Consider the following 65094-nt stretch of genomic DNA (forward strand, 5'->3'; position numbering starts at 1 on the left):
ATACCACTTCACAATTAAATACTCCTCATATCATCAGAGAATTAGAGTATCTTCTCCTTCTCTTGCATAGTCATATAGCATTGTTATATCCAAATATTATAACTATTTTAATAGAATGGAATAACATTGACTCAATCAATGTTCTAAAATTGCCTCAAAATATCCTAGTGGTTTGTGTTGACAGGATTCAATTAACAATTATGGCTTTCATTTTGTTGTCTTTTTAAGTCTTTTTTAATCTAGGTTCTGAAAGACTACTTCTGGTTTTTCCCCCTTTTATTAATACTAATATTTTTGGAGAATGCAGAAAAAGTGTCTCATAAACATCTGAATTTTTCTGTTGTTTTCCTCAATCACATTCAGATTAAATATTTGGGGCAAATATCCCACAGAATTAATATTATTTGATATCCTACTTCTGCTGGCTAGTTTTATGTTGACTTGACACAGGCTAGAGTCATCTAAAAGGAGGGAAGGTCAACTGAGTAAATGCCTCCATAAGATTGACTGTAAGTCATTTTTCTTAATTGATGATTGGTGGGGGAGGGCCTAGCCAGTTGTGGGTGGTACCATCCCTGGGCTGGTGGTCCTGGGGTCTATAATAAAGCAGACTGAGCAAGCCAGGGGAGGCGAGCCAGTAAACAGCACCCCTCTCTCCATGGCCTCTGCATCAGCTCCTGCCGCCAGGTTACTGTCCTGTTTGAGTTCCTGTCCTGACTTCCTTTGATGATGAACAGTGATGTGGAAGTGTAAGCCAAATCAACCCTCTCCTCTCCAACTTGCTTTTGGTCATGGTGTTTCATCACAGCAATAGTTACCCTGACTAGGACACAGCTACATCAGTTAGAGGTTCATTGTCATTAACAACGACCATGTAGCTAGTTGTAGTAAATTTGATGACTTGGCTGAGATGTATGTTTTCTGAAATTCGTCATTGTAGTGGTGCATTTTCTTTGAAAATAATAAGTAGTCTTGGTTGTAATGCTTAGAGACTGAAATGACTACCAGGTTTTCCCTGAAAAAACTTCACCAATAGTTTTCGAACCTGTAGATTCAATTGCTGTATTGATAAAAATAGAAAAGATCCCTAAGAAGCCACATGTTCTTTGAGGAACTTACCAACAGCAGCCACATAAGGTGTGGCATTATGGCATCCACTGAAAGTTCCAGCACTTAAAAGGCAGAGGCAGGCAGATCTCTATGAATTTGCAGGCCAGCCTGGTGTATGAAGAGAGTTCCAGGTCAGCCAGAGCTACATAATAAGACCTGTCTCAAATAAAAGATAGAACGTGCAGCAAGCCAGGCACTTCATTTAAGTGAAATCATTTAGCCTTATGGCAATCTAATGCTTGCACACCTAGGAAAACTGAGGGTCAGGGAGGTGAAGTTCACAGGGTTGTTATGAGAAGAACTGAGGCTGGGGTGGCACAGTGACTAAGAGTGTTTGCCTTGCAAGCATGAGAACCTAAGTTCAAATCCCCAGCACCCACTTGAAAATCTGGGCATGGCCATATGTGCCTGTAACTCCAGCATTGAGGAGTAAAGACAGGTGGATCCTATGAGCTCACTGGCCAGACAGCTTAGCCAAAATGGCAAACCTCCAACTCAGTGAGAAGTCCTGCCTCAAGGCAAATAGGTGGACAGCAATAGAGGAGACTTCTACGTCTTTGTGCACCCGCATGCACACTCACATTCTTGGTTGAATACAACACCGTCTCTCTCTCTCTCTCTCTCTCTCTCTCTCTCTCTCTCTCTCTCTCTCTCTCTCTCTCTGTCTGTCTGTCTGTCTCTCTCTCTGTCTCTCTCCCTCTCTCTCTCTGTCACACACACACTCATTTATACACACACACACACACACACACACACACACACACACACACCACAGCGGGAGGGAGAGAGAGGGGGGAATGAAGTAGGAGGGAAATGGAAGAAACTGTTGAAGCATATTGGCACTTGTCAAAATAATCTTAGCACTCAAGAGACAGAGGCAGGGAGATCATGCAGGGTAGCCTCAGCTACCTAGTAAGCCAGCCCCTCTCCAACAGGACTGAAAATGTAGTCTAGAGGTAGAGCACTTCATAGCACACATAATGCCCTGGATTTGACACCCAGCACTGCAATAATAAAAGTGGCTATTAGATTGAAACCCAGTTTTAATTCTAGAATCTATGTTTATATTGTACAGTATACTCATTAATAATTAATTTCACCTCACTTGAGAAAACTCTTCGCAGTCTCTTTTAGAGTTCCAGATTTACAGCATTCCTGAGAGTGAAGGAGCAGGGCCACTGAACTTTCAAGGGGGGCTTGGCAAATGAGGCCGTTGAGACATCAATTGGCATTCCTGTGGTCTTACAGCAAATGAATAACAACACCGATGCTGATGCAGAGACCTTTAGATCTTGCTTGTGTGTTTGACTTTGATTTAAGAGGCAGCTGAGAGCCCCTGTGATTTCTGACTACGGCTTGCTGAATCTAGAGTGAGTTCATATTGGATGAATGTCACTGCCCTCGGTGTGATGAGATGCAGCTGCTTGATCATAAACAGGTTTGTAGGATTTCATGGGAAAGCCCAGAGTTCTCTAACCTCTCCTTGTATGTTTGGCATGTTAGATTGGCTCTCCTTAGGCTCACAATTCTCTCTCTCCTGCCTGTTGCAGGGAAATTTTTCCTCTTAAGATACAGCCACTTCAAGGAGATCTCTCACACTCACCCCACACTCTCCATCCGCCGCAGATAGGAAAGAAGCCTTGTGTGCCAAAGGAATGCAAAGAGAAAATGCCACAGTGAAACACACACAGCACATATACATACATTCACACAAAGATACTAACATACATATATACCCACACCCATAAACACAAATATATACCAACTCACACACAAACACACATATGCATACAAATATGTACCAACACATGCACATAAACTCACAAATGCACACAAACACACATATACACCAACACATGCACATATACACACAAATGTATACAAACACAAAAGCACACACAAATATACAGCAACACAGATACATACAGAAGCACACACAGAAACGCACACAAACACATACATCTTCACCAACACACAGACATACACCATCCATCCAAAGACTCTTTTCTGCCAAAATGGCCATTTGTAATGTGGGGCTTCACCGAACATTTAATCTGAGGCCACCCATTTCTTAGTGATAGAGGTGCCAGGTCAGCATGTCTGCACCTGTTGCAAAGTCTCCCTTACTGCTGGGTACAGACACAGACACACACATACAGAATATCTTCCCAATTTTAGCATATGTACTAGTGAATAAAGTGTGTGTGCATATTAAGTATCACCCAAATTTAGCATACGTCCAAATCAAAGTCTCACTTACTGCTGGACACAGACACAGACACACACATATAGAATATCATCCCAATTTTAGCATATGTACTCGTGAATAAAGTGTGTGTGCATATTAAGTATCATCCAAGTTTAGCATACGTCCTAATCAAAGCAGCCAGCATCAGACATAGACACAGCACATTTCAAGCTTAGGCAAGTACTAAGAGGTCATGCAGCAAAGCTCTGCTTCCATCTCCTCAGCCACGGCAGTGGGTGCTTAGGACACCTCTGCCCTATGACACCAACGTTTGAGCAGCTCCAGTGACAAGTTGTTTGCTAACCTGCAGAGGGAACCAATCTGACTATATTTGTTTAACGAAAGTCTTCCAAAAATAAAATCCATTACCCCTGCCGCCTTTTTTGCCTTTAGAGGCTACTGCCTTCCTTTGGAGTGGCTCAGAACAAGGGATGTGCTTTCCCACATAGAAACTTAAACTTCTGGTATTGGTTCTCAGCAGGGCCTCAGAAATGATTTCTTCCCTGTGTGTTCCTGAGGTTCATTTTCACAGTCAGTGCTGCCCTACCTATATTGCACCACTCCACCTTGCTCATCAGGCAAGTCAAAGTTGCTGGGAGGGGTCACTCTGGGTCCACTGCAGTGCCATCATTCTGCTTGCCAAAGGCCATTTGAGGCAGCAGGTAAGTAAGCAGTTACAGAGGCACATTGGGTTTCTGAGAGGCACCAGCCTGGCAAAGGCAGAAATAGGCTCTAACTTAATAACCTGCTCATCACACACAGTAAGAGACACCCTGACTTATTCAAAGACACCGTGGGTGGTGCAGAGGATGAATAAGCATGATTCACTGCCACTCTGGCACCCGGGGCACGAAGAATAATAAAACCCAAAGAATTGTAGCCGCCTGAGTAGTAAATTAAGAGATCCAGGGCTCAGCTAGACTCTAGACATCAATGTTACCATGGCAATAAAGGGCCCCAGCGTTCAGCAGCTATTACAGAGCAGGCATCTAATAGGCTAGTCTATGTCACAGCCAAAGCCCAAGGGGCTAGCAAAGAAGACCAATTAGCATATTCATTCATTATGGACCTCTGCACACTTCTTCTCTTAATTCCAATTAGTTGTTTGTTTGAACCAACATCTCTTGTCTGTATTATACTCATTAGTGCCTTTTAGCCAGTAGAAATAGGATTGAATTTCCACAAGGACTTCACAATTTCCCAAGCCTTCATTTTTTCCCCCTGGGGGTCTAGTCTTATGCAGTCACAAACCCATGACCTTTAGTCCCTCGAAATGAAGGCATCTCTTACTTTACAACTGTACTCGACAGATGGAAACTGCTTTGGAATGTGATGTGCTAAGGGATTTTCCTGGAACCCAGTGAAATAGGGATCTGGGGCCGTAATCTGGACCATTTAGGTCAAGGAAACCTTCTGATCTTAGCCAGTGAACCTGCTGGCTTTGCCTACTGGCCATTACTCAGAGGCTAGCTGTTCAGGAGGGGGAACATTGGACACCAGGAACCAGGTTGACACCATCAAACTCAGGCTGCAACTATTCCAGTCTGAAGTACTGCCCTTCAAGGTCTGGCCTGAGGCCTGCTTATTCTGGAAACCCTCCCTTGATTATCATAGCCCCAAGTGAATTCTCCCTCTTCCATTCACTTGAAGAAGGACACCCTTTATTAGGAAGTATTTATGGGCAGCCTCAGACCCCAATTTGGCTGATCACTTCCTTGCTCAAGTGATTTGTCCAATGAGTCCAGAGGTGACTAATGCTGAAGGACACAGATTCTCCACAGTGCCTGGGTGACTCCAATACAAGCAACTCTTAAGTTCCACCATCCTACCCTCACCCTACTCCTCACCCCTGGTGTGGGAATCTAGCTACTCCCTGCATAGGGATGGTTCATAGTTGACCTATGATGACTGACACACAATGCCCACTCACATACAAACAAACACCTAGATGGAAATGGTCCACGAGAACAGATGTGAGGAATTAGCCTATGCCACATGGTAATGTCAAAAATTCTCTAAACTGCTCTATTAGGGACAGAAAAACAGAACAGCCCAGAAGACTATATCTGTTCCCAATTGTCACTTGTCAATGACGATAGAATTTTACCAGAGCAGATAACCAGCAAATCTTATGGGGACAAAACGCAGCTGTTAATACTTTGTCCAAGGAAAGGTGTGCATTAGCATGCCTAGCTAAATACTTTGTCCAAGGAAGGGGCATGAGGTTTTAAAGACTTGGATAATTTGTCTTTGATTGTATAGTCATATTCAGGGCCTCTCTTATATATATGTATATATGTATATATATATAGTTATTATTTTTAAATTTAAATTAGAAACAAGGTTGCTTCACATGTCAATTCCAGGTCCCTCTCCATTTCCCTCCCCTCCTCCCGCGCCCTCCCACCAGCCCCCCCAATATCCCCTCATTTCCCCAGGGAGGGTGAGGCCCTCCATGGGGGTGTCCATAGTCTGTCATTTCATCCAGGGCAGGGCCTAGACCCTCCCCCAAGAGTTCAGGGTGAGAGAGCATCTCTCATTGTTGGATGGGAGTCCGAAGTCCATTTGTATACTCAGGGCCTCTCTTTATTCCTCCTCCTATGCCTTTGCAGCCACTGTTCTACTGAGTAGCACTGGCTCCTTTCTGCTGCATTGCTAAGTATGCTGTCTTTTTTTCATTGACAGAAATGCTTTCTTACTTATCTCTTTGTATGGATGTTTTTCCTGCATGTATATCTGTACACCACATGCATACAATGCTTGTGGAGGCCAGAGAGGGTGTTTGATCCCCTGTGACTAGAGTTACACTGCTTTTGAGTTACTACTTGGGTTCTGGGAATTGAACCTGGGGCCTCTGGAAGAGCAACCAGTGCTCTTAACTGTTGAGTCATCTCTCCAACTATGACAACTTCTCTTTTAACTAGAATTCAGTTTTTTTTCCGTTTTGGCATCCTACAGGATCTGGCTTCCCCATCCACCAACCCAGCAGTTGGCACTGTAGTCTGGACTGCAGTGGAACTACATTGCAAATAGACTAAGAATGTATTAAACTAATTGGGATAAAAGATTCTGGAGAATGAAATATTTCGTTGCTTGAAGTCTTGTCACTGCAAATCTTCTTTAGTCTCGCTACTCTTGATTTTTGAAATGTAATTAAAATGATCATATTTTCTTTTGTTAACATTTATTTATTGTGTTGTGTTGGTGCACAAGTCCATGGAGGTCAGAAGAGGGCATCACTTTATCTAGAACTGGAGTGACAGGCAGTTGGGAGCCACCTGCCATGAATTGTAGGACTTGAACTCAGGTCCTCTGCAAGAGCAGAAAGTGCTCTTACAACTGAGCCATCCCTCCATCCTGTAGGAAGATAGGACCACTTAATGGATCCTTTATTTGGTTTTGGGTCTTCCATAGGCCTCAAATTTATCACATTCAACACCAGGAATAACTCAAAGTACTGGAGTGGAGAAAGTATAAGAAATAGAGCTAGACATGTGTCCAGTGCAGATTATTCCCTGAAATATATCTTAACTTCTTGAAATTCAAAGTGAGGAATGGGTTTCTCTTTTTTGTAAGTGGCTTCTCTTTAAACACGTGGGGGCAAGGATGTCTTGGAAGAGTCCTGATGTGTGACATTAAAATAAATGAAGTAGCCGGATGGAGGTGGCGCACGCCTTTAATCCCAGCACTCGGGAGGCAGAGGCAGGCGGATCTCTGTGAGTTCGAGGCCAGGCTGGACCGACAGCCTCCAAAACAATACAGAGAAACCCTGTCTCGTAAAACCAAAAAATAAAAAATAAATGAAGTGCGTAAAATTAACCAAAACTAAAGCTATTGTCATCAGAATATCATTGACTTAGGATCATGATTAAATCTACCTAAGTGATTGTGCTCTTTGCCTTGGTTATGCCCAGAACCTTAGTGTCTGCAATATTCTCAGCCACCTGGGTGAAATGGAGGGAGGGAGTGGTTTTGAAAGGAAGGACCATGAACTCCACCCAGACCCCAGAGTGGTGGACCAAACAGACCCAAAGTGCTGTACCGTGTTCTTAGCAGTCTCTGCTCGTTTTCTTTTGCTGGATCCCATTTTGTCTTCAGGAGTTATATATGTCTGGGAAACTGATACTGCAAAGTTCTGCCTTGTTCCCTGCCCTGATGCTAAGGGATAAATATAGATCTCAACCACTACAGAAATTTGGCCAGGATTCCAAGGGTGTGTGCATGAGGGGCAGTGCCTGATGGGGCCACTGTGACATGTGGACTAGAAAAATGCTTCTTTATATCCAGGACCCTCTTTGGGATAGGGGGGTTAAAGCAGGGGCGTCACATCTAAAATTAAAAGGCACGGTACACATTTTCAGGGGTTCATGAACTGATCCAGTAAAGAATATTTTATAGGTGGCTTGGGGAGTGTGGGGAGAAGAGGGTAGGGAGAGCAAAGGGAATCTTCCCTGACACCCTAGATCCTTTTGCATGAGATCAGCCTTACGAAAAAAGCAAGTTATTCTTGGACATCTCCCCTCACCCTAACTCCCATCCATGCCCCACCCCTTGCACACATACTGATATCCAACTCTCAATTGAGAAGAATATGACTTAAGATTTCCATTGAGCCCATCATATTTCGGGTGCTGCAGAAGGGCAAGGGGTGGAAAGGGGGCGGTGAGTTGCTCATCCTCGTGACCCAGAATATCTCCCCCTCCCTGTAATGATGAGCTTGCTTTTCCAAAAGGGCTTTCCTTTGATTCCAGGAAGCGGCCAACCAATGAGAGAGGAGCATGTTAGATTATTTTGGGGAAGGGCTCGTGCCAGCAAGGTTCACTTTTAGTAGGCGCCAAGTGTCCCCAGCAACCAGTGTCTCCTGTACCAGCAGAAGCTCCAGAACTCTGCCCTACTCGCCTGCCTCTGCGGCATCCTGGCCCACTGAACAGCCATGAGAAGGCAACTCCGCTCCAGAAGGGCTCCGGCCTTTCCCTACGGTTATCGCTACAGACTTGTGAGTCTCGGGGAGCCGAATATTTTGCTGCCCCTTTTTAAATTGGTTGGGTTGGGTGCTGTGTAGAGTTTGGATTAAGGCTGCCTTGCCTTGGAATAAAGTGGAATAAACAACGTTTAGGAAATCCCAGACTTGGGAGGAAAGTGACTCCCTGCATCCCAGGGCACCCTAAGTTGCTCGGTGGAAGGAGGGCTGCTCTCTTTGTGGGGGAACAGAGATAAAGGAATGGGAAGATACCTGGGAATAAGCTTTATCTTAGGAGTCTAGAATATGAACAGACCTTTGGCAGATGGGAGTAGAGAAAGAGCAAGAAATTTTGCCAGGAGAAAAGGGAAAGAGAAGAGGCGCTGCCTGGCCAGCTGTTTCAGTCCCTTTGGGTGGTGGCTTTTAGGAACCAGCTGCTCTTTTTCTAAGGTCAAAATTCAAACTATAGCTAAAAATCACAGGATCCTTGACAGGAACTATAAGGAAGCCTAGACATAATCTCCCCAGAATCCCTCCCTATGTTGAAGGAAGGCTGCTGATGGTAGCCTCCTTCTGAAGTTAATAGGGGGCCAGACTGACTTGCAAGTTAGTGGGGACCCCAACATGAGAATGTGCATCTTGTCTGTGATTTGTGCTCTTTCCACTGTGTTTACGGTATACAACCTCTTGAAGCTCCGATCCACTATCACCCATTTCATTACCTTGTCTGCCACCCTACTTTATCAAACACATATATCCACGCTCATGCACACACACTCACACGTAACTTCTGTACCACTGTGTACTTACAGGTTCCTTTACAAATGCATTTGGTCCAAATGTGTCTTTGCATTTACTTTGCTCTAAACCATAAATGCATGTCTGTATCTATTCAGGTGGGGTACTCTGAAACCCAAGAAGACTAGTAGATGCGCCCCAAGAAAGCAAGGCATAAACCTTTTTTCTTCGCATATGACCACTTATATGCCTAAGGAATTCAGGGAAAATTGTCAAGATTGAGCAGAAAACAAAATGAACAACAACACAATTCTTCTAACCTCATATCAACCACTAAGGGAATTTCTTAACACTGTGATGTCGAATCTTTATTTTAATACCTGCAGTTTCTTCCCTCTTAAGATCCATCACGGTCTATGGAGTATATAGCTGTACATTACTGGGTTTCTTTTCTATGTTGAATTGGTAAAATTGTTGTGTTTAATTCCAACTATTCATCTAGAAGTTTCGATTTTAAGTGCCACAGGAGATCTTGCTCTTTATAATAGCTGATCAAGTTAAAATAAATCATTTGATGCAATTGTATGTGTAATTTTTTTCCTTTTAAATTATCCAGCCATTTAGATGTTTGTATGATGTTACTCGATGCAAGATCCAAATTTATCCTTTGGGTCATACTGCTTGTTTGTATATTTGTTTATATATTTAGATTGCTCAAAATGGAGCTACCTTCTGTCCTTCAGGCTTCCCTTTTAGGGAAACATGAGGGCCCCAGCACACACCCACTACCATATCTGAGCATGCTCACACTCCCTATCACATGAGGGTGATGCCACTTTAGGAAACTGACAGAAACAGAACCTTGGATGAACGTCCTCATCGCCAAAGCATTTCCTACTGGACTGCATTAAATAATTACATGGAAGTGCATTTTTTCACAGGATTTTGTTGACAAGGAGTCTTCGGAAAAAGTCTGTCTTGCACATGCGACACTTCCCTAACCCTGGAAGCAGGGAAGAGGAAAAGGATATTTTGGGTTCCTGAAATAAAGTTCTCCAAGAAGATTAATTCTTCCTGGAAGGATAAGACTTTAATGACAGCCATTTAAATAAGATTATTGGGAGAGCGTATATCTACAAATAAAATAAAGTCTTGGCCATGACCAGATGCTTCCTCTGGAGAGCAGAGGTGGTAGGTAGGCACAGGCAACAAAAGGAAGTCGTTCCAGAAATATAAAGGGATTTGAAGTCCTTCCTGATGAAACGTCACATTTTAAATTCAGTGAGAATTTGGTGCATGGGTTTCCTAGGGACCATGATGACTAGGCAATCTAGTACGTATGACTTCTGAGGTTAAGGGTGACAAACTTTGTGAGAATATCCCTCCGGAGTCCAGGCAGTAGCGCTGAGAGTATGCACTGAGTGCTTTGCTGTGGGCTTCACACTGTGAATAGACCATAATATGTTAGGAAATATGGGCCTGCCTTCCACCTGTACGCTCAAAGCCTGATTTGGGAGATAAACGTGAACATACGTTCACACACAAGAGAGCCATTTAAGATTGTGCATCGATTCATTTAGCACTGAATGGTAGGCAAGGTTGATTTTCCTAAGCCTTATACTGTGAGTCCAAGTCAAAGTCAGAAATCCTTGATTATAAGCACCTACATTTCGGGAACCCAGACTCTAAGACATTATCATGTTCATAAATCTGCTAAGCCACTTCTAGCCACTTGTGTTCAATGTGATGGAGGAGAAACTGTGCAGAGTATCAAGAGACACAAGTTCCGAGACTGTCAACTCTGTCATGGATTTGCTGTGTGGCTTTGGCCAGATCCTCTCCCCTCTCTGGAGCTCATTTGGACAATCATAATTTGGAAGCCCCCGTAAGTTCTGATATGGTATGTGATGCGGAGCTGTACGCTTGAACAAATTACAGAGCAATTTAAGGGTGCTGGTTATCAAGAGCTAGAGAGCTCTGGGCAGACTAAGTGCAGAGGGCAGACATTTGTCATTCTGTAACACTTTCACTGACCTGAACAATCCAGTTTGCTCAACTCTCTGCTAAAGGCAGCATGGGTAGCTGAGTGCCCTCTAAGTGGCCTTTGAGGAATCGGGCAGGAAGGGGGCAGCACAGAGTCCATGGCCTCTAGCATTTGACACATCCAACCCGACAGGTGCACCAGCCCTGACACTCTTCAGACTTGGACAACATAGAGAAGGGAGGGTGGCCTGATTTTCTGCTCTTGCAGTAAGCCTTGGCAAACTCCCAAAGAGCAAGGGTACAAGCCTCCAGCCTTTACGTCAGAGGCATATGAAATACCACTGGCGATGTCTGGGTTTTTCTTTTCCTTTCTTTCTTTCCTCCTCTCTTTCTGGTTTGTTTAACTTTCTTAAAACTATTCAAAGATTACTGCTTCAAATTTCAAGTACTGGCTGTAATCAATTGACAAATATATGCTGAGTACTTACTTGTTGCCCAACTTTTGATTTTATATTTTTATTTAATTTTAAAATTAAAATATAACTACATCCTTTCCTCCATTCCCTTTCCTTCCTCTAACCGCTTCTATTTGTCGCCCCTACCTTTACTCCCTTTCAAATTCATGGCCTCTGTCTTGAAATATATATAATATATATTTTATATTTATTATATATTATATATATCCTGCTCAGTGTTATTTCCATGTGTATGGTGCACCCAACTTTTTCTCAGAGTTTTTATTTAATTTAAATAACATTTTTCAATTATTTTACATATCTACCACAATTTCCCCTCCCTCCTTTCCTCCTCCCCTGCCCCCACCCCTCCCCCTCCCCTACTTCCCATCTACCCACCTCCTCATCCACTCCTCCATCTCCATTCAGAAAAGGGTAGGCCTCCCATGTGTCCATGTGGGCCCGACTTTTTAACTAAGCTACAGGGGGAAATAAAGGAAGTATCTTTTGGGATCTCATCTCTCAGGGGTTCTGTCCATCTAGCTTAAAACAGGAAGCAGGAAATGAGTCCTTGTTTGTGTTGGGAAGGCAGTGGAAGTCTTGAGGAGGGGTACAGCAGTTGGCTTCTCCTCTTGGTATCTGCCTAAGCCTATTTTTAGATGCAACTAAGGGTGGTGAGGTCAAGCAGCTGAAAGTGCACAGAGCATTAGGACAAAGCTGGCTTGAGCTGGGAAGTTGCCATCACAGGCATAAATGTCCAAGACTACTCCGTCCTTCAGTGTGAGCTCAGGTCAGTCCTGATAGGGCAAAGTTAAGTGGGAGGCCAAGCACCGGGACAGAGCAGTGGCATGAGATGTCATAGAGGATGAACCTAAAAACCTGATGTTGAAAGGAAAATGTAGCTGTGGGAATAATTCACTATGAGCTGTAGAAAGGATGCTTCCTCCAAAAGAATGGAGAAAGAAAGTTCACGTCTTGCAACAATGGGTGTTTTTCTGGGGAATGTGGAAATTTGAAACACCTCCAAATCCTGAGTTGTTTCCATTTAGTTTTGGCTGGTGGGATATGCCATTGGAATTTGTTTTTCACGGAGAGGTTTTTGTTTTGTCACTGCTCCAGGATGATCAGGATGAAGTGAATCAGAACTACTTAGCAGATGAGGAGGAGGAAGCAGAAGAAGAGGCTCAGGTGATGACGGTGCCTGGTCTGGAGGAAGAGGAAGAAGAGGAGGAAGGAAAAGAGGAGGAGGAAGAAAGGGAGGAAGAAGGTCAGGGTCAGCCCACAGGCAATGCCTGGAGGCGGAAATTACAGATCGTGACTGAATACCTGTGGGACCCGGAGAAAAGGATGTCTCTGGCCCGAACAGGTCAGAGTCGGAGTAAGTCCCATTCATCCCAATGCCCCAGTCTGCTGTCCTTGGCTTTTGATGTGTATCCAGAGCTCCTTGGCTGTACACTGGATGGGTTTGTTACATATTTCTCTTAACATTTCACAGAAAGACACCAATCGCTGGTGACATCCTTGGACTGACGACTGATCAGATCCATCAGAAAAGCCACTAAATTGATGAATAAGACTGAATGTGTGACTGAAATCTACTAGTCTCAATGTGCAGTATAAAATAACATTGAGAATGAGTTGAACGAGCACAGGACTTTTTTTTCACGCCCCAGTCCTGTCACTTTCTATGCATGTGACTATAGGCTCATCATTTATTCCCTCATAGCTTCAGTTTCCCCACATGCCAAATAGGAAAGTGGGGGATTCTGCTTTCCCTCTCTGACAGCATAATATAGGGCAAAAAGCATAAGGTTGAAAGGAATATGTAGAAGGCTATTTCTAGGTTACAAGACCAAGGCCCTGCTACCCTGACTACAGCTTTGTAAAGCCTTATCAGTTCACTTACCAGTGTCCAAGAAGGAGAGTGTCCAGAAGCCTATCCAGACCCCAGCTTGTGAGTGCTTTATACCTTCATGGTAGACGGAAAATTTGCTTTTAAAGAGATCATTGCTAGGGACTAAGGTTGAGTTTCCTTGTTGATCTATCATTGATAGAATTTCATATCTTAGCTCTTTCTCTTTATATCACATGCTGCCACCATTTTTTACTTCACAAATTGCCCAGAACTCCCATCCCAGGGTGCTACTCACTTCTTAAACTATAACTGTGGCACCTTCTCCTCAGGAGGTTTTGTGGGTAGTAAAATTCATCCTTGCCACATTCTGTACAGCCCAGAAAAAAGAAAGCAGCTGCTGATTCCTATCCTAACTCATTAAATCTTAAAAGGAAATTTAAAAAAAAAACAGTGGAAGCCATGGATGAAGGTAATCCTCTGCTGCCAAGGGTCTGGGTTGTTGAAGTCCGTGACTATTCCTTCCAAAGGCCCTTTTGGCTAAGAATCGTCTGTTTTGTAGTCAGTGCTGTTAATTCAGCCAGTAGCCAGCTCTATTTCCTGGAATTAGGAAGAGCAGGTGTGAGTCTCTAAACCACGCCCCATCTATCTCCCTGTCACTCCCTCTTCCTCAGTTCCCAGCCCCATCCCTGCCCATCGCTGGAACTGTAACTAATGTACCATTTAAGGAACATTCCAATGTTCTGGAAGCTGCAGACAAATGCTGGCCACTCATTGGCACTCCAGAAGGGGCACAGCTGTTTCGTCCTTGCCTAAAGAGGACTGGAAAAACAGGCCTTGGGAAATGCAAGAACAATTCTGGGAGGAGGACCCATACTTTAACCCTTAAACAACCATTGGAACTTCCCCAGATATCGTCCATCTAAATTGCTCTGGTGGATGACAAGCTGTAAGACAACAAAGAGAGAGGAGATAGACCATAGGGGTGCTTCTGCAGCCAGACCCATGGTTCATAGGTCTTAGGCTAGCCCAGTAATTAGACACCTGTCAGATTGTTCCATGGCAAAGGGCAAATGTTCATATGATACATACATCATGAGGTGCATGCATTACTGACAGCTAAGTAACCAAAATACTGACAAGAATCATATGAGGTAATAATATTATTATCCCATTTTACAAATGCAAAAATGGGCTTAGAGAGGCTGAGTAACTTGCCTAAAGTCACACAGTAACAAAGTAACTGACAGTTCTGGGATTTGAATACCAGAATCCATTATCTTGCCAGAATGCCTCACTATCTTCATAAATCTGAACAATGAGTAAGGCCCTCCCTGATTTGTAAGGTCTCAAAAGATTGGCTGCTTCGTTGGGTAAAAAGTTGGGAGCACAAGCCTTTAGTGGTCTGTTCAAGCCTGGGTGGGGAATATTCAGGACAGACACCTAGAGGAGGCCCCCAGGTAAAACTATCTATCTGGAGCAGGAAGGTTTAGAAAGACTGACAAGTTTAAATGGGGCAATGCTTGCTTTTGCCTGAGGGGAGGTGACAGACTAAACTAGCACAGTACCAAGGTCATCTCTCCTCATGTAGGGCCAAGGGGACTCATTACTAATGCCTTTATCTTATCTACAGCTTTCTGGCCCACACATTTTGAGGCAGAAAGAAGATATTGCCAAGGGAATAAACCCGTGTTCATTCCCTTGATTCCTCTTCATGCTTGAAAATGGATCTCTTGGCCCTCTAGGATGGCTCTGGGCTGTAGGTCTATTCCCAGGATGGGAATTGGAGTGGAGAAATGGAGGCAGATACAGAGGACATTCCCCATTTAGGATAGCTAGTGAGCAACAGGCTAGAACCACAGGCACACAGACATGGTTGTTTCTTCTCTGGGGACTCCAGCTAAATCAATGTGTCCATGTCACAGTTCCGTTTCAGCTCATCTTACACAAACATAAAAGGTCAGTTCCATTTCCAGCTGGATAACTATAGTCAGTCTCTCTCTTTCTCTCCCCCTGCCCACCAACTTTATTTGGTTCATTATGCAATTTAAAAAATTTGAACTCATTTTGAGGTGCAGTGAGGCTGTGTGGTTTATCCCAGTTTCTGATTGATGATTCAGTTCAAATCTGTAGTTCCAGCATCATGTCACTTCTATGGTGAAGCCAAATACATTTGCCTGAGAGGTTCCCAAGGAAGGATAGAAAAGAGCACTGGGCAGCCATGTCATGCTCATTTGCGTCACCCTGTGCTACATAGTCCTGGGACAAGCGTAATCCTAATACAACCTGCAGAAGGGCAATTCATACAACCGTGCATCTGAGCTTACAGCAATAATAACAATATTAATAATAGCAATAATGATGGATGCCATTTATAGAACACTTAGGATCTGCCAGGCAATGTGCCATGGTATTGATATGCATTCTTTAATGTAGCAAGTACTACGCTACTGTCCTTGTTTACCAGATGAGGACACTGAGGCCCAGAGTGTCAAACATCATATCCAATATTAAACAGCCAGAAGTGGTAGAATCAGGATAAGATTATGAAAGTCTGAATTTCAGATACTGTCAGGAATATGGATAAATATATGCTGAAGATTCTACAACTTTCCCAAATTCACATACAGCAAGTATCAGTGATTAAGTACCATTTCTTCCTGCTGTCCTCCCCAACCTTCATTATGGTCTCTTTGGAAAGAAGAGCCACTTAAACTTTGCTAGGGATGAATAAGATTTTAAATAAGTAGTCAAGGATAAGCCTTGATTAGAAGTAAGTCCAGTGGAAATGAGTCAAAGCTTGAATTCTAGGTCATGTGAAAATAAATGCTGTTTTTCAACCCCTTGCAAATATCTATAATCACTTAAGCTAAATTGCTAAGACACCTGCCATAATGAAAGACAAAGAATGATCTGTATTCAGGACATCAGCCAAGGTCCAGAAGACTCCCAAGCAATCTCCCCTCTGCTCTCTGTTGAAGTACACTCCCTATAATCTTGTTCATAGTCATCTTGTGCTCAGCAACACTTTCCACTGGAGATAAGAAAGGAGAAACTGCATTCAGACCCCCGACACAGTCAATCTTCACCGATTCCAGGTCGACAAAGTCCAATAAGAAAGGCTACCCTGAATCTGCCCGAGTTGATTATGGTTCATGAGTTCAGTGGGAAGGTGGGACTTATTGGCAAGCACTGACTACTGTCATCTTCAATTGCTCTACAGGTCTGATTTTAGTCATTTACTTCTTCTTCTATGCCTCCCTGGCTGCTGTGATCACCCTATTCTTGTACATGCTGTTCCTAACCATCAGTCCCTACATGCCAACCTTCACTGAGCAGGTGAAACCTCCCGGTGAGTGTGCCCAAATGCCCTGCATTGTCAGAACTCTCTGGACAGAAATCTGCTTGCACAGCATGTTCGGCCTCAATTAACTTTGCTTCTTCCCAGCAATGACTTAGAGATTCAATTATTAAGAGGAAAAGTGAAACAGTACTTGGCAAATTACGGTCCTTTTCATTTTGATTGCCTGGAGGGTGGTATCACAGGAATCCATATAGAAAAAAGTCCAAGAATGGGTTAATATATCCAAGACCTGTTTTCATTGCCAGGAGTTATGATCAGACCCTTCGCTCACAGCCTTAACTTCAACTTCAACGTTTCCGAACCTGAAACTTGGCAGCATTATGTGATTAGCCTAAATGGCTTTCTCCAGGGTAAGTTCCCCTGAGCAGTGGAAATCTCTTTAGAAAAGTAGTGGGTGGGAATCCAAAATTCAAACTCCATGTGGCCCGGAAATCTGATGTAGTCACTCCTACCCATCATGGTCCTGTGTCATTTTGTATGCCTGCCAGCACCCGTTATACGGTTTTAAAAATGCTGACTGTGTGTTGCCCAATGTGAGCTCTTTAAGGCACACAGCTTGTTTTCTCTTTATGAACACCCTCCAGCACCCAGTTACATCTAGACTACACCCAGGTGATCATCTTTCTGTGTGACCTCTTATAAAAGATAATTCTAAGGGAGAAAATGGCAGCGAAGGGGGGTTGTTCTCCAGGGTCCCGCCTCCTACACTTTCTCGGGGTAAGAGAAATCTGGAGACAAGCTATCTTGAAGAGGGAAAGTGTCTTTTGGTAATAGCAATTTAGAAAGGAGTGAGAGGACTAAATCTCTAACTAGCATTTTGATCTCAAGTATTTTGAGAATTCCCGTGTCTATAGTGTTCTCAGATACACTTTCCAGGACAAAAGAATGGCCTTGTTTTTCACTCCATGAAAGCGAAGGTGGTAGTAGTTTGGGGAGTCTGTGGAACTTTAGGAGAGAGAACAGCTCCAGAAGAAGTGAGGTCCTGGGAGGCAACCCTTGAGGCCTTATAGCCAGCCCTCACTCTGCTTCCTGAGTGTGGATGTAATGTGACCACCCAGCTGTCCACCCCTGCCACGGTGCCTTTCCTGCCGCCATGTGTTCTCTATCATGATGGACTGTAGCCCCCCCAAAAAACCCATGAGCCAAAATAAACCCTTTCTCCTTGAATTTGCTTCTGCTGGGGTATTTTGTCACAGCAACACAGAAGTAACTAAGAAGCCCAACTTGGAAATGACAGCACATGCCTGTAAAATAAACATTCAGGAGTTTGAGGTAGGAGGATAACTTGGACTTGGGAGTTCCAGACCAGCCTGAGCTATGGAGGAAGACAACCATCTCACAATAAATACATAAATGAATACCATCTTGAAGTTTGCATTGCTACCCCTAAATTTTGTAGATAGGGACACTGAGCTAGACTGCTTTGGATAGCCTGGCCTGGCTAAAATGGGGTGGGGGTGAAGGTAGCTAGTAGAATATATATTGATTTAGGGGAACTGTCTCTTAGCCTAGAAGTGTTACTTTTTTTAAATAGGGTCTCTTTTCTTTTAAAGATTTATTTATTTATTACATATACAGTGTTCTGCCTACATACCAGAAGAGGGCACCAGATTGAATTATAGATGGTTGTGAGCCACCATGTGATTGCTGGGAATTGAACTCAGGACCTCTGGAAGAGCAGTTAGTGCTCTTAACCACTGATCCATCTCTCCAGCCCCGGAAGAGTTACTCTTAAACATGTACGTTTTGTCATTCAGCTTTCACCAGGCAGTATTTGTCCTTGTTTTTTAAATGAGAGAATTGCAGCTCAGAGAGGCCAAGTAACTTGATCACAAACTCCTGGCGGCAGAGTCACTTTGTGAACCCACATGCTTCGGTGCTGTCTGCTACTCAAAAGTGGTAGCCTAAGATCTGCAGCATGGGCATCACACAAGTGTTGGTAGAATCTCAGAATATATCCATAGCTATTGAAGCAGTATCCATTTCACATTTTTCAGGTGATTCGTGTGCACTTTTAAGCTTGAGAAATGGCATATCTCCTAACTATGCTGTTGCCATTTAAGTGGGAGTTAGGAACTCAGCCTTGTATTAGTAACACTCACTGCTATTTGGGGTGAGACAGCTTCAGAGTGCGCACCTGTAGAATGACAGAGCTGGCTTCTTTCTGGTCCCTGTAGTTCTATTTTGAACCACGAAAGTATTTTGGGCATCTTAGTCAGCACAGCATCTTTCTTTTAAAATGCTTGTGAGCTATTTCAAATATGCATATTGCCAGACTTTCTCCCGAGGAAATCCCTGCGATAAGATAGTAGATGCGAAATTACCAGTTTTGACCTGGTGATGAAGGCAGGGAACAACAGGAAGGCATTGGGTTACTTATGAAGAGTTTGGACCTTCTAAATCCACATATGCTGTGTTGATACAGGAGAGAACCTGTTACTGCAGCCTCAGAAGGCAGAGACACGAAACCCTGACTAGTGAGACTAGCCATACGGTTGATCTCCGTGTTTGACTGAAATACCCTTGCCTCAATACATAAGGTGGAAGAGCAAGCCAAGGAGATTCCCAAGCTCAGTCTTGGGTCTCCACATGAACATGCACAGGGTATATATGTATACACACACACACACACACACACACACACACACACCGCATACATAGCACCTATGCATGAAAATAAGAAAAAATAATAGATAATATGTCCTTCCCAAAAGGAACTATCTGAAATAAATATCCCGGAGCATCAATTTTGTTCCTATGAGAATGGGAAGTTTGCAGTAAATACCACACCCATGTCACATTTTAAATGGAACTACCTTGAGAAAAATGCTGAGCAATGCGAGTGCAGTTTCTATTTTAAAAATTAATATTTGAGCATAGTTCCTATTCCTTTAAAAAGATTAAAACAAATTCTTGAACTAAATGTAGTTTTGTCAAGATAAAAAATGTAGCCATATTAGTGTGCATCTAAAATTCTCTGGACTGGGAACATAGCTTAGTGGTAGAGCCTTTTCCTGTTATGTACAAGGTCCAGGACTGCAAGTAAAATTCCCAATGGAGAGGAGAGATAAATAAAGACATAATGGTATCTATATGTGAAAATACTACAATGAAACCTATTTTTGTATACTAACTTAAATGCAATTCAACGTTTAAAAGTTGAGGAATTTTAAGAAAAATAAAATAAAATTCCCAGTTACATCTTGATAACATTATATTCAAGTCAGAGTCTATCTAGATGTGGAACCAGCTGTCCTTTCTGAGTTTGACCTCTGCTGGTTCACAGGTGTACAGTCTTTTCTAAACAAGTGAGTGATTTCAGACAGGGCAGCATGTCTGGATGCAAGAGGATTCACAGTACTCCACCATCGAGAATGATGCAGTACATTTCCAAAGCCCATTTTTATGGAATCTGAGGGCTCAAATAGTGAACACATGAATAGCCTCAGTTCTCTGTCTGAGATGTGTAGCTGGGACAAATGTTATAATCTGTCTAACACAAAAGGACCAGAACGCAGAGTATCTCAGACTTAGAGAAGCCCTCACTCTCTTGGTGGAGACCCTGTAGTTGTCATCAGTCTTGAACTTTCAATGTAAACTTCCTTTTTGCAGTGGTAACTTGCCTCTTTAGAAGTTGAGGAGTTGTTGTTTTTGCCCTCCTCTTCTTCTCTCCTCTCCTGCTTTCATATTCCTTCTGTTCCTCCCACCACAGCTGCCTGCCCTTGACCTCAAAGGGAGACATTTCCCAAATTGAACTTAAGGAATTTTAGCCTAGAAACAGCCTCGTGACATATACTCTGCCTTGATACAATGTAGCTACTCTTCCAAAATCGACTGATACAGGCCCATTCTTCTCTCAGAATAGGAGGGATGGCCACTCCAATTTTGTTGTTGGTCGTACACAAAAGGAAATAATGGGAAATAGAAAAAAGTTATAAGATGATCAATCTATAACCCTGAGATGGACACTTGAAAGTTCTAAAGAAAAGAGAAGCAAGGGACACTTGAAAGTTCTAAGGAAAAGAGAAGCAAGGGATTATACCATCAGGTGGACTGAGAGATAAGAAGCCTTCCTAGAGCAGTGGTTCTCAACCTGTGAGTCACAACCCTTTTAGGTATAGCTTATCAGATATCCTGTATATGGGATATTGACATTATGACTCAAAACAGTAGCAAAGTTAGAGTTATTAAGTAGCAATGAAAATAATGTTGTGGTTGGGAGTCACCACAACACGAGGAACTGTATTAAAGGGTCACAGCATTAGGAAGGGTGAGAACCACTGTGTAGATGGATGATGATAGGAATATCCCTCAGGTACCTAATACCATTCCACGGGATTAAGGTAGAGCAGGAGAACTTCTGAAGTACAAGCAATGTGAGGAAAGAGACTTAGAGAAAAGCACTAAATAAAAGTGTGGGTTTCCCTTCTAGCACTTTTGTAACATGACCTTTTGCCACTCACATATGCTGTAGGCTATAATGACAGTCTTCAAGAGGAAATGAATGTAGATTGTCCTCCGGGACAATACTTCATCCAAGATGGAGATGAAGATGAGGACAAGAAGGCCTGCCAATTTAAGCGTTCCTTCCTGAAGAATTGCTCTGGACTGGAAGACCCTACTTTCGGATACTCTACTGGACAACCTTGCATTCTCCTCAAGATGAACCGGGTATCTTAGCCTTTGGGATATGTTGATGATAAGTGGATGTGTAGCGTAAGAGAGTGTGGAAACCACATGTCTGTTGGACTCTGGTATTTACACACTGCGGGTTTAGCCATTTTTAGCCATCAATCAAAAATGCAAACAACCAGACAAATTTATTTTTCCTGAACATTTTCTAGTGTCCTTCTTCCTGTACACAAACCTGCCCCTTGAGGGCCACTGATTAAATGTGATGGAGTGTGTCTCTAAACTCAGCACTCAGGAGGCAGAGGTAGGAGGGTCTCAAGATCCCAGACATACTCAGTCTCAAAAATAAAATGGGGGTACTGAGTTGTTTGGAACACTGGGTTGATATGGGGACATGATGGCGAGCAATTCTTATGTTTTCATGTCACTTAAAAATGTACTGTTCCAGGCCAGAGAGATGGCTCAAAGGCTAAAAGCCCTGGCTGCTCTTCTAGAGGACCTGGGCTTGGTTCACAGCTTCCACATGGCAGCTCACACCTGTCTGTAACTCCAGGTCTCAGGGGATTCAACACTCTCTTCTGGCCTCTGCAGGCATTGGGCATGCATATGGTGCACACACATACATACAGGCCAAACACCCACACACATATAAATTAATAATTAATGTTTAAAATGCACCTTTTTGAAAAGCATGCCTTCCTTACAGAGTGGCAGAAACTTTTGCTAAATATAGTCTTAGTGAAACTAGGAAGTTCTTTACATAGTTTTGGTTATTTTGCAGCAGCTTTTTTCCCTCTGTGTATAAACCTAAGACACAAATATATCAAGGAGCAAGCTGGGCTATGTAACTCTGAAGTTGTTTGTAACATTTTTGAAAGGGGGCATAGATGAAATTTATATGTGAGGAGTGAGGAACAAAAGCAGGGAGAAAAATTCCATTTTTGCTGTGTAATCCATTTCTTTTACTTAAATTTTATTTTATTGGGGGTGTTGAAAGGGTAAAGGGCAGTTACAAAGGGCCAGGGAGATGAGTGGCATTGGGATACATGATGTGAAATCCACAACGGGTCAATATAAAGTTAAAAGAAAATAATGAGTAAAGGAAGATAAATATAACTATACATGGACAAAATGATAATTTGTTCATTAAAAAATCACAAGACACGCATTCAGAAAATATACCATCAATATTTGTGTAACATGTTTCTTAAGAAATTCAAAAATAGGTTGGGCGGTGGTGGCGCACGCCTTTAATCTCAGCACTTGAGAGACAGAGATAGGCAGATGTTTGTAAGTTCAAGGCCAGCCTGCTCTACAAAGTGAGTTTCAGGACAGTCAAAGTTATTACACAGAGAACCCCTGTCTTGAAAAAACAAAAATAAGTAAAACAAAATAAATAAATAAATAGATAGATAAATAATGGATAAATAAACAAACAAATAAATAAATAAATAAAGCACTGGTTTTCTTTCATTAGATTGTAGGCTTTCGGCCTGAGCTTGGAGATCCTGTGAAGGTGTCCTGCAAAGTTCAGGTAAACTATCCTTTTGAGTAAGTATACTTAACAATTTTGTTTCAGGCAAACAGATAGTTCTGTTCCAAGGACTTCTACATGGGTGATAAATAGGAAAATCATTAGTGTTTTTCATAATTATTCCTCCTTTTAGTGAATTAAGGGCTTCTTATTTGCAGAAAGCATTCAATGTGTGTGTGTGTGTGTGTGTGTGTGTGTGTGTGTGTGTGTGTGTGTGTGTGTTTTACACCTGTGAAAGCCAGAGACAGAACCTCAGCTAGGGGCCATAGCAGGGAGCAACACTGTGCCAAGACATTAATTGGGATCCTGTTTACACTTTGCTTTTATTTCTAATGGCTTGTTTCTTTGAACTAAACAAGCAGCTTTCATTAGAGTCATTAGTCCCTGATTTTAAAACTGAATTTCACATTTTACAGCAATGACCAGTGGCACTGGGTGTTGTAGTAACAAATGACTACAACAGAAGTATAAACAGAAGTCCATTAATATGCTAATTAACTGTCCTTCAAGGGACTATTGACTCCTATCTCATCTGCACCAATTAGTTCCTTTGTAGGCAAAACCCCTCAATTTTGGCATTGCTTCTTAAACAGGCAGTAGCTCCCTTCTGTTCAGTGACATCATCTGCATTCCCTAGCCTTGGACAGTTGTCTTGCAAACATTACAAAAATAGTCATTGTCAGAACTAGGAATAAAGCAGACAACTCTAGTCTTCATGGGGCAGAGCAGCCACTCAGCCACATTCAGCAAGTGTTTATTGATCACGTATAATATTCTAGGTATTTAGCTAGCTGTTGGGGATGTCTAAGTAAACATAACTGAAATCAGTGCCAAGAAGTATTAAGAGACAGAATGAAAGGTACTGAGAGGGCCCGAAAGAGAGAATGGACGTTTCCATGGGAGGTGGTAAAAAAGGAAGGTGAGCTTTATCTCATAAGGTCAGACAATATTTGCCAGCTGAACAAGGTGAGAACAGAAGAGCGTTCATTCTGCTGAGATGCACATGTGTGTGCATAAAGTCACATGTGGGGCATGACTACAAACTAATGGGTTGATCCCGCAGGCCATCATTAAAGAGAAATTCATTCATTTTTGAAGATATGAATAAGTCATAAAGACCAGTGCAGTCTAAAGTAACAGCAAGTGCCGTGTCACTGAGCCTTAATCTAACGTATTAATTAGGCCAACTTCTATTTGCATTTCCCTAATGTAAGCTGTTCATTTTCCAACTTATATACCGAACCTTACTGAGAATGATCCTTTTAAAAAATAGAAACACTAAGCCAGGCAGTGGTGGTGAGCGCCTTTAATCCCAGCACTCATGAAACAGAGGCAGGTGGATCTCTGTGAGGTCGAGACCAGCCCTGTCTACAAGAGCGAGTTCTAGGACAGCCTCCAAAGCCACAAAGAAACCTGTCTCAAAAAAGAAAAAAAAATAGAAACACTAACAGTTTCTATACTTTTTAAAAAAATAATCAATACTGGTCAAATCCATACCCACTTGTAGCAGTCAAGCAGGATGAGGTAATAACCAAATATGATTATAGCATATAGTATATTGACAGAAGGGATCCTATGGCTCTAATGAGTAATTGGCTAATAGAGATGTACCCTTTGTCTGCACAAGCCCCCAAACTGTACCTATTTGTAACAGCCATAGTTAATGGGCATTCCATTACCGTGCGTGATATGATTAAGCGTAGCATGGTTTAATCATCCCCATTATTTGATTCCTCTTGCTTACTGTCTGAATTCTGTAGACAGAAGCATGCATTCAGATGAGCTAACCACAGACTGTATGGCTATACATCAGGTTTCTGTGTACCTGATCTGACTTCCAATAGAACTGAATCTGCAATGAAGACATAGGAAATGTTCTCTAATGTATACCTGCTTCAGCTGCAAAGCCAAGGCAGGGTCCCATACTGCGATTCTTTGGAAATAGGTTATAATCACAGGCTCTTTCTAGGACAGCACCAAGTACTCAAGGGCCTTTGAAGCCTTTCCACGTAGGACCCAAGAAACCAGAGCAGAGCCATACTTAACTTTGCCCTCAACCGCCCAGGCCTTCTTCTCAATTTTCTTTAAACTGTAAAGCCAAGGCACAGTCACACCCTGGAAATACTTCTCTAAGGACAAGTCAGGCTTGAGCTCTAGCCAATTCCAAGTTTAGGTCAAGTCCCTTTAGACTAGACACTAACTCACTCTGTAGCCCAACATCTCACCTCTGTTTGCTCTTGCTTACAGAAAGGTGATGAAAACGACATTCGATCCATCAATTACTACCCAGAGTCAGCTTCTTTCGACCTCCGCTACTACCCTTACTATGGCAAACTGACTCACGTAAGCTGTATCCTTCTTTCCTCCTGTTTCATAAAGGGCACAGAGACAAAGGAAGGGCTGCTTGGGATTGGTGAGAATTGGGGAGCAGTGGTAGTAACAGTCAGATGAGTAGCTGTAAATGATAAAGGGAGGGGGAGGTTACTCCTTGGAAAGACTGTCAAGGAAGGCCAGTTGTTGTGGCACACGCCTTTAAACCCAGCACTTGGGAAGCAGAGGCAGGTGGATTTCTATGAGTTCAAGGCCATCCTGGTCTACAGAGCGAGTTGCAGGACAGGCTCCAAAGCTACACAGAGAAACCCTGTGTCAAACAAAACAAAACAAAAGACTGTCAAATATGGTCTCATCTAAACACTTCAGTTTTCAGATGAGAAATTGGAGCTCAGAATGGGAAAGGGACTTACCCAAAGTTACACAGCTATTTAGTGGCCAAGCCAGGGAGAGACAGATGATTAACCGTGTGTTTAATGTCCAAGTAATCACACATTCCTGTGGGCCAGTGCAGGCTTCATTTCCAGTATAGAATCTTGAGGGATACTAGTCCTGGTTTGATTTATGGTCTGATATCCATAAAATCAAATCATTCTGAGTCAGAATTGGCTTCCCCCCAGAGGATAATCAGACATCTTGACATTGACTTATGAGAGAGCCATGTAATTTCTCCGAGGCAGGGAAAACATGTTGGTTGCTATGATCATTTGGGGCGTTGCATCATGAAGTCTGCTCAGTTCCCTTTGCCGAGGTTACCCTAACCTGTCTTGAGTCTCTAATCACCACCCCCATCCTTGACCCATTTAGAATCCATTGTTCTTTCACCTACAGGTTAACTACACCTCCCCCCTGGTGGCAATGCATTTTACAGATGTGGTGAAGAACCAAGCAGTGCCTGTACAGTGCCAGCTGAAGGGCAAAGGCATCATAAATGATGTCATCAACGATCGTTTTGTGGGGAGGATAGTCTTTACCCTGAACATAGAGACCTAGGAACTCCAGGGGCCGCTCCCACCAGTTCTGGTTGTTTTTTTGTTATTCCTGGTAGCACCTCGATTCCTTTTTCTTCAGTTAAGACACAGCCAGATGGACGCCTAAGACAGCAGATCATCTTTCCTTACCTTTGACGTGTGTATGAAGTGATATTGTGAGACCTGCTTGGTTTGTTTTTTTAAAGGTCATCTCTCCCGATGACAAATAGTCTATATTAATTTCCTCTCCTTCCTTTCAAATTCAGGCATATTCTTGCTGCTAGAAGTCTCACTGTATACACAAACAGTATCTGATAGCATTCACCATTGTCAGGACAATGTCTATCATGTTTTTCTAAGAATATGTTGGTTTTAGAGGTGATATTATTCCCAGCCAGGTGGATATTCTAACCCCACCCACCTTTAAAACTGCCTTTCTCAAAACACCAACACAAAACAAACCCAGATTATGCTATACCTAAAGCCACTCTCCATACAGAACTTTATATGGGGGAGGGGGCTTGAAAATTTGGCTGTCTCCCATAGGCGACTCAATACTGATTCAAGACGCCATTGTTTTCCGCCAGGACAGCAAGCAATGCTGACAGGTTATTGATCTGGTCTAGAGATGAAGACCTTCTGTGAGACTTTTTGTGGGGGGAGGTAGATCCTAGTGCAATTGAGGAGAAGTGGTAGCATAGGGATTTACTGGTTGTTGACTGCTCGATAGTATAATCGTGCAAAAGCAAAAATTCTTGCAAGCAAGCCTTTTCTCAACTCCTAGCAGAAGAGAAACTATGAAAAGTCTTCTTTGGTCAAATCTTCTTGGCCCATTTGCTTGATAGTTGTGTGGTTTTCTTTGAGATCAGCAGGGATGGGTGCCTTGACCCCCCAGCTATGACCTTGGGGATTGAAATTAGGGTTCTCTAACTAATACATGGCAAGACAGAAAGCTCCTGCCAGGCCTCCCTGAAGCCAATGCTCATTAGCCAGTTTTGCATTTACTTTAAAAATCACGAGGCAGATGTTTATCCAGGTTGTGGATCAGCCAAGTTGCTTTGTTTTTTCTTTGGCCATGTGACCATTCCAATTACTTCTTAAAGCCTCCACCAGGGGGAGGGCTGGAACAAAAAGAGGAGGCAAGCATTACAGACCAGCATAGTGTCTCAGGGTCCAAAGCAAACGAAAATTCCACTTACCAGCCTGCAGAGTCTGAATCTACACTACAATGTTTAGTTTCTCCAAGGACGTGCAACTGGAAGACTGCTGGGGAGGACTGTAGTATTGGGTGACAAGAGACGTAAATATAGCATATGGGAATGCTATGGGGAACATGAGGGGCAGTCACTCTCCCTGGCTGAGTAAGCAGCCGAGGAAATTACACATTCAAAGCCACGAGCACGAAGAAATCTCGTGCTTTGGTAAGTCTGAACAGTTCACATGAGAGCTCAGCGGAAATGCTGGGAGAGTGGATTGCATGAGTGTTCAGAAATGGTGAGTGAAAGGGAGTCATTAAAGTGTTGTAATCAGGGCATCTCTGTGAGCACTTTTGCATTTTCTCAAGAGCACTTGGGCAGTAATAGCATAAGGAATGAATCAAAGACAGAGAAGACAAGACCAAGACAGGAATTGGGGGAAGGAAGAGTATAACATGACCCAGGCTTTCGAGCTTGGCTAAAAAACTGTGAGTTGGTGATATTGTTAATCCTGCCTAGGTGTAAAAGAGCAAGTGATTGGAGAGGAAGTTGTTAAGATCACTTTGGGACAGATTTAGCTTGTGGTTTCCTCTGGTCAGACACTGATGTGGAGATATAAACACATGTAGAGTAGAAGAGAAGAAAAGCTGAGAACAAAAGCAACATTTGGTTAAGCGAACTTATTTAGGACGTGCTTAGTCTTGGGAACTTGAGCCAGTTGAGCTTGGGGGCTAGAACACACAGATCTAGCTCCTAACACGGTGCTTTTCTCTGGGTTTCCTGGCAGAATGGACTCCTATTGCCCTCGGGAATGTCCCTCCCAAACCCCGTATAGATCTTCTCCATAGACTAGAGAAGGGGTGACCACTTTTAACAAGCAGCTGAAGATGAGCGGGACAGCAGGGCTACATAACACACAGACACAAAGAATCAGACTCCTCTGGACCCTACTTTCTCAACAAGTTCAGTTTCCTAGCCTTTGAACAGGAGACTAAGGAAACGAAAAAGACAACAACTTGAGACCTCTTAAAAATGGCCTCAATCAAATTCTCAAGACTTAATAGCAAAAGAGTACACACCATCAGATCGGGAAAGGCTCTTTAGGGAAAACAACCTGCATTGCATCTGACTCCAGGTCCAGTGCTCTTTCTCCTCAGAGCCGCTGCTTACCAGCAAGTACCATCTTCTGAAAAACTCATATCCCAAACATTCTGAAATATGTCAAACTTGAGTTCAAATAATTAACATTTCGCAGGAATCCAACTACTGGTGCTATATTTTATACATAATACATGGTCCTGTTGAATATGTTTAACTATTAGGTAAAAAATTAGAAATGATTTTGTCATGTGTGTTTCTCATTCAATGGCAGATATCATGTCCACAGTTTCCAAGAAGTCTTGAAAAGTACCAAGACAGTTTGGGCTATCAGCTGGAACTTGAAAAACTAGCTTTCTTATACAAAACTGGATACTATACACAACTGGATTAATGAGTGTGTCCGTTCATGTGAGAGTCTAACTGTTCAATAAACTTCTAGTTGATTAATTTAAACAGGCTCCCATACTGGGCTGTACCAGGATTTGATTTGTATGCCATCTGTTGCCATGCACTTGGTTTCACTTGGTTGTCAATGAGAAATACTGCTTCCACATGGCTTCATGGATTTGTTCTTGCTATACTTTGTGTGTGATTTTTCACTTTGCACTGCTCTAAAATGATTATTCTGAAGTAATCTTCCTTAGGCACCCATTTACTCAGGGTCTTCATGTAGAAAATATTTATATTGTCTTGGGGAATTGGTGACAACAATAAATGAAATTACAAAGAAATGTATGAATTTCTCTTTCTGGATCGTATCATTGATTTTCCCCCCACAGGGATATTGGGCAGCAAGCCATATGGGAAAAAAGCTTGACAACTGATAACCTATTAGTTCAAGACCGGTTTTCTGCTCAATATTGTTTCTAACTCTTAGGATTTCATCTATAGGGACATGAAGCTAAAAGCTGTTTTATTTGAGGGCATTTCTTTTCAGTATCCATTCTCCACTTAAGACTGCTTTGTCATAGCAGTCTTACTTTGTCACTTTATTCCTCTTCTTTTTTTTCCTAAACAGGAACTTGCTCTGCACCCCCACACTGTTCTTAAAGTCACAGTCATCCTGCCTTGTCCCTCATCATGGCCAGAATCTTCCTTTATCAGAATCGTTCTGTTTGTTTATATAGGACTTGGGCACACTGAGTGATGCTTTGAAGTGTGGGAATGGAAACAAGATCTAAATAGAAATTCTGCAAATGCTCAATGGAAGCCTGGATTGTTGCGGAATAATCATTTTGCACACTGTGAAGAGGTGTCTTTGCCAAAGCACCTTACGATTAGTTTAACAAAGAACTATACGGCCAATACCTAGGCAGGAGGTATGGTGTGGGACTTCGAGGCACAGAGAGGACTCTGTGAGCTGGTGGCCAAAGAAAAATCTGACTACACTGGATAAGTGACTTCCAGGTATATCTGACCACACAAAGTATCTCCCAAAGCAAATCTTTCATGAACATGGCAATTAAAGACAAATAGTCCCAACTCTTTATTCAACTTAGAAGCTGAGCTGCAACAGACTGATATGGTTTGATTTGGGGTATATCAAGGAAAGGGAAAACACATTTTACCCATTCTTGGCTCTTCATTAGAGTTTGTTTTTTATTGAGTTTCTGTTAAAATATCTGTATATTGCTTTAATATATTAAAGTAATTTAAATCATACAAAAATGTGATTACACTATACATTTCTCCAGGCAGAAAAGTTTGGGGGATGGAAAGAGAGACAGAGGGAGATATATGTGTCGGGGATAGTGAGGGTAGACAAGACTGATGAATGTGAAACAAAGAAAAAGAAGTTTAAAGACTACTTCACAGAGTTCTTTAGTTGAGCAGAAGGTAAAAACATTTAATAGGGAAATATAGAAGATTTAAGAAGGACACGATAGGCGCAGCCTGGCAGCTTGCTCTCCAGAATGTACTGCCTTGCAGGTTTCTGGATGAGCATAGCACTAATCAGAGTCCCAGTAAGAGACAGGTAGTAATTGACAACTTGATAGTAATTGGAAGAAGGTTTAGTTACAAAGATATCATTTACTGAAAGCATAGATGTAGGGAATGCAAATAAAACAGCACAGTAACCCAGACTACAAGGGGCTGAACCCTTGTCACTTCCTAGACCCTGAGTTTCAGGGACAGGTGTGGGGTATATAGAGTTAGCTGTCTGTCTGGAGGAAAGCGGTGGCTTCACTGAAAGGTTAAGAGAGTCTACGTGATAGGTGAGAGGAAAAAGGAGAATACATACTCAATCTTCTTCCCTCTGTCTCCTGCTAGTAATTCTCCTCAGTCAGACCAGGGGAACAAAAATAGCAGCTATTGATGTGATTCATGCAGGTCAGCCTCCCAGGGAAGAATACAGCATGCAGAATGATAAAACGGGTGTCTGGGAGATTAAAGAGCAGCTACCTAGCACAGCTGTCAGATAGACGTTCTGAGAGAAGATTCTTTGAAGTCTGCAGAATATAAGCAGTCACTGAACCAACTCCAGTCACAGGGTCAATTTTACCTTTATACCTACTCTTTTCTGTGCCTGCAGAGTCAAAAGCATTGACTTCACCATTGTAGGAAGTTTTTCTCTGTTCTTTAGTATCCATTCTCTTTTTAAAGTTCTGACTTTTCTAACCCAGTACCCTTTGGTACATCATCTTGAATGATTTTTTTTCTTGTTCATGGCAAAACAAACCAATGAACAACAGCAACAAAATCCAATTTTACTTAAGGAAAAAGGGGAACTGCTAAGTATGAATATAATTTGGTTTCTGGTGGAAGTCATGTCCAGAAACTCAAATATGTCGTTAGGAACCAATCTTTCTTTCTCCAGATTGCCCTTCTGCTCTCCATCACGCTAGTCTAATAATCAGGCTCCACACACAGTCAAGAGGGTCCCATTCTGACACGAAGCTGGAAAAGATAACTATACCTATTTCCCACACAGATGGTGAAATTCTCTGCGAAATGAATTCAAGAACATATTAAGAAGAGCACATCCAACCAGGTGTTGGGGGCACACGCCTTTAATCCCAGCACTTGGGAAGCAGAGGTAGTCAGATCTCTGTGAGTCTGAGGCCAGCCTGGTCTACAAAGTGAGTTCCAGGACAGCCAGGGCTACACAAAGAAACCCTGTCTCAAAAAAAGGAAAGAAGGAAAGAAGGAAGAAAGGAAGGAAGGAAGGAAGGAAGGAAGGAAGGAGGGAAGGAGGGAAGGAAGGAAGGGAGAAGAGAATGATATGGTGGATGAAGATGATGAGCAAAGACCCTGATGTGTTCTGTTTTGTCTTTACCAAAGAAGATAAATAAATATTCATTAACGTTTTGTTCATAGAGAAGAGATATACCTTCATAAAACAGTTCACTTGAATGAGACTGCTTTGACCCTGATAAAACATAAGCACACAGTCAGGAGGTATAGCTTGGTGGTACAGCATTTGCTTAGCTTAGTCCCCAACACCATAAAGGAACAAGAGGATGATGAGGAAGCAGAGAGCTGACTGTTTTGTAAATTAATATTAATCATTCAGTCTTAATGAAGTTGCTCGTTAGTTCCATAATCTTTGGATTTTCATCAGTTAAAAGACTCACAAGTGAGGAACAAGATGAGAATGACACCTTTCCCCCTCTTGTAGTCTTCTAAAAAAATCATCTGTCTCTATATAATAGCAACAAATAATTATTTTAATGGGCTGAAGAGATTGCTTAGTGGTTAAAAGCACTTGCTGTTCTTGTAGAGGCTGTAGGTTCAATTGCCAGCACCCACGCAGGGGCTCCCAACTATGCATAATTCCTCCAGTTCCATGGATCCCACACACTCATGTGACCTACATGAGTACTAGGCACACATGTAGTGCATAGACATAGATATAAAATATTAATAAATATAAAAATCTAAGATAAATAAAAAGAAATTTAAAATTTATAGAACAGGTCCACTTAAAATTGATTAAAACAGAGCTTGTAAATGGAAAAAGATTAACAAATGATGTGTACACTGAAAAGGGTACCAGACAAATCTATAATCACCATTATACTAAATGGGGCAATATGAGAGCATTTACCCCATCTGCAATAAAACAAGGGTTTCCACTACATTAAAAGACTTGGGCTGGGGACATAGCTCAGTGATAGAGTACTTGTCTAACATACCTGATATACTAGACTCCATCTTCAGCCCTGCCAAAAATAAAATGAAAACACTCATCAAATTGATCCATAAATTCAGTTCTCTCAAAATCCCAAACATCATTCCCTCCAGAATTTAACAAGGCACTCCTAAAATTCACAAGAATGTGAAAGAGACCTGAGTGTGTATCTTGAAAACTGAGTACAAAGCTGGAAGGTCCACCATTTACAGTTTAAAAACTTAGTCTGAAGCTGGAGAAATTAAAAGTAGTGAGAAGTACACTAGTGGCTGTCACAGAAAAGGCAGAGAGGTCAGAAGTAAACCAATACAACAACGGCCAACTGATTTTGACAAAAGGTGCTAAAACCTTTCAGTCATCAAAGAGCAGGCTCTTGAACAAATGGTGCTGGAACAACTACCACGAAAAAGAAGAAAGTCTGTACCCCTTACACCATATACAGAAATGGATCAAAGATGGAAGTAGAAGAGCTTGTAAAACAGCTGGGCAGTGGTGGCACACACCTTTAATCCCAGCACTCGGGAGGCAGAGGCAGGTGGATCTCTGCGAGTTGGAGACCAGCCTGGTCTACAGAACTAGTTCTGGAGAGTCAAGGTTACATAAAGAAACCTTGTCTCGAAATTTTTTAAAAAGTTTGTAAAATTTAAAATTCTTAGAAAAATCATATAAATCTTCAAGACCTTGGATTTTTTACAAAATGGTTTCTTAGGGCTGAGTGTGGTGGCATACTTCTGTATTTCTAGCTCTTAAGAGGCTGAGACACAATGGTCATATATTCAAGGCCATCCTGGACTATATAGCAAGACTATCTCAAAAGAACCAAAAGGTAAAGTTTTTAAAATATGATACCAAGCCTGGCAGTGGTGGTGTAAGTCTTTAATCCCAGCACTCGGGAGGCAGAGGCAGGCAGATCTCTGTGAGTTCGAGACCAGATTGTTCTACAAGAGCTAGTTCCAGGACAGCCTCCAAAGTCACAGAGAAACCCTGTCTCGAAATACAAATATATATATACATATATATATGTATATATATATATGAGATACCAAAAGTATAAGTGGCTAAAGAAAACCAGATAAGTTACACTTCATCAAAATTAAAACCCTCTGTGCTGTCAATAAGGTAAAAATATAACTCGTAGATTGTAATAAAATACTTGCATATTATATGCCCAGTAAAAGTGGACTATCTCTACTATATGTAAAGACATCTTTAGAGCTTAACTATAAAAAGACAAACCAACTAAAGAAGTGTGAACGATCTAAAGAGAAGTTTCTGTAAAGATATATAGATGAATAGTAAGCACACAAACATGTTCAATATCATTACTCATTAGAAAACTGGCAACCAAAACAATGACAAGATCTATGTTGATACATGCAATCCCTTTTGAACTGTTTTTTTGTATGTAATGTAAAAGAAGGGTCAAACTTCATTATTTCTTGCATGTGGTTATCCAGTTTCCCCAATACTATTTATTGGAAAGTCTGTTTTTTCACTAGCACCCATTCCTAGAAACAATGTCAATGTTAGTTCTCTATAACTGCATGGGTTTGTTTTTAAACCCTATATTCTGTTCCACTGGTCTACATGTTTTCTCTTATGCCAGTGTGATACTGTTTTGAATACTATAACTTTGAAATACAGTTTAAAATCAGGGAGTTCAAGTGATGTCTCTTTGGGAAGTAAATATGGGACCAACCGAATGGACTCATACTTGCCCAGGCTAGTCTTACTTACTGATGCCTCTGAATTTCCAAAATGCCAGAAAGTAAAGTCAACATGCCTCTCTTCAGTGGCACTGTTACCTTGGGTATTCAACTGCCCATTTGGTGACAAACTGTCTACAATGTGCCAGTTATATTCTGGATATACCAGAAGTTTTGTTTTTACAGCAAAAAAGCATTTATTCATGGTATTATTTTGCCTTTCTTAAGCATAGGTGTGTTGCTTTAAAAATAAATAACCCAGAGATTGATATTGGAATTCAAACTTCAAGCTGAAGATTAGAACAGCAAAGTAGCAGGCCACCAGTTCTTACCACTACCTCAGGCTGAATGAGCTGATCCTGCTGCCTCTCTTCAGTGTGGCTAGAGAATCCTGAGACTAAATGACTTCCTATCCTCAATGTGGCTGGAGAATGAATTCCAGCTCTGAGACCTTGCTCCTGTCTTATATACCTCCCTAATGCTGGGATTAAAGGTGTGAGCTCCCAAATGCTGAGATCATCTTTGTCTAAGATGTTTCTCTTTAGCACTGGATCAATCTTATGTAGATCTGAATAGCCTTGGACTCACAGAGATCTGTCTACCTCTTAATCCTGAGTCCTGGGATTAAAGGTGTATACCACCACCTCCTATTTTCTGGCTGCTAGGATTAAAGGTGTGTGCCTGGCTTCTATGGCTTGTGACTGGATTTGCTTTCTGAATACTCAGGCAAGTTTTTTTTGGTTTTGGTTTTGGTTTTTTGAGACAGGATTTCTCTGTGACTTTGGAAGCTGTCCTGGAACTAGCTCTTGTAGACCAGGCTGGTCTCGAACTCACAGATATCTGCCTGCCTCTGCCTCCTGGGTGCTGAGATTAACGGCATGCTCTACCAACTCCTAGTTTCAGGCAATCTTTAATAAATCATAAATAGTATATCGCCACATAGGTCAGTATACTACTATCTGTATTCTTAACAGAATATGTGATTAATTGGTATGTAATATCACTTAAAGTTAAATTCGACCAAAAGAGTTCCCATATAGCAGAGGAAGGTGGAAGAATTAGCCTATGATTATGAGCTATACAGATTCCATACCATATACTACAACTACAAAAAATGATGTTATGTGTGTGTACATGAGTATGAGTATGTGGTGTGTGTGTGCATGTGTGTGTGTGTGTGTGTGTGCACAGACTACTCAAATTTTCTTCTGAAGGGCATCTAAAGTTCCACCCAAAGTCTATACCCTATGAGGAGGACAGGATCTCATTCTTCAGAAATAGTACATTCATTGAGTCAAAATTGTGTATATGGGTACCCCCAGCAAGAATACATGTGTTCCAAAAAAATAAAGAAAAAGAATACATGCCTTCCAAAACAAAGAAGTATGAATATGAAGAGCAGCACTCAGCATCAAGGGACTTTGTGTTTGGCAGACATTTCAGAGTTAATGTCCTGGCACTGAAGGAGCTTACTCTAGCCTACGATTTTCTTTATCTTGCAGCTACTGATACTTTGGCTGGAAGATGTGTGGTTGTGACAGCTGCCCTGTTCCCTATAGGATATTTAGCAGCATCCTGGGCTTCTATATACTAGGCTCCCCTATAAAATCCTCCTAATTGTGACAAACAAAAATGTTTCCAAGATATTGCCAAATGTAACCTGGGGAACAATGACCTGACATCGCCATTCTAACCAATGGAACAAAGACGATTCATACAGGCTGTGCCTACCACCTGTACATTCTGATATTCTTGCATCCAGGGAACTGAGGCAAGAAATATCACCATCGTACTTGCCCTGTGATGGTCGAGGGGCGGTAGCAGTGATGCTACTACATAATGGGACAGGGGGGGATTTTTCAGGAGATTAAGCAGTCTCTGAGCAGAAGCATCTACAAGACTGTCTGGCTACTCTGCCAGAGATCTGGCCAGTAAGGTGACAACACACCAGAGTGAATAAACACGGTTTACTACTTACCTAGACGGCATAAGCAGGAACAGAATGTTAGCTCTTCACATCCTTAATCCCATAAGGTGATACTAGAACATAGGTGACAGATGACAAGACTCGCACGGTAGTCTACTATAGAGGAGCCAATTCTGGGCTGCAAGTAAGTGGTGCTATGCTTGTGGCTGTGTGCTAAGAGGGCTAAGATGTGTAGCCCTCTCACTGGAATGAGGGATGTACATAAGAACCTGAGTCATGGCACACTCCCACAATAAAGAGAAGTTGATGAGAAATGATAGCAATTCAATTATTTTTTTAGACAGAATCTTGCAATGTAGCCCAGACTTTCTCTCTTCCTGCCTCTGCATCCCAGGTGTTGACATTACAATTTTGTGCAATCACACCTAGATCTCTTAGTGTTGTTTGTTACAGGAGTTTTCTACATATCCAAGTATGGCCTCGAACTCTGTAGCCCATGTCAATTCTGACTATAAGTGGGTAGGCACAGTGATCTCTGATTAAGAAAGACATGATAATAGACAATCAGACATCTCAAGGAGAAAGACTGAGGTCCAGCCAGTAAGTAGATGAGCCACTGAATCAGTCAATGGGGAAACCGAGAGTAAGAAGGCTGTGTAACGGACTATAGGGAAGAGAAAAGAGAAATGTGTAAGTCAGGGTACTCTAAAGGAACAGAAATGATAGAATGAAATATATATATATATTTCTGTGATATATGTGTATTTACTTATTTTATTTGTTTAATATTTATTTGAGTGGCTTATGGCCGATGGTATAGGCAGTCCAGCAATTACTGTCTCCTGATGGGAAGGCTAAGAATCAATAGCAGTCCACTCCATGAATCTAGACGCTTCAGTATTCCCAATATGGTGTCAGAGAACTGGAGAATTCCTAGAGAGCTGATGGGCTTCAGCTTACACTGGAGTCTGGAAGAATAAGGCTGTAACACCAGTGAAGAAAGGCATTGGCAACAGGATGAATGAAGATGAATTTGACCGTAACTGTGCCTTACTCTGGGTTTCTTTTGCTGTGAAGAGACACCATGACCACGGCAACTCCTATAAAGAAAATATTTAATTGGGGTGACTCACTTACAGTTTCAGAGGTTCAGTCCATTATCAAAGTGATGGGCAGCATGGCAGAGTGCAGGCAGACATGGTGCTGGCTACATCTTGGCTTGCAGGGAACAGGAAGTCAACTGACACACTGGGCAGTATCCTGAGCACAGAAGAACTCAAAGTCCACCCCACAGTGACACAGTTCCTCCAACAAGGCCATACTCACTCCAAAAAAGCCACACCTCCTAATAGTGACACTCCCTATGAGATGATGGGAGCCAGTTACATTCAAACTACCACAGAAAGTGAGGGAAGCAGGCAAAAAGCAAAAGCTTCCTTCATCATGTCCTCGATGTGGACTAAACCACTGAAATTGTAAGCCTGCCGCAATTAAATGTTTCTCCTTTTTTGTTTTTGTTTGTTTGTTTGTTTGTTTGTTTTGCGAGACAGGGTTTCTATGTGTAGCCCTAGCTTTCCTGGAACTAGCTCTTGTAGACCATGTTGGCCTTGAACTCACAGAGATTCACCTGCCTCTGCTTCCCAAGTGCTGGGATTAAAGGCGTGAGCCACCACTGGCCGGCTAAATATTTTTCCTTTTTAACATTTACATGGTCATGGTGTCTCTTCACAGCAATAGAAACCCTGACTAAGACAACATTGCTTTGGGGGTCATGGTATATACCATTAACTTATCACTGTGTGTCTTGCATTATACTATAATATACCAGCCAACAGATGGTAAGGGAAGTGCTGTGTTTGAGTGTTTGTAAAGGTTTATGTGAAGGGGGCTTCCTGTATAGGCTTGTATAAGCAAGTTTGGCTGCATTTTGCTTCCTGTCTCACTATGCAATCTCTCAGATGCATTCTCACCATTGTGATATCGTCTTCCTGGAAGCCTTCACCAGTACCAAACAAGTGCACTTTGCTCTTGAATCTCCAGAACTATCAGATAATGAGTCTCTTTTCTTATAAAGTAACCTTGGATATTTCACTATAGCAACACAAAACAGAACTTTCAAACAAATTTTCATCTTTGTGCCATTATTTTCATACATTTCCTTCTACATATTATAAATATCACACTACATTATTTTGTTTGCCTTAACAAATTGTGATTTTATGCATTATAAATTGTACAAAAATATTATTTTGGACTATAACTGCATTAGAGTTTATTTAACCACTTCTAAATTGTGCATTAGACTTGTTGCCATTCTGTTATACATTCTTGTATAAAAATGAATTTGCATACTTCTGGTTACTCAGATTACATTTTTATTATATAAAAAATTCACGTAAGTCATCTGTGATAGCTAACACCTGAACTCTAGAACTCAGGAAACTGAATCACAGAATTGTCATGAGTTTGAGGCTAACCTGGGCTACATAGTAAGTTCCAAACCAGCCTGGGCTACAGAAGGAGACTTCGTTTCAAAAACAAATTTTTAAACCCATGGAACTTGTCACCTTAACCATTTTATGTACATATTTCAGTGGAGTATAGTGTATTAATAGTAGGAAATACTGGAACTTTTAAAAAAATATATTTTTACATCTCATGGGTGAACCATTTGGGTCTCATCTGCACCTTGATGGATAGTGACTGAGAAGGAGCAGCATTTTCATGAGAGAATATTGCAGAGCTAACAGGTCCTAGAATAGCCAGGATTCCGCTACACACAACAGAAGCATGCATACATTTATGATAGTTAGGTAATTTTTTGTGGTATGTATAACAAGTATTATTAGTTTCTTAAAAATATTTATTTTTTAGAAAAACAAACAAAACATTCTTGACTGAACAGACCACCACCCAAACCAGATCCTGTATGTGTTAGCCTCCTTTACAGGAAAGTGTTGCTGTGCGCCCATTTCTGGCCAATGATAGGAAAATCAAAGTGTGTGAAAGGTTTCTAGAAAGACTTCTTAAAAACAGTAGGCTGTGTTTGAAGGAGCCTTAGTTTTGTCTTCCTCCTAACTGCCGCCTGAAGAGTGTGTGTGTGTGTGTGTGAAAAATATGTTTTTAATTAAAATATAATGATATCAATTTTTCCTTCCCTTTCCTTCCATCAGCCCCTTCCATGTCCTCTCCCTCCAATGCCTTCCTACCTTTCAACCCCTCTCAAGTTGATGCTCTGTCTTTCCTTCATTTAAACCTTGTTAATTTGATATTTGCATTTATAACTCCTCCTCCCAGACTCAGACATCAACCATTCTATTTTGAATTTTTGTGCATCTGGATACTTGGATATCTTATGTAAGTGAAATCATATGCCATTTACTTTTGTGACTGGCTTATTTCATTTATCTTCATGTTCTCAGGGTTCACCCATGTTAGAAAAGTATCAGTATTTCCTCGCGTGTGTGTGCAAAAGTGTTTACATGTATACAAGTACATATATGTGCCCATGAATGCAGAGACCAGAAGTTGACATTGGGTATTGTCTTAGATAGGGTTTCTATTGCTATGAAGAGACACCACGAGCACAGCAACTCTTATAGAGGAAAACATTTGAGTGGCTTAGAGTTCAGAGGTTTAGTCCATTATTGTCATCATGGCAGGAAGCATGGTACCATGCAGACAGGCATGATACAGGAGAAATAGGCAAGAGTTATACTTCTGGATCCAAAAGCAGCAGAAAAAGAGAGACACTGGGCCTGGAATGAGCTTCTGAAACATCAAAGCCCACCCCCAGTGACACACTTACTTCAACAAAGTCCTACCTCCTAATAGTGCCACTCCCTATGAGCCTAGAGGGGTCATTTTCATCCAGTCCACCATGTGTAGTGATTTTTTGCCTGTGTACCTGTAACAGTGACCATGCCTTTTGGGCATGGTTACATGTGTGGACGTGACCAGATAAAAGAAAAGAATTGGAAATCGGGGTCCCCTTCGAGTCTCGGAGAGCATCTGGGAGGCAGGGTCTGCATCCTTGGAGCAGGAATGAAGCACCATTCACGTATTGTTTTCTGTGTAAGTTAGTTCCCCAATAAAACTCCACCTATCATTTATACTAGGTCTGGTGAATCCTAATTTCCATGCCTTCATATATGTTTGTATGGATGTGATAAGCTTGAGTGTGTGTGTTGGCATGTGTCTGCAGACACATGTGCAGATGTCAGAAGTCTTTCCTTATTGCTATTTGCCTCATTTATTGAGACAAGGCCCCTCAACTGAAGCCAGAGATCAATGGTATGGATAGTCTAGCTAACCTGCTTGCTCTAGGGAACCCCTATTTCTACCTTCCAAGCACTGGAATTACATACAAGCCACCATGCCCATATACCGTATGTGGGTACTAGAGATCAAATTCAAGTCCTTATACTTGGTGACAAATCATTCATCTACTAAACCACCTCCCTATACCCACCTTAGTTTTTGATACATGGTCTCTCACTAGAACCCAGGACTTACATATGAGGCTAGGCTGGCTGGTCATCAAGCCCCAAGAATATACCTGTTTCTACTTCCCCACTGCTAGGATTCTGAGCACACACCACCAAGCCCATATAGGTTCTGGGGACCAAACTCAGACTTTTATATTTGCATGGCAAACACTTGATTTGTCTCCCCAACCCTAGGATTTCCTTCCTTATAAAACTAAATAGTATTTAATAGTATGTTTCACATAACATTTTCTCTGTCTTTATATATCACATCTGTCAATGGACATTTGGGTTGCTTCCACTTGTGGCTATTATAAATAGTTCTATAAACATGAACATGAATGATGTTCTCAGAACATATGTATTATTTTTTCATGGTGGCTGTACCATTATAGAGTCACACCAACTGTACAATTACTCTCATTTCTTTACATCCTGATCACTTGTCATTTTATGTTTTTTTTTGTGATACTGAGTGTGAGATGATAACTTACTGTGGCTTTAATTTTAATTTCTTTGATGATTCAGTGATGTTGAATATATTTTCATTTGTCTGCTGAACACTTATAATATCCATATTGAGCATGTGTTTCATTACTGTGACAAAATACCTGATAAAAGAAAGTTAAGAGTGAAAGGGTTTATTTTGGCTCAGTTTGAGGTATAGCCCATTATGGTTGGAGCATGGCAGCAGGAACACACTGCATCCACAAATAGGAAGCAGGAGATAAATGTTCATTCTCAGCTCCCTTTCTCATCTATATTCAGTACAAAATCTTAGCCCATGGAATGAGGCCACCCACAATTAAGATGAGTCTTCCCACCTTCCTTAACCTAATCTGGACAATGTCTCAAAAACAAGCTCAGAGTCTGTCAAGTTGTCAATATTGCTCAAAACAGTAGCATCTTTGGGAAAATTTCAATTCAATCCTTTGTTCACTTTTATTTTTCTTTCTTTCTTCCTTGTCTCTGTTCTGTTGTTTTGAGATAAGACTGGTCTTAAACTCAGGGTAACCCTCCAATTTCAGCCCCTCAAATGCTGGGATAATGAGTATGCAATATCCCAGTTGGCTTTGTGTAGTTGATTGTGTTTTACACTGTTATTATATGAGGAGCCCGCCACCCAGCTCCAAAATAAATCACACAGAGAGTTATTCTTTCTTATGAATGTCCAGCCTTAGCTTGGCTTGTTTCTAGCCAATTTTCTTAAATTATCCTGTCTACCTTTTGCCTCTGGGCTTTTATCTTTCCCTATTCTATATTCCTTTCTTTCCTTACTCAGAAGCTAGTTGTGTAGCTGGGTGGTTGGCCCCTGATGTCCTCCTCTCCTTCTTTTGTTTTGGCTCCTCAATCTTGTTCCTCTCTTTCCAGATTTCATCTCCTATTTATTCTCTCTGCCTTCCAGCCCCTCCTATTCCTTCTCCTGCCTGGCTACTGGCTGTTCAGCTCTTTATCAGATCAATCAAGTGTTTTAGACAGGCAAAGTAACACAGTTTCACAACAAATGCAACATAAAAGAATGCAGCATATATTTGCATCATTAAACAAATCTTCCACAATATAAACAAATGTAACACATTGTAGGAGGAAGTTTGTATGCCGCCATTAAACATGTGACTTATTAGAGGCGCATACAGATGAGGTAATAAAAGGGCGGTTTACCATACCGCTAACCACACCCACTTTAGGCAGGACTAAAGACGTATACGGCTGGACGTAAAGACGTATACGTACGTAGGCGGAACTACGTCACTAGCCAGGCCCACTTTTGGGCATGGCTAGGGGGCGTTACGAGGGAAGGTATAAAAGACAGCACACAGGAAGTCTCGCTCTCTTTTCCCGGAGTTCGGCTTCCGGTTCGGCAGGGGGGGACTGCTTGTCTCGTCTGGGTTACTTGTTTGGTATCTTGTGAGTAATTTCTACAATAAATACTTAGTTTTACTTCCAGTAAGTGTCGCTTATCGTTACAGCGTCCCTTGGAGCCTGCAACACATCTTTTAAAAAAGATTTATTATGTATACAGTGTTTTGTCTGCATGTATGTATGCACACCAGAAGAGGGAATCAGATCTCATTAGAGATGGTTGTGAGCCACCATGTGGTTGCTGTGAATTGGACTCAGGGCCTCTAGAAGAGCAGCCAGTGCTCTTAATCTCTGAGCCATCTTTCCAGGCCCCTATGATGACACATCTTTAATTAATATTCTACAACAGCTTTGCCCTTTCGGAGACTGTGTCTCTCATTTTGTTGTCATGAACTCCTGAGCCCAAATAATCCTTCCACCTCAGCATCCCTAATGCAGGGACTACATGGTCATCACTGTCCTTTTTTTTTAAAAAAAAGAGATTTATTATTTTATGTGTGTATGTCTATGTGTTTATTCACACATGGGAGAGGGTGCTTACAAAGGCCAGAAGAGGGCATCAGATGCCCTGGATCTGGTTATAGATAGTTATGATCTGCCCTATGTGAGAGCTCTGCAAGAGTAACAAGCAGTCTTAAGAACTGAGCCATCTTTTCAGGTCAACCACTCTACATTTTTGTTGTATTATTAAGTTTTTATATTATCCAAATATAATTGTTTGTGTTCTGAATGTTAACCTATCAGATGCATATTGCAAAGATTCTCTCCTATTCTGTATATTGCCTTTCCACTGATGTCTGCATCCCTTGATGTACAAGAGTGTTTAAATTATACATAGTCACATTTTTCTAACTTTGTGAGTTTAGGTCTTTAATTCATTTTCAGTTAACCATGTGCAGTAGACAAATAAGACCCCAATTTCATTGTTTTGTGTGTGGATATATAATTTTCTCACAACCGTTTGTTGAAGAGTCTATCCAGCTCAAAAGGAATAGTGCCAACATCTTTGTGAAAGGTTATTTGACAATATATATTGGAATTATTCTGGGGGCCTCTATTCCATTCCATTAGTCTCTTTGACTTTGTCTTAATATTACATTTTTTATTATTTTTGGTTTGTGATACATTTTGAAATTAGAAAGTGTGAGTTACCAATTTGTTCTATATATTTTAATATAAGTTTATTAATTATTTGGAAATTTCATACATGCATGCAATATATATTTTTTTTTGGTTTTTCGAGACAGGTTTTCTCTGTATTGTTTTGGAGGCTGTCCTGGAACTCGCTCTGTAGACCAGACTGGCCTCGAACTCACAGAGACCCGCCTGCCTCTGCCTCTGGAGTGCTGGAATTAAAGGCGGCGCCACCAACACCCGGCGGCAATATATTTTTATAATTATATAATTTATAATGTATTTTTACACTCCTTTCTTTACCTCCTCCCAGATACACTTCCACTACCCTTTTAAAGATTATTTTTATTTTTGATTATTTTCATGTATGTGTGTGCTAGTGTACATGAGTGTGGGTGCCTGTAAAGTCTGGAAAAAGGTGTCAGCTACACTGGAACTGGAGTTACAGAAGATTGTAAGCTGTCTGATCTAAGTTCTGTGAATAAAACTCATGCTTTTCACCACTGAGCCACCTCTTCCGTCCCAATCCGTGCTTCTTATTATTACAACCCACTGAGTCCAATCTGTGCTACTCATATGCATATGAAGTTGGGGGGTCATCCACTGGAACCTGGTTTTTAAAATGTTTTTTAATCAGTTCTTTGAAATTATCAGTGATGGAATACTTGTCTAGCTATTATGTGTGAAAACAGGGAACAGGGTACCTGCAACATATATTCTTCCCTGCCAGCTGCCTGGGTCCTGCTGCTGTCTCAGCCCCCAAATAACACAAAAGACACTATATCAATTATGAAGCTGTTGGCTGTTTGCTATAGTTTCTTAATGGCTAGCTCTGACATAATTACTAACCCATAATTACTAATATATATTTTTACAAGGTCTTAACTTACCAAGGATGCAGCCTCATGTGTCCTCTCTTCCTGGGATCACAAGGCAACTCGCCACTCTTGACTACATTTCCCAGAATCCTCCTCAACTCCTAGTCCCACCTATCTTGCTTCCCTATTGGCCAACAGTGCTTTATTTATCAACCAATAGGACAACATATATATAAAAGGACTTCCCCCATCAGGTAACTTTCCATTTATTTTTATCATCTTATACTACTTGTGATATTTATTTGAGGTCATTCCTTCATACAACATATTGCTTTATGATTACCACTGCTACTCATTTGAGAAATTTAGTCATGTTTGGGGAGATACTACCCTCTAATTCTCCAAAACTATATACAGATTCAATGTGATCCCCATTAAAATCCCAATATCAATGTTAGTAGTTCTCAGAAATAAAAAATTCAGTATAAGGCTGGGAGTTATGGTGCATACCCAGGAGACAGAAGTGATCAAATATCTGTGAGTAAAAGACCAGCTGCTTTATACATTGAGTTCTTCATTCTTCTTCTATTTCATGAACTGTAAGATTTTAGCAGTCTGGCTGAAAGGAATACACACTACTTCCAGACCTGGGTGTTCTAACCATTCTGTATGGATAATTCTTTAATCTTGGGTATGTCATTTCAAGTGCATGGATCTATGAAACACTTGAGATGAATATCTGTGCATAAGGGCACCCTCTGCAAGTGTCTGGAGTTCTTTCTGCACATACATTATCTTCACTTAGTGCTATGTCTGGCAAAACCTACTCATTCTGGTTGCTTCAGATTCTCTATTCTCCTCCTCAATTTATGGAGCTTCCCAGCTTGTACTTGGGTTCCCACTCTCCATGCCATGGTCTAGACAATATGTATTGCAAACATGAGGCTCAGTTCATGTTTTGTCCTTTTCAGGGATTGCAATCCTTTATTACTTCATGCACTCCCAGACTAAAAAATCAGTATTTAGTATCTTTTGTCCATATAAAAATATTTTCCCTTGTTAAAGACTGAATTCAATTTATAGTCTAACAACTTGATCAATACTGGAAGTCTGACTCATTTTATTTTCTAAGTTAGAATATTCAAGGTGTGTTAGTGCTCTGTTGCTGTGAAGAGACACCATGAACATGGAAACTCTTATAATAGAAAACATTTAATTTGGGTTTGCTTCTAGTTTCAGTGGTTTAGTGCACTATCATAACAGCAGGGAGCATGGTGGCAGGTGGGCATACATGGTAACAGAGAGTTTTACATCCAGATCTACAGACAGCAGAAGAGAGACACACTTGGCCTGGCTTGAGCTTTAGAAAACCCAAAGTCCACCCCCAGTGACATACTTCCTCCATTAAGGCCACATTTCCTAATCCCTCTCAAGTAGTGCCACTCCCTAATGACCAAATCTATGAGCCTGTGGGGACCATTTCTATTCAAACTATCACACAAGGAAATATGTAATATTATGGAATCTTTGTACATACATGTCCTTTTACTTTGTTCATTCATCCTCATTCCTCACTATCATCCTCTTTCTTCACTTCAACTTCCAAAAAAAAAGAAATAAAAAGTTGTTTCTGATCTCTGTGAATTCGAGACCAGCCTGGTCTACAAGAGCTAGTTCTAGGACAGCCTCCAAAGCCACACAAAGAAACCCTGTCTAGTAAACCCCCCCCAAAAAATAAGTTGTTTCTCCTGTGTAAGTTAGGCTTCAATCTGAGTAGCAGAACTACTCATTCTCTGTCTCTGTCTCCTTTTATCTCTGATTCCCCCCCTCTCTCCATGCAGGCGCACACGTGTGTGTGTGTGTGTGTGTGTGTGTGTATGTGTGTGTGTATGTGTGTATGTGTGTATAATTTAATTTTTGAGACATGGTCTCTCCATGTAGCTCAGGTTCCTTTTGAATTCATGATCTTCCTGCCTCAGCCTCCAATTCTGGGATAACAGCCATCTACCATAAGGCCCACATTGTGTATAGTGTTTGAAAACATCTGTAACAAATATTTTCACCTTACATAGTTGTGTGAACTAGATAAAGTGTCTCTCAAAATCTGGCTTTCCTGTCTTATGCTGGAATTTCAGAGTTCAGCATACAAATAGTTAGGAAGATAAGATGAAGACAGACATGACAAGATCTCTGTAACCCACAAGCCTACGCTGGTACCCACAAAGGTGGATTGAACTCTGAAACCATTCTTTTTCTTCTGATATTGATGGTATGAGTATTTTGAACATACCAAGGCATTCTGTGTCACGTAAACCCATCCCCTGACTCAGGGGTGAGGATTCTGTGAGCAAAAGCTCCTGAAAAGAACAACACCTTCCACTTAACCTTCTGCAAGACTGATTACCTAATTACAACTTCAATGATGAGAAGAGGTTGGAATGTTTTGAGTCCAGAGATAAATTATCCTGGTGCTTCTGCATCCCTCCTGCAGCTATTTAATACCTCCTTCTGTATGTGACTGACATCCTAGTGACCATTAGGCATATACCTTTGGTTTCCAAACAGCCAAAAAGCTAAGAATGCTGCCAGATAGTAGCTGAAGCCCGCAGCAGAATTTTTCCTGTTTTGCTGTAACCGACCTACCTACCATTTTCCACTGATGTATTTCAAAAAGTACCGTGATTTATGACTTTCTTTATTCTGTTACTATAAAAACTTCATCATATCATTCCCACTGTCGAGTGTGCAATTTGGAGTAATCTAATTTGTGTTCCTGAGCCGTGGTCACTCAAATTTGACTCTAGAATAAACTCTCGTCCTTATTGAGGTGGAAAAGTTTTTTTTATTTAATTTTGTTGCTTTAATTCTTTAATGTTGACAGTCCAAAAGAAGGATATATTAGTTACTTTTCTCATTACTTTAAATAAACACCTGATTAGAAGCAACTTAAAGGAGGAAAGTTTAATTTGGGTTTGTAATTTGAAAGGGAATAATCTCTTATGGCAGAGAAGGCAAAAGTTGTTTCCTTATTTCTTGGCATACCAAAGGGCAGAGAAAACAGGAGGCAGATTCTGGCTACAAGCCTCATGACCCACCCAGAAGATATCTACTTCTTCCAGTGAGGCACTATCTATCAGAGGACTACCACCTTCTGTGACATGATCTGGGACCAAGTATTCAAACACATGAGCCTGTGGGTGAGTAGTTGAAAACCCTGCTGCTATCTTACGCCATAAAAGAGACAGTGTGCCCAAGCTCCAGAGAAACTACTGCTTCTCTTCTGTCTGCCACTTGTCCCACAGTAGTTTCCTTGTGTTCCACCCTAACTGCAAACATGAAGGAAAAAGGAAGTGCAGTTGAGTTTCAACTAAGTCTACCTACAGTCTTAGATTTCTATGCTAGACTGATAACAATAATCAAAAGCAAGTTGGAGAAGAAAAAGTTTACTTGGCTCACACTTTTATATCATGTTCATCATCAAAAGAAGTCAGGACAGGAACTCAAATGGAAGGAACTTGGAGACAGAAACTGATGCAGAGGCCATGGAGGGTGCTGCTTACTGGCTTGCTCCTCTTGGCTTGTTCAGCCTGCTTTCTTATAGAACCCAGGAACACCAGCCCAGGGATAACACCATCTACAATGGGCTGAACCCTTCACATCAATCAGTAATCAAGAAAATACTCCACTGAATTGCCTACAGGCATCCTGATAGAGGAATTTTCTCTATTGAGGTTTCTTCTTTCTAGCTTCTGTCAAGTTGACAAAAATACATCACTGGCACAACCAGGATGCATATTGCAAGCCTGTCACATAAAGTACTTTATAATTTATGTCAGCTTAGTGAGTGGAATACTTTACCCATCTCTATCTATCCTAATTTATTCCAACTACAGAGAAGATCTCATGTGTTTATCTTGTATTGTTCACTCTTGACATTTTCATTAATTCGACTGGTATTTATTAATGTCTCTTGAATTTTCTGAGAGCACATTTGCACCAAAAAAAGTCAAAACTCTTCTTTTAGTACTTTGCTGTATCATTTTCTTCCTTAATTGCAGTTCCTAGAATCTGAAAGAAAATGTGGAATAATTGTAACATCTTACCTAACCATCTTGAAAACATTTTAGTGTTTCACTCTAGAATATTTGTAGTTTCTTTATATCTTTTAAAAATTAATTTTACTTTTTTAGCTGAAACATAGCATTTGTCCATGATGATTTGGTGCATGTGCACATTGCACACTGAACAAATCAGGGTAACAGCATTTCTATCATCTTAAGAAAGTAGACATTTCCTACTGCTCTGTGTTTTTATTAGGAGTACTTGGTAGATTTTATGAAAGCTTTTAAAGTACATTGTCAATACTACCCTAATATATCATTCTTTAATTCATTTTGTTACCAACCACTTTTGTACTTCCTGAATATATTTGACACAATGATAACACCTTTGATGTTATCAGTTTGAATTCTTTTGGATGCAAAGACTAGAAAGCCTATCACAAAACATCCTCAACCATAAAGACAGTTGAATTCTTTAGCACCTAGAGAAATGGTCGTTTTAGGAGTTGAATAGAATCGTCAAGGAGTCAAGTTCTTTTATTTTCCACACTGTCAATACACAGCAATAGAGAAGTTGATTGCATTGCTCAGTGTCTGACCTCTGATAGATCTTCCCCTCTATGCTTTGCATCACCGCAAACTTGTCAGAAAATCCTGATTCTCTTTTCCTCTCTTTGGGACCTGACATGGCTTCAAAGCATGTAGTCCCCTTCTACTCACAAATCCTTTTGTTCAACATACTTCCTAACCACCATAAAAACCCAGTCACAACTCCCTTCCTTACTCAGTCATCTTGGGATGCCTGTACTCATGGTCCTAGGAAGCCTCATTGGATAAATCAATCTTAAATCTCCCCATCCTCTTAATATATATGTAGTGTCATCGGTCTTAACATCAAAACGAATTTTTGGTGGGAATCTTTTCTCCTGTCTAAAATTAGTACTGTGAGAAGAATGCTAAGACAATATTCTCCATAGCCAGATGCCGTTTTTATCATGCTTTGAGGTATCAACTGGCTGATGCCTGGGAGGTCAGCATGTACTTTATGTGGCTACATGATGACTAGCTTGTACTTTGAGTTGTGCTTGCTGGGGTCTACAGACTATGTTATAGATTTAACTGACCTAAATCAGAGGTTTTAAACATTAATATTTAATTAGGATACCAATATGGGATTGGAGCATTCCTTAAAATACATTTAGGTTGTGTGTTTTGGTCTAGACCCATCTGTGTATCTCAAAATGAATCATTTGTTCTCCTTCCTATGTAAATTGTGACTGATGGCAGGATGAGGGAAATGACTTTACCCTAAGACTGTTTGCCTATATGTAACAAGGAAGCATTGAAAAGCAAGCATAGCAGCACACACAAGTCATCTGAACACTTGGGAAGCTGAGGCAGGAGGATTGCAAGTTTAAAGACAGACTCGGTTACATGGTAATGCAATAACAATTGGAACAACATAAAAAAGATCAGGGTATCTCTGATAAAAAAGGACCCAAGGATCAATACAGTTGTTCAAACTTCATCCAAACATTTTAGCGTGTGTTTTCTGGCTGAATATCTGAATGGTTTGCAGCAGTTTTCACACTCTTGACTAGCACCAGTGATCTGGCTCTCTGGTCTGTCCAGTGACAACAATAATTTCTTCCCAGGGTTCCTCACTTTGATTTAAGGAACTCTGACAATCTAGTGCCTCATAGACTCATATTTTTGGTAGAGTGTCAGTCAAGGTCACACATACCTTGTGAGTATCATATACTTAAATCACTATGCAAGTCCTCACCAAGACATTTCTTATCCCCTTTATTGACAATGAACAGGCACATATTCACTTCTCAGAAAACATATTACTGAGCTCTTGGAAAAAGCATTTAGTGTCATTTTTTCACCTTATTTATAAGTTACAGGACTTGGGCCTCAAGAATGTCAGAATGTCTCATTTAAACAAAGTTAAATTAAATTAAATAAAGCATGATACATTTTTGTCATCAACAGAAATCAGGAGTGAATTACAATAGAAAATCTTATTCTAATCAAGTAGGTTTCATCCCAGGATTGCAGGGATGGTTCAACATACGAAAATCCATCAATGTAATCCCCCATATAAACAAGCTGAAAAACAAAAATCACATGATCATCTCACTAGATGCTGAAAAAGCCTTTGACAAAATCCAACACCCCTTCATGATAAAGGTCTTGGAGAGATCTGGGATAACAGAAACATACCTAAACATAATAAAAGCTATATACAGCAAGCCAACAGCCAACATCAAACTAAATGGACAGAAATTAAATGCAATTCCTCTAAAATCAGGAACAAGACAAGGCTGTCCACTCTCTCCATACCTTTTAAACATTGTACTTGAAGTTCTAGCCAGAGCCATACGACAACAAAAGGGGATCAAGGGAAGACAAATTGGGAAGGAAGAGGTCAAACTTTCACTGTTTGCAGACGATATGATAGTTTACATCAATGACCCAAAGAACTCTACCAGGGAACTCTTACAGATGATTAACACCTTCAGCAAAGTGGCAGGTTACAAGATCAACTCAAGAAAATCAGTATTCCTACTATATACAGATGATAAAAGTGCTGAGAAAGAAATCAGAGAAACATCACCCTTTACAATTGCCACAAACAACATAAAATACCTTGGGGTAACGCTAACCAAACAAGTGAAAGACCTGTATCGCAAGAACTTTGAATCTTTAAAGAAAGAAAATAAAGAAGATACCAGAAAATGGAAAGATCTCCCATGCTCATGGGTAGGTAGGATCAATGTAGTAAAGATGGCAATCCTGCCAAAAGCAATCTACAGATTCAATGCAATCCCCATTAAAATCCCATCACAATTCTTCACAGACCTTGAAAGAACAATAATCAATTTTGTATGGAAAAACAAAAGACCCAGGATACCCAAAACAACCCTGTTCAACAAGGCAACGCCGGAGGCATCACCATCCTTGACTTCAAGCTCTATTATAGAGCTATAGTCCTGGAAACAGCTCGGTATTGGCACAAAAATAGACAGGTAGACCAATGGAATCAAATTGAAAACCCTGATATTAACCCACAAAAGTATGATCATCTGATCTTTGACAAAAAGCTAAAAATATACAATGGAATAAAGAAAGCATCTTCAACAAATGGTGCTGGCATAACTGGACGCTGGCATGTAGAAGAATGCAGATCGATCCATGTTTATCGCCATGCACAAAACTTAAGTCCAAATGGATCAAAAAACCTCAACATAAATCTAGCCACACTGAACTTCTTAGAAGAGAAAGTGGGTGGTACCCTTGAACGAATTGGTACAGGAGACAGCTTCCTGAAAATAACACCAGTAGCACAGACAGTGAGATCGACAATTAACAAATGGGACCTCCTGAACCTGAGAAGCTTCTGTAAGGCAAAGGACACAGTCAGCAAGACAAAAAGGCACCCACAGAATGGGAAAAAATATTCACTAACCCCACATCTGACAGAGGGTTGATCTCCAAAATTTACAAAGAACTCAAGAAGCAAGTCTCCAAAACACCAAAGGATCCAATTAAAAAGTGGGCTGCAGAACTAAATAGAGAATTTTCAATAGAGGAGTCTAAAATAGCTGAGAGGCACTTGAGAAAGTGCTCAACATCCTTAGCCATCCGGGAAATGCAAATCAAAACAAATCTGAGATACCATCTCAGTCCTGTCAGAATGGCTAAAATCAAAAACACCAACAACAATTTATGCTGGAGAGGATGTGGTAAACGGGAACACTCCTCCATTGCTGGTGGGAGTGCCAACTTGTTCAGCTACTTTGGAAATCAGTATGGAGATTCACCGGAAAAATGGGAATAAACCTAGCACAAGACCCAGAAACTCCACTCTTAGGCATATATCCAAAAGATGCCCATTCATACAACAAGGATGTCTGTTCCACTATGTTCATAGCAGCATTATTTGTAATAGCCAGAACTTGGAAGCAACCTAGATGCCCCTCAATTGAAGAGTGGATAGAGAAAATGTGGTACATTTACACAATGGAGTACTATTCAGCAGAAAAAAAACAATGGAATCCTGAGATTTGCAGGCAAATGGATGACACTAGAAGAAACCATCCTGAACGAGGTAACCCAGTCACAAAAAGAGAAACATGGCATGTACTCTCTCATATATGGATTTTAGACATAGATCTGGGGAGTGACAGCCTACAATCCCATGGCCAGAGAGTCTGGGAAATAGAACCTTCATTCAGTGGCTGATGGAAGAAGAGGCAGACTCCCACGGCTAAGCACTGAACTGAACTCAAGAAAGCCAGTAACAGAGAGGGAGGACTGATGACCAAAGGGATTAAGACTGGGCTGGTTTAATCCCCAGAAACAGCTGACCTGACAAGGGTTAGCTCTTGAATCCCAGGCTGATGCCTGGGAATCCAGCATGGGACTGATCAAGACCCCCTGAATGTGGGTGTCAGTGAGGAGTCCTAGGTAATCTATTGAGCCTTGGGCAGTAGATCAGTATTTATCCCGAGTATACACATGGACTTTGGACTCCCATCCAACAATGAGAGATACACTCTCACCCTGAACTCTTGGGGGAGGGTCTAGGTCCTGCCCTGGATGAAATGACAGATTATGGACACCCCTATGGAGGGCCTCACCCTCCCCCGGGGAAATGAGGGGATATTGGGGGGGTTGGGGGAGGGCACGGGAGGAGGGGAGTGAAACAGAGAGGGACCTGGAACTGACTTGAGAAGTAACCTTGTGTCTAATTTAAATTTAAATTTAAAAAAATAGAAAATCTTATTCTACAGGGGGGGTGTGAGAGAGGGAGGTGGGTTAGTTAGACAAAATCTAAGGTTTCAGTCTTCATGGCCTGCCTTCTTTAATTTATTTATTTATTTTTGCAGTTGGTTTGTTTATTACCCCATAATCTAAAGCCATTCATGACCAGCATTGTGCTTAGGGGCTTTTTTTTCTTCCTTCATTTTTAAAGCAATAAGTGAAAGCATTTCTTTAAAAGGCACCTGTTCCTCCCTTCTTGGGCAGCAGCCCCGTACTGGCATCCTAGAAACATTCAGCAATGCAACCTTTGACCTCTCCAGTCCCTTTCCCCATTTCCCAGCAGCTTGGATGATGGTGGTATCCCCCAGCTCATTTGATCTTCAGGCCCTTCAAGGCTGACTCCAAGCTCTTCACATCCCAGATGCTCATGCCACCATCCATGCCTGTAGTGCAGAAATGCGAGCACTTGGCCTTGCCCCCTCTGAGCACCGAGATTTGATTGACACTCTTCTTGTGCAGCGAGTCCAGGCCAGTGCCCATGGCTGCACCACCCTCATAGATGGCCTTTTTGTCGAGGTTCTGGATTCGCTCTCGGGCTGTCAGGACACGTTGGGAGCTCTGCTTGGGCACATCCAGCCGACCACCAAAGTCCAATGTCCCCTCAGCACTGTCATAGGTAAATAGCACAGGGAAGCAGTCGTGGCCCACTGCCACTAGACTATTTTCTGTGATGAAGGTGATGGCCAGGAACGGCTAGGTTTCAGAGACCAGGGTTGCAACAGTCATCTTCTTGTCAGCGTCTGCCAGGCACACGGTGCTGTCGTGGCTTACCCAAGCCACACGGCTCCCGCAGGCTGAGAAGCAGACACCATGCACCCAGCTGCAACTGCTGCTTGACTCGAACATCAGTTCCCCAAAGGGCATCTTGGAGCCCCACAGTGTAGGCGCAGGCCGCTCCTCCACCTCCTTGATATAGGCAGAGAAGATCCTGCATTTGAAGTCACAGGAGCCTGCAGCTAGGAGCACGTTGTTGGGGTGCCAGTCCAGGCTGAGGACAGTGGAGCTGATGGGCTTTTTGATGTGCTTGCATGCCCACCAATCATTCACCCGCTCAAAATAACAGATGGAAATGGCACGGAAGCCGCTGCCCACGGCGAACTTGTTCTCTTTGGGGGCCCAGTGCACACAGCGCGCAGCTCGGTTGATCCTCAGGATGAACAGAGTGGGCTTCCACGTGCGGCCCTTCAGCGACCACACATAGGCATTGCAGTCTGTGCTGCAGGTCACAATGCAGTTACTTTCAGGGGCCCAGTCGATACCCGTAACCTGCCCATTGTGCTCCTTAAGCTCGTGAACCTTGTTCCACTTGGCACCACTCTTCTCATAGATGTGCACCTTATGGTTGTTGGGAGAGATGGCGATCTGTGTTCGGTCCTTATTCCAGGCATGGCAGCTGATGGGCTCCAGCAGGAAACTGTCATAGGCCATAGTCACTTGTCTCCTTTAATCTCAGCACTGGGGAAGCAAAGGAAAGCAGATCTCTATGAGTACGAGGCCAGCCTGGACTACATAATAAGACCCTATCTCGGGGCGCCCAGGCCGCGGACCCTGAACAGTCAATGCTCCGAAATTGGCTTCTTTATGTTTTGTTGCCCAATGCTGTATATGCCAGGCAGGCCTGAGAATCCCATTTCCACCTTCTGTCTCATCACAGGAGCACTGAAATTACAGACATACACTGCCACACCTGGCTTCGCTTGGGTTCTAGGGATCCTAACTCAAATCCTTAAAGCAAATGCTTTATTCAGTGAGCCATCTGTCCAGTACAACTGTGTGACTTTTAAAGGTTAAATAGGAATTAACACAGAGTTGGATTTGTGCTTTAATGGCTGATTATACTCTAACTACACGTCTAGGATTTATAATCAGATCCACTATTTTCTACTCATATCTCTCATGTATATATAACTCTCTTCTTCCTAAGGAGCCTCTTTTAGGTTCAGGGTCATAATATACCACGAATTCATTGTTGATTTTAAATTTATATTAAATCCAATTTGTCCCTTGTAGTCCAGAATAATATATCCCAGAAGGCCTATTTGATTTCCCTACCCTGATTCTCTACTAAAAGACATCACAAAGTACATTTTTACTCTGGCTCTCTTTCTTCACCCTTTCTTTTCTTGGTTTGCACCATCTCAGAAATGATACTTCCATTTGTATCCTTATTCACACTTAAAAACTAGTCTTCCAAACACGGTATGTACTCTCTCGAGTATGGGTTTTAGACATGGTGCAGACAGTCTGGGAAACAGGGAGGACCTTAAAAGAGATAGGCTTGGTACCCCAGAGAAGGGGAATGGGACAGGAACTCCTGAGCAGATTGGGAGTGTATGGGGAGGGGAGAGGTGTAGGAAGAGATTTTACATATCCTTAGCACTAACCGCTCCCGTGTGGGTCTGTTCACGAGTATGTAGAACTTAAGGGGGTAAATAGAGCTAGGAGGAGGAGACTCTCGCTCTTTGGGTTTCAGTTTTGACCCTGGAGAACAGCATGTGGACCTTTGGTTCTTGGCTTCCTTGGCTTTTCAAGTACGTGATTTCTCTTTTAATAAATTATCATACGACATCCATATTTTGTGTAGTTTAATATTTCTGCATTATCTTGTGTTGGTAAGTAATCTTACTCAGCCTTGGGAGTACATCATTCTACACAACTTTGGACCAATGCACCGACATGGTGCGCCTTCTAATCTGGCCAGGGCTTCAGACAAGAGCTTCAATTAACATTAGAACTTCAGTCAAGAACTTCAATCAAACATCTCCCGCCAAAAGAGATTAAGTGCAAATGAGACTTTTGTTACACTAATATTTTCTTCATACAGAATCACATGAGATCGTCGTCTTCCCATTTCATCAGGAAGTAATTTTGAAAATACCATGCCCCCTTTCCCTACTGTTGATATCACAGGATAGTTTACACCTGCTAGTAGTTAGTTTTCAATTATTTAGGGTTGGGAATGGAAGGAGGTGTTCAGACTTTGGCATCTCATTTTTATTATTATTTATTTTTAAATTTAAATTAGAAACAAGGTTGCTTCTCAAGTCAGTTCCAGGTCCCTCTCTGTTTCAATCCCCTCCTCCCATGTCCTCCCCCCATGCCCCCTCCAATATCCCCTCATTTCCCCAGGGAGGGTGAGGCCCTCCATGGGGGTGTCCATAGTCTGTCATTTCATCCAGGGCAGGGCCTAGACCCTCCCCCAAGAGTTCAGGGTGAGAGTGCATCTCTCATTGTTGGATGGGAGTCCAAAGTCCGTGTGTATACTCGGGATAAATACTGATCTACTACCCAAGGCTCAATAGATTACCTAGGACTCCTCACTGACACCCACATTCAGGGGGTCTTGATCAGTCCCATGCTGGATTCCCAGGCATCAGCCTGGGATTCAAGAGCTAACCCTTGTCAGGTCAGCTGTTTCTGGGGGTTAGACCAGCCCAGTCTTAATCCTTTTGGTCATCAGTCCTCCCTCTCTGTTACTGGCTTTCTTGAGTTCAGCTCAGTGCTTAGCCATGGGTGTCTGCCTCCTCTTCCATCAGCCACTGAATGAAGGTTCTGTTTCCCAGACTCTCTGGCCATTGGATTGTATGCTGTCACTCCCCAGATCTATGTCTAAAATCCATATATGAGAGAGTACATGCCATGTTTCTCTTTTTGTGACTGGGTTACCTCGCTCAGGATGGTTTCTTCTAGTGTCATCCATTTGCCTGCAAATCTCAGGATTCCATGTTTTTTTCTGCTGAATAGTACTCCATTGTGTAAATGTACCACATTTTCTCTATCCACTCTTCAATTGAGGGGCATCTAGGTTGCTTCCAAGTTCTGGCTATTACAAATAATGCTGCTATGAACATAGTGGAACAGACATCCTTGTTGTATGAATGGGCATCTTTTGGATATATGCCTAAGAGTGGAGTTTCTGGGTCTTGTGCTAGGTTTATTCCCATTTTTCTGGTGAATCTCCATACTGATTTCCAAAGTGGCTGAACAAGTTGGCACTCCCACCAGCAATGGAGGAGTGGTCCCTTTTACCACATCCCCTCCAGCATAAATTGTTGTTGGTGTTTTTGATTTTAGCCATTCTGACAGGACTGAGATGGTATCTCAGATTTGTTTTGATTTGCATTTCCCGGATGGCTAAGGATGTTGAGCACTTTCTCAAGTGCCTCTCAGCCATTTTAGACTCCTCTATTGAAAATTCTCTATTTAGTTCTGCAGCCCACTTTTTAATTGGATCCTTTGGTGTTTTGGAGACTTGCTTCTTGAGTTCTTTGTAAATTTTGGAGATCAGCCATCTGTGAGATGTGGGGTTAGTGAACATTTTTTCCCATTCTGTGGGTGCCTTTTTGTCTTGCTGACTGCGTCCTTTTGGGCATCTCTTTCAGATAAGTTTAGGATTCAGATGGGATTAATATGCTTAGGATAGGATATAGGTAGATTATAATTCGTTTATCACCTTCCATGTATACATGCTTTATATGTTTGAGACATTTTGTATATTGACACAATTTAGTTTTGTCTTAAGTCTAAACCTTTTCTTTAAAATAAAAGGGGAATTGTAGGGAGAGATTTTACATATCCTTAGCACTAACCACTCCCATGTGGGTGTGTTCATGAGTATGTAGAACGTACAGGGATAAATAGAGCTAGGGGGAGGAGACTCTTGCTCTTTGGGTTTCGGTTTTGACCTGGAGAGCAACATGTGGACCTTTGGTTCTCGGCTTTCTTGGCTTTTGAAGTAAGTGATTTCTCTTTCAATAAATTGTCATAGGGCATCCATATTTTGTGCAGTTTAATATTTCTGCAATAGAGAGGAAGCTGGGGAAAAGAGAGGAAGAGAAGAGGAGGCGAGAGGAGGACACAGAGGAGCAGGAAGGCTGAGTCGGAGGAAGAATAGAGGAGAGCAGGATGAGAGATGCCATAATAGAAGGAACTATTATAGGTTTAAAGAGACCAGGCTGGTGTAACCCACAGAAACTGCTGACCTGAACAAGGGGGAGGTCATGAAACCCAAACTGATGGCTGAGGGGCCAGCATGGGACTGATCCAGACCCCCTAAATTTGGGTGTCAGTGAGTAGGCCTCAGCAATCTATGGGGCCCAGGTTAGTATATCTGTACTTATCCCTGGCTTAAAAATGGACGTTGGGTCCCATTCCACATGGAGGGATGCTCTCTCAGCCTGGACACAGCTTCTTCTCTTTTGTCCATCCCTAATAATAAGACTTTAGATTAACCCAAATTTTGGTCACTTTTTTTTTTGCTTCATCTATTCAATATCTTTAAAACTATTAAATCCATTTATACACATGATCCCATATAAACTCCCTTCCATGCAACATTCAGAGTAAAAGTTTCAAGGTTCTGATAAAGCCAACACTAGAAACCCTGTAATATTAGCCCTTCATATCGAGAAAAAAATCACTTGTCCTAATCTCGCTTCTGAGACCAGGCAAGATGGCATCATTGTTTCAACATCATCTCACTCATGACTCTTCTCTGCTTACACTGGCATTTGTACTGCTCCATGGAAATGTGAAGCTTGCTCTACTCTTAAACTTTTAGCACTAACATTCCAGATCTCAGATCAAATACCATTTTCTCAAAAGACCTCCCAGGCAATGGAGATGGCTTCCTACACAAACTTGCAGAGCTGAGTTTGGGTCAGCAGAAAATATATAAAAGCCAGACTTAGTGTTGTGTATGTGTAATTCTTACAGCAAGATGAGAGGCAAAGATAAGAAATTTCCCAAAAGCTCGAAGACCAATTAGTCTAGAGTACCAAGTGCAACAGGAGAAACAAGAGACCCCCTGCCACAAATGAGGTAGAAAGTGAGACCTGACTTCTGAAACTTGTTCTGTAACCTCCACTTACAGAGTGTGTGCTTCCTCACACACAAAACAAGTACTCTCCCCCCTCTCTCTATCTCTCTCTCACTCTCTCTCTCTGCCCCCCTCTCTCTCTCACACACACACCATACACATGCATGCACAAAAATAAATACTTTGAAAGTGTTTATTAAAAAATTTTCCTGCCGGGCATTGGTGGCACACGCCTTTAATCCCAGCATTCGGGAGGCAGAGGCAGGCAGATCTCTGAGTTCAAGGCCAGCCTGGTCTACAGAGTGACTTCCAGGACAGCCTCCAAAATAATACAGAGAAACCCTGTCTCGAAAAACCAAATAAATAAATAAATAAAAATCTTCCCTAAAATTCTTGTGTATAAGGAACCATCTCAAACTCCCATGGAGTCCAAATCCCATATAGCATCTATATGAATACCTTTCATCTTTATTATATTAATTATATGTCCACCACAATTAATTTATATCCACCAATGTGATATAAATGGCATGAGAGCCAGAAACTTTTCCGATGTTGTTCACATTTTAACTAAATGTATAATTTATTCAAGAGCCAACTTCCAAAGGCATAAGAAATAATGGATCTCGTGACAAAACAAACAAAATAAAAAGACAATAGTATAAATCAGAAATGCAGAATTCTGATGGAGGTGGGATGTAGCATTATAGAAGTGATGAGGACATCTGAGGAGAGCACATAGAACAGAAACAGAGAAGCCCAAAGATGAAATGCTGAACACCATACACCAGTCCTGCTTAAAACTTCTCAGTGGGCTACAGGGTAAGATGGCAGATTAGAAATTCCCTTTATGAATTAGAAGAGTCAGTGTAGTAAATATAATCACAAGCAGAAAAAGAACATCAAGAAGTCCAAGAAAGGGGAGACAAAACAACTAAAAGGCAACAAGAAACAAAGACAATGCAAAGAAAAGAAGGAAACAGTCTGCAGTAACACTCCACGAGGAGGAAGGAAGAGGAACAGGGAACAAGGATAACAAGAAGCCAAAACTACAAGGTGAGACAGGCAGTCCAGGTGACAATAGATGGTGGCTGCAGGAGAAACTCACACGTCTCACAAACTTATATGCACTGGAGTGCGGGTTGGAGTGGCAGTGAATTTAGGGGCTTGCCGGCCTAGCCCTGGAGATTCTTCTAATCCATGATCTTGCTCCCCTTTTCTCAGAGGGCTACAGCGTGGCACTATCTTGAGACAGTGCCTATTGTCTGACACTGAGTATTCTGAAGACCTGAAAACAATAAATAGCCACAGTCGCAGGGCTGGGAACAGCATACCACGGTTTATGACTTAGAAAAGGCCACAAGAGGTAGTCATGAGAAGAGAGGGATTGGACACCATCTGCCAAGAAGTTTCAGTGGCAGGGAGTCGAGGCTTCGAAGCTGCTGCCCTATCCACTGTGGTGACAAGGGAATACTGTCACCTGTGGATTACTGTGGAAGTTGAAAATTCCAAACATATGGCAAATAGACTATCCTCCCTCCAGTGTTGCCAACTGTCTTGGTTTGAATGAAAATGCCCCCACAGACTCATAAGGGGTAGCACTATTAGGAGGTGTGGCCTTGTTAGAGTGGGTGGGGCCTTGTTGAAGGAAGTGTGTCACTGTGGGGGTGGGTTTTGAGGTCTCCTATGCTCAAGCTAAGCCTGGTGTGGCAGTCTCTCTCTGATACCTGTGGCTCAAGATGCAGAATTCTCAGCTTCTCTAACACCATGTCTGCCTTGACACTGCCATGTTTCGTGTCATGACAATAATGGACTAAACCTCTGCAACTCTAAGCCAGCCCTAAATATTTTCCTTATAAAAGTTACCATGGTCATGTCTCTTCACAGCAATAGAAACCCTAAGACAGAAGTTGGTACCATGAACTGGGGTAATGCTGTGATAGGCCTGATGATGCTTTTGTTTTGAGGAATCTGGGGACTTTGGATTAGGAGAGCAGTTGAACACTTTAAGCAGAGCCTAATGGGACATCCTAGTAAGAGCATGGAAGACAGTGGTGCTGAGGGTGATTTTACTGTGGGACCTGGTTCTAGAGGTTTCAGAGGAGAAGAATATTATTATGTGGCCTAGAGACCATTCTTGTGATGCTTTGGCAAAGAATGAGTCTGCTTTCTGCCCTTGTCCAAAAAAAATCAGTCTGGGGCTAAACTAAATTATGGATTAACAGCTTTGGCAGAAGATATTTCAAAGCAGTGTAGAATTACCTATGTCCTGTGGTTATTTGTGATCATGTTTATACAACCCTATAATGAAAAGGAGTAAACACAAAATACATAGTTGGAGGATAAAAGGGGCACCAGGAAGTGTAAACAGATTAAAGAAAACTCTGATGCTAAGTGGAATAAAGGGAGTGGTGACCTCAAAGGAAGACCCTAACTTCTAACTTGTGGAAAAGAAATAAAGAAAAATGAAAAGGAGTTAAAGAAATGCTTAGGGTCAGGCATAGCTGTGCATGCCTTTAATTCCAGGACTCAGGAGGCACAGATCTCTGAATTCAAGGTCAGCCTGGTCTATAGAGCCAATTCCAGGACAGCCAGCCTTAGGCAATTAATAAAAACAGAAAGCTGATGAAAGTGTATTTGAACAATGGGACCATGTTCCAGTCCACCAAGAATCAGAACTTGGCAGCTTCCGCCACATGTTCTGGCTTTAGAATCAAGGATACAAGAAAGGTCATGAAATCTCCCTCCACAACTAGGGAAAGTGGCTGATTCCAGGAACAGGTCAGGAGTGTCTCTTTCCATGGAGGCCCAGAGACGTCATTGTGTGAAGCTGTGAAGGTGAAGGCTGGATTGCCTTGGAGACTCCAAGATGTTAGAGATTCCAGAGCCATAGGATACCTGCCTAGGGAAGCTGCTAACAGGGACTGTGCTGCAGTAAACAAAATTAAAAGGAGTTGGAGATCTGAAGAGCATTTTGGCATTAGACATGAAGATGCAACATTTTGAGTTTGTTCTACTGATACTTGGTCTCGCTTTGGTCTAGTATTTCCTCACCATGGTCCCTTTCCTCCATTTTGGAATGGTAATATATATCATGTGTCATTATATTTTGGATATATGTGATCTGCTTTTCATTTTGATTTTACAGGGGTTATACTTAAGAGATTGCCAACTGTCAAAACCCCTGGGACATGATTACAAGGACAAAACCTACAAAACTGTGTGGTAAAAGAGGGAAGGACAGAAAAGATAATCAATGGAATTATAACAAAAAATTCAAATCTGAGCTGCATGGTGGTGGCATACACCTTTAATCTCAGCACTCTGGAAGCAGAGGCAGGCAGATTTCTGTGAGTTTGAGGCCAGCCTGGTCTACAGAGTGAGTTCCAGGACAGCCAGGACTATCCCACAAAGAAATCCTGTCTCAATTAAAAATCCTGATATTAACCCACACACTTACAAACACCTTCTTTTGACAAAGAAGCTAAAATTATACAATGGAAAAAAGAAAGCATCTTCAACAAATGGTGCTGGCATAACTGGAGGCTGGCATGTAAAAGACTACAGATAGATCCATGTCTATCGCCATGCACAAAAATTAAGTCCAAATGGAACAAAAAACCTCAACATAAATCCAGCCACACTGAACCTCTTAGAAGAGAAGGTAGGTGGTACCCTCGAACGAATTAGTACGGGAGAACACTTCTGAACATAACACCAGTAGCACAGACACTGAGATCAACAATTAATACATGGGACCTCCTGAAACTGAGAAGCTTCTGTGTGGCAAAGGACAAAGTCAGCAAGACAAAAAGGCAGCCCACAGAATGGGAAAATATATTCACTAACCCCACATCTGACAGAGGGCTGATCTCCAAAATTTACAAAGAACTCAAGAAGCAAGCCTCAAAAACATCAAAGGATCCAATCAAAAAATGGGGTACAGAACTAAATAGAGAATTCTCAGTAGAGAAGACTAAAATGGCTGAGAGACACTTGAGAAAGTGCTCAACACCCCTAACCATCTGGAAAGTGCAAATCAAAACAATTCTGAGATATCATCTTACTCCTGTCAGAATGGCTAAAATCAAAAACTCCAGTAACAGTTTATGCTGGAGAGGATGTGGAGAAAGGGGAACACTCCTACACTGCTGGTGGGAGTGCCAACTTGTACAGCCACTTTGGGAATCAGTATGGAGATTCCTCAGAAAAATGGGAATCAGACTACCACAAGACCCAGCAATTCCACTCTTAAGCATATACCTAAAAGATGCACATTCATACAACAAGGATGTTTGTTCTACTATGTTCATAGCAGCATTATTTGTAATAGCCAGAACCTGGAAGCAACCTAGATGCCCCTCAGCTGAAGAGTAGATGGAGAAAATGTGGTACAGTTACACAATGGAGTACTACTCAGCAGGAAAAAAAAAACAATGGAATCTTGAAATTTGCAGGGAAATGGATGATAGTAGAAGAAGAAACCATCCTGAGTGAGGTAACCCCGTCTCAGAAAGAGAAACATGGTATGTACTCACTTATTTATGGATTTTAGACATGAATCAAGAGAGTGTCAGCCTACAATCCCACTGCCAGAGAGTCTGGGAAACCGAACCTTCATGCAGCGACTGATAAAAGTAGAGGCAGATACCCACAGATAAACACTGAACTGCACTCCTGGAATCCAGTGTCAGAAAGAGAGAACTGATGGGAAAAGGAGTTGAGAGTGGGCTGGTTTAACCCACAAAAACAGTTGACCTGAACAAAGGGGAGCTCTTGGACTCCAGAATGATGGCTGTGTGGAAAGCATGGGACTGACGCAGACCCCCTGACTGTGGGTGTCAGTGAGGAGGCCTAGGTAATCTATGGGGCTTTGGGTAGTATTTATCTCTGGCGTACAAATAGACTTTGAGTGCCCATGCCACAATATGGGAGGCTCTCTCAGCCGGGACTCTTGGGGGAGGGCCTAGGACCTGCCCTGGATGAAATGACAGTTACTGGAGATCCACCATGGAGGGCCACACCCTCCCTGGGGATTGGAGTGGAGATTGGGTTGGGGAAAGGGGGACCTGGTGGGGAGGGCAGGGGAGAGAGAGAAAGCTGGGATTGACATGTGAAACAAGATTGTGTCTAACCTAAATAAAAAAAATAGCAACAATTATTTTTTTAAAAAGAAAAAAGACAAAAATAGTATGTACTCACTCAAATATGGATTTTAGATATAGCGCAAAGGAGTACTAGCCTACAATCCACACTGCCAGAGAAACTAGAAAACAAGGAGGACACTAAGAGAGACATACATGGTCCTCCGGAGAAGGGAAAAAGGACAAGGTCCCCTGAGCTAATTGGGAGCATGGGGGGAGGAGAGAGGGAATTAGAAGAAAGAGAAGGGGAGAAGAGGACGGAGAGAAGGACATGAGGGTGCAGGAAGATGGAGTCAGGGAAGAATAGAGGAGAACAAGAAAAGAGATACCATAATAGAGGGAGTGATTATAGGTTTAAAGAGAAATCTGGCACTAGGGAAATGTCCAGAGACCTACAAGGTTGACCCCAACTAACAATCTAAGCAATAGTGTAGAGACAACCTTAAATGCCCTTTCATGATAATGAGATTGATGACTACCTTATATGCCATCCTAGAGCCTTCATCCAGTAGCTGATGGAAGGAGAAGCAGACACCTATAGTTAAACACTGATGAGCAAAGAGGTCAAGACCAGGCTGGAGAAACCCACAGAAACAGCTGACCTGAACAAGGGGCTGCTCATGAACCCCAGACTGATAGCTTGGAAACCAGCATAGGACTGTTCCAGACCCCCCTGAATAAGGATGTCAGTTTGGA

At 41.8% G+C, this 65094-nt stretch overlaps 2 protein-coding genes across 2 annotated transcripts; one reads left to right on the forward strand and one right to left on the reverse strand.

Moving 5' to 3' along the window:
• Window positions 1–8233: 8233 nt before the first annotated feature.
• On the forward strand, window positions 8234–28928 carry Atp1b4 (ATPase Na+/K+ transporting family member beta 4). Its single transcript, XM_005083110.3, has 8 exons — window positions 8234–8354; window positions 12614–12860; window positions 16570–16698; window positions 16956–17060; window positions 21185–21381; window positions 22820–22876; window positions 25124–25219; window positions 26039–28928. The coding sequence occupies exons 1-8, from the start codon at window positions 8292–8294 to the stop codon at window positions 26198–26200; spliced, it is 1056 nt and encodes a 351-aa protein (XP_005083167.1). The 5' UTR covers window positions 8234–8291; the 3' UTR covers window positions 26201–28928.
• A 24570-nt stretch (window positions 28929–53498) lies between these two features.
• Window positions 53499–54864, reverse strand: LOC101844152 (actin-related protein 2/3 complex subunit 1B-like). The gene is given in 1 exon segment (XM_040743887.1): window positions 53499–54864. A coding segment is annotated over 1 exon segment (1119 nt). The 3' UTR covers window positions 53499–53745.
• Between the last annotated feature and the right edge of the window lie 10230 nt (window positions 54865–65094).

The sequence above is a fragment of the Mesocricetus auratus genome, unplaced genomic scaffold, assembly GCF_017639785.1.
Source record: "Mesocricetus auratus isolate SY011 unplaced genomic scaffold, BCM_Maur_2.0 Super-Scaffold_100003, whole genome shotgun sequence".
In the NCBI taxonomy this organism is placed as follows: domain Eukaryota; kingdom Metazoa; phylum Chordata; class Mammalia; order Rodentia; family Cricetidae; genus Mesocricetus; species Mesocricetus auratus.

Excerpts from the sequence above, each read along its gene's own strand:
- Atp1b4 (XM_005083110.3), top strand. The coding sequence starts at position 8,292 with ATGAGAAGGCAACTCCGCTCCAGAAGGGCTCCGGCCTTTCCCTACGGT. Across the intron at positions 8,355-12,613 it reads ACGGTTATCGCTACAGACTT|GATGATCAGGATGAAGTGAA; the intron begins GTGAGTCTCGGG and ends TCACTGCTCCAG. Across the intron at positions 25,220-26,038 it reads ACTATGGCAAACTGACTCAC|GTTAACTACACCTCCCCCCT; the intron begins GTAAGCTGTATC and ends TTTCACCTACAG.